Source organism: Apium graveolens, chromosome 6, assembly GCF_009905375.1.
Source record: "Apium graveolens cultivar Ventura chromosome 6, ASM990537v1, whole genome shotgun sequence".
NCBI classification, from domain to species: Eukaryota; Viridiplantae; Streptophyta; class Magnoliopsida; order Apiales; family Apiaceae; genus Apium; species Apium graveolens.
The window spans coordinates 275,552,528-275,624,616 of record NC_133652.1 but is presented as its reverse complement, the minus strand read 5'-3'; the positions used below and the strand labels follow the sequence as shown (position 1 = coordinate 275,624,616).

At 34.8% G+C, this 72,089-nt stretch overlaps 2 protein-coding genes across 8 annotated transcripts; both read left to right on the top strand.

Moving 5' to 3' along the window:
* The first annotated feature begins 54,609 nt into the window (after positions 1-54,609).
* LOC141667696 (auxin response factor 1-like) lies at positions 54,610-62,829 on the top strand. 7 transcript variants are annotated; one of them, XM_074474293.1, is made up of 16 exons: positions 54,621-54,925; positions 55,793-55,900; positions 56,491-56,606; positions 57,230-57,325; positions 57,449-57,505; positions 57,638-57,790; positions 57,907-57,991; positions 58,334-58,424; positions 58,504-58,668; positions 59,189-59,308; positions 59,390-59,465; positions 60,041-60,200; positions 60,272-60,367; positions 60,449-60,750; positions 60,976-61,166; positions 62,250-62,829. In XM_074474293.1, the coding sequence occupies exons 2-16, from the start codon at positions 55,855-55,857 to the stop codon at positions 62,419-62,421; spliced, it is 1,926 nt and encodes a 641-aa protein (XP_074330394.1). In that variant the 5' UTR covers positions 54,621-54,925; positions 55,793-55,854; the 3' UTR covers positions 62,422-62,829. The 7 variants fall into 7 exon arrangements, with proteins under 7 accessions (XP_074330391.1, XP_074330392.1, XP_074330393.1 ...); XM_074474289.1 differs by having other exon boundaries at positions 54,627-54,757; positions 54,895-54,925; positions 60,272-60,750; XM_074474290.1 differs by having other exon boundaries at positions 54,610-54,757; positions 60,272-60,750.
* Positions 62,830-63,108: 279 nt separating this feature from the next.
* LOC141666083 (uncharacterized) lies at positions 63,109-65,370 on the top strand. The gene is made up of 3 exons (XM_074472068.1): positions 63,109-63,264; positions 63,879-63,929; positions 64,360-65,370. Exons 1-3 carry the CDS (start codon positions 63,109-63,111, stop codon positions 65,368-65,370), a joined length of 1,218 nt encoding a protein of 405 aa, XP_074328169.1.
* Positions 65,371-72,089: the final 6,719 nt, after the last annotated feature.

Below are 72,089 nucleotides of genomic sequence, written 5' to 3'. Positions count from 1 at the left end.
AAATCTAGCATAATACATATTATTTCCTCTTTTAGCTAACTCACCTAGTTTAAAACCTAACTCAATCAAGACAAGGTCACTGAAATTATAAAATTTATCTGTAACTAGCATGTATAGCATGTTAAGCATGGAAATATTCACGGAATCAAAATTACTGACTTTTCCAGAGAAAACTTTAGTAACCACATCACACAAGAAACTCCACTCCTTCCTAAGACCCAATCTCCTAATATCACTCAGTTTAGTAGTAGGAAGTGCATAATGCATGGAATTAAGCATATTGATAATATCAGTGTCATTGTGTGGTGAAGTCACATTATTATCAGGAATTTTGAAACATGCTTTTATCACATCACTATTGATACAGAACTCATTACCTTTGATGGTTAGAGTGATGGTCTTGTCAGCAGAGTTGTAGATAGCAGTGGTCCACATCTCTTCAACAACTTCACAGAAGATTGTGGGTGATTCCAGCATAGCATAATTTAGCTTGTAATTCTTCACAAAGTCCATCATCTTGTGATAGTCCTCTGATTGCTGAATACCCTTATTGACCAAAATAGTGAAGTTGTTCTTCTCATAAATGAACCCAGTTTGAGACATAATCTTTACTACAGGTGCCATTGTTAAAGAATGAAAACTTGAAGAGAAAGAGAATATTTGCTTGAGAGAGAATGAAATAAAAGCAGTTGAATTTGAGAATGATAAAAGAAAACAATTGGAATAAAATAAGCTTTTATACTATCTCAAAAATAACTGACAAAAATAATAAAGAAAAGTAAATTAACCAATAGAAATTGCCTAAAATAGTCGTTTAAAAGTAAACTGTAAAAATTCCACCCATTATCCGTCGTGTAATGCTTACAAACTGTAAGTATACTCGATGGATAATGTTCAGGGAATTAACGGCTGAGATTTAGACAATTCGAAGGATGAGGATAAACTTATATCCGTCGAGACATAAAGTATTCCAGAAAAATAATTGACTTTTATTAGCAAGTAGTATATCGACCGATGACTAAACTCGATGGATAAGGGTCATCCGTCGAGATGCAAATTTTGACTTAGCCAAAATTTCATCCAAGACTTAAAAAATCCACTAAATTTATGGCTACATTATAACTTGCAAAATAATTCAGATAAATTTAAGAGTAATTAAGCATACCTAACTCACTTACCAACCTTGAAAAGGTGGATTCATCTAGTGGCTTGGTAAAGATATCTGCAAGTTGCTTCTCACTTGGAACAAAATGTAACTCCACAGTACCATTCATTACATGTTCTCTTATGAAATGGTACTTGATGTCTATGTGCTTTGTCCTTGAATGTTGCACTGGATTTTCAGTGATGGCAATTGCACTTGTGTTATCACAGAAAATAGAAATCCTTTCAACTTGCAAACCATAGTCCATCAATTGATTTTTCATCCATAAAATATGTGCACAGCAACTGCCAGCAGCAATATATTCAGCTTCAGCTGTAGAAGTAGAAACTGAATTTTGCTTTTTACTGAACCAGGACACAAGCTTGTTTCCTAGAAATTGACAGGTTCCTGTTGTGCTCTTTCTATCAATTCTACAACCTGCATAATCTGCATCTGAATAACCAGTTAGATCAAAGCCAGAATCTCTAGGGTACCAAATGCCAAGTTTTGGTGTTCCCTTGAGATATCTGAAAATTCTTTTAATAGCTATCAAGTGAGATTCTCTAGGATCAGCCTGAAATCTAGCACATAAACATGTAGCAAACATTATATCTAGCCTACTAGCTGTTAAGTACAGAAGTGAGCCAACCATGCCTCTATAACTTGAAATATCCACAGACTTTTCATTAGTGTTTAGTTCAAGCTTAGTTGCAGTGGCCATGGGAGTTTTTGTAGATGTGCAGTCCATTAGATCAAACTTCTTTAAAAGATTAAAAATATATTTAGTTTGACTAATGAATATTCCATCACTAACTTGCTTAACTTGAAAACCAAGAAAGTAAGTTAGTTCTCCCATCATACTCAGTTCATACTTACTTTGCATCAATTTGGAAAACTTTTTGCAAAGTTTCTCATCTGTAGAGCCAAAAATAATATCATCTACATAAATTTGAACAAGTATACTAGAGCCATTAACATTTCTGAAAAATAAAGTTTTATCTACAGTACCTCTTGTGAAATGATTTTCCAAAAGAAACTTTGATAAAGTGTCATACCAGGCTCTAGGTGCTTGCTTCAGTCCATAAAGTGCTTTCAGTAGATAATAGACATATTCTGGAAAATTTGGATATTCAAAACCAGGAGGCTGACTAACATACACTTCTTCCTCCAAATCTCCATTTAGAAAGGCACTTTTGACATCCATTTGATAGACCTTGAAATTGGCATGGGCTGCATAGGCTAAGAAGATTTTGATGGCTTCAAGTCTTGCAACAGGAGCAAAAGTTTCATCAAAATCTATTCCTTCTTGCTGACAATAACCCTTAGCAACCAATCTAGCTTTATTCCTGATTACTATGCCATTTTGATCCATCTTGTTTCTGAATACCCACTTGGTGTCTATTGGATTCTTTCCTTTAGGCTTGGGTACCAGCTTCCATACTTTATTCCTTTCAAATTGGTTTAGCTCCTCCTGCATAGCTAAGATCCAATCAGGATCCAACAAAGCTTCTTCTACCTTCTTTGGTTCTTCCTTTGATAGAAAGCTGCTGTATAGACATTCTTCTGGAGTTGCTCTTCTTGTTTGAAATCTGGAGGAAACATCACCAATGATAAGCTCAAAGAGGTGATCTTTTGTCCATTTCCTTTGCTGAGGTAGATTAGCTCTAGATGAAGAGACCTCATGATTGTCTTGATGTGTGATTGAGTTTTGATTGCTAGAAACTCCCCCTGAGTTTGTGGATCTTTGATTTGAGAAAGGAGAATTTTCTGTAGGTGATCTGTCTTGACCTCCTGCTCCTTTTGATAACCCGGCGGATGGTGAATTTTGAGTACCGACGGATGAGGCAGGTTGTCTTCCGACGGATAACGCAGATTGCCTTCCGACGGATGAAGCATTATGCAACTCGACGGATGTTGAGTTTTGTGCTTCATTGGTAGTAGATTTGTCTGCATTATCCTTAGACACTGTTTCTTGATCACTCTCATCATCACTGTCATCACTAACCATCTCAACATTGTCGAATTTGAGGCTCTCATGGTAATCTCCATCTTCCAGTCCTTCAATCTTTTTATCATCAAACACAACATGTATAGATTCCACAACAATGTTGGTTCTTAGATTGTAGACTCTATATGCTTTACCAACAGCATATCCAACAAAAATTCCTTCATTTGCTTTAGCATCAAACTTCCCATTTTGATCAGTTTGATTTTTCAGGATATAGCATTTGCAGCCAAAGACATGAAGAAAGTTTAGAGTTGGCTTCTTGTTCTTGAACAATTGATAGGGAGTCATGCATCTTGCTTGATTAATCAGAGAAATGTTCTGAGTGTAGCATGCAGTATTTATAGCTTCAGCCCATAAATATGTTGGTAGTTTAGATTCTTCAAGCATTGTCCTTACAGCTTCAATAAGTGATATGTTCTTCCTTTCCACTACTCCATTCTGTTGTGGAGTCCTTGCTGCTGAAAACTCATGCAGTATCCCATTTTCTTCATAAAATGCTCTCATGACAGAATTCTTAAACTCAGTTCCATTGTCACTCCTAATTCTTCTAACTTTGAAATCAGGATGATTGTTGACTTGCCTTATGTGATTGATAATGATTTCACTAGCCTCATCTTTAGACTTTAGAAAATATGTCCAAGAGAACTTTGAGAAATCATCTACAATTACTAGGCAAAATCTTTTCCTAGAGATGGACAATACATTGACTGGTCCAAACAAATCCATGTGAAGCAGTTGTAAAGGCTCTTCAATTGTTGAATCAAGTTTCTTCCTGGTTGATGCTTTGATCTGCTTCCCTTTTTGGCAGGCATCACACAGTCCATCCTTTGAAAACTCCACTAGAGGAATACCTCTTACCAATTCTTTCTTTACCAGTTCATTCATGGTCTTGAAGTTTAAATGAGATAGCTTCGTGTGCCAAACTTTCATCCTAACTTGCTTTACTGAGAAGACAAGTTACAGATTCTGCTTTAGTTGAGTTGAAATCAGCTAGGTACACGTTTCCTCTTCTCACACCAGTGAGAATCACTTTGTTGCTTTGATTATTAGTCACAACACAGGCTTCTTTGTTGAAGGATACTGAATTGCCTTTATCACAAAGCTGGTCGATACTCAACAGATTGTGTTTGAGACCATCCACTAAGGCAACCTCCTCAATGATGACATTGTCTTTTAAAATCAAGCCATATCCCACAGTATAACCCTTGCTGTCATCTCCAAAAGTAATACTTGGGCCAGCTCTCTCCTTAAACTCTGTGAGAAGGGTAGAATCACCAGTCATGTGTCTTGAACAACCATTGTCCAGGTACCAAAGATTCCTTCTGTTTCCCTGCACACATCAAAATCAAATCAAGTTATTTTTGGTACCCAAGTTTCCTTGGGTCCTACCTTGTTAGCTTTCTTCTTCTGTTTCTTAGGTCTTAACTCATTTGACTTAGGAATTTCACATTCTTCCTTAGTCATTTGGGTTGGGCCTTTGAAACCATTTAATGCAACAGAATTATCATGCATATTATGGCTACCAGTAAATGGCATGCTTGGTGTAAACATGTTATTCCAGTAGGGCATGCTAATTGGCATTTGAGACATACTGTATGCAGCATAATATGGATTAGGTGCAAATGGCATATTAGCAAACTGTGCATTCATGTTCTGTGTAGGCATAGCATTAACAGGCATGGGAGGCATTGCATTCATGTTAGGAAATTGACACTGAACAGACATGGGAGTAGGCATGGTAGATTTGCAATTAACAGACAAATGATTTACACTACCACACTTGACACAGATTTTTCTAGGAGCATATTTATCAGGTGTGTAGTTATTGTGTTTGTTAATCCCTACTTTACCATTCCTGTTATTTTTTCTTTTAGTCTCTGTTTTTACCTCAATTTTCTCAAGTCTGTCAATTAGCTGTTTGACAGTCATGTGACCAACATTACCCCTTTTTCCTTTCTTAACTTGACTTGACTCTCTGAAACAAAGTTCTTGGAAACAGACCCATACTTCTCATTTAGCTTGATTAGTTTGGCTTTGCTAATGGGCTTGCTCACAGCCGACGGATGAGGATTTTCATCATTCGACGGATAACACTTTTTGTTATCCGACGGATAGTCCTCATCATCCGTCGAGTCTACATCTGTCAGCAAACCATCTACCAAATTAGGTTCTAGTTTCTCTTTATTCTTTTTCCAGGCTTCATCACAAAAAGACTCAATTCCTTGAACTTTGGTGATTTGAGCATGGACATCCCTGGATGTTTTCCATGCTTTAATCACCTCTTGTTCACGCTCGAGCTGCATCTTTAAAATCTCTTCCTTTTTCAAGGACTCAGTTAATTCCTCCTTGGCAATCTTACACTCAATCCTTAGTTTCTCAAAATCAACAAACTGAGACTCAAGCACATTATTCCTATCACTTAAAAACAAGTTATTTTCTTTGATTTTAGCATTTTCTTTAGTAAGAGACTTAAGTGTAATACGCAAATGATATAATTCTATAGACATGTCATTTATGGCATCATTACACTCAGCTTTAGATAAATGTGCAAGGTTTGTAGTAATTACCTGATTGCTTGAGGAACTTGTCTCTGTTTCATCAGACTTGGTCATTAGGGCTAGATTGACATAGCTGACATCTTCATCTTCGTCCAAACCATCTGCTGCCCAGTCATTCTCTTGTGTAATAAAAGCCCTTTCCTTTTGTTTGAGTAGATCAAAGTATTTTTGCTTATAATCCACAGACTCAAACCTTTTCTTACTGGAATCTGACTTTCTACACTCATTTACAAAATGCCCTGCCAAACCACATTTGAAATATTTGAATTTTGACTTATCCACCATATTTCTATTTGGCTTGGCTGCTCCAAAGTTCTTCTTAAACTTGAGCTTGGCAAATCTCCTGGAAAGAAATGCTAGGTACTCATCAATGTCCTCCATGTCATCTTGACTCAATGAATCTTCACTTTCTACTGCAATCCCCTTGCCCTTGCTTTCACAGACCTTAGAAGTTGACTCAACAGCTTCCATCTTCACTTCCTTCTCCTTTTCCAAATCAGCAACTAGTGCAATGGATCCTCCTTTCTTCTTCCCTCTCTCCATCCTTTCATCCTGCTCTATCTCAAGCTTATAGGTCTTCAGGATGCCATACAGTCTCTCCAAAGTAAACTCTTTATAATCTTGTGAGTTTCTTAATGAGATTGTCATTGGTTTCCATTCCTTAGGAAGAGATCTAGGGAATTTCATATTAGAGTCTTTAGTCTCATAGACTCTTCCATGTAAATTAAGAGCATTTAGTAGTTTTTGGAATCTACTAAAAATGTCAGTGAGTGACTCATTTTCCTCATTGTAAAAATGCTCATATTGCTGAATCAAGAGCTGCATTTTATTTTCTCTAACTTGCTCGGTGCCATCACAGATTATCTGTATAGTATCCCAGACTTCCTTGGTAGTTTTGCAGTTAATAATGTTGTCAAACATGTCTGCATCAACTCCATTGAACAGAATGTTCATGGCTTTTTTATCCTTCCTGACTTGTTCAATGTCAGGATCAGACCATTTGTGCCTTGGCTTGGGAACTGATGGCTCGTTTCCTGTTGCAGCTCTCATTGGAACATGAGGACCTCTTTCTATGCAGTCCACATAGGCCTCATCTTGAGAAAGCATATGAAGATGCATCTTTACCTTCCAATGATGGTAATTATCTTTATCTAGAAAAGGAATTTTGACTCCAACGTCTTTCTTGTTCATCTTGCTGAATTGTTTTGATCTTTAAACTCTTTGTAGATTAAGAGCTTGCTCTGATACCAATTGTTAGTCCCTTAACAATATAGCAAGAATTACAGAAGGGGGGTTGAATGGAATTCTTAAACCTTTTTCTCAAAATAAAAATGTTCAACTCGAATATAAATATAAGTGTTTTGATTAGCACAATGTGGAATAGAAACTTAATTGAATCAAAACATAAGTAATTAAAAACAAGAGTCTTTAAAAACTTTCTGGTGGATTTAAACAATTCCACCAGAGATATATATTATATATCGAGAAGACTCTATGTACAAGAATGCTCACAGCTGCTTACAAATCGAACTACTGAGAATACAAGGAAATGCTAAGGATTTTGCTTACAAAGATTTCTCTCTTTTTGTATCTCAATTATGTTTTATTTGCTACGTTCTTGGTTTATATATTACCAAGATTACAAAGTCAAAAAGACTAAATAAATATAAAAACTATCAGTCTTAAGCTTTCCTACTTTTCATCCTCTATTACCCAGTTAATGGGCTTCCACAGTAGATTTGTATACATCTCGACGGCTGTGCTCAGTATTCACTGTTCAACTGCTATTTGAATTCTTTATATGACCATCTGTTGGACTTTATGAATATCTGTTAGATATATGATCATCCGTCGACTTTCTGAACATCCGTTGATGGCTTCATTGATCATCTGTCGACTGCTATATCAGGCATCCGTTGATAGTCATTTGATCATCCGTCGATGGCTTTGTTAATCATCCGTCGGTAGCTATTTTGGCACTTAACTTCATTTCACTTATGCAGAATTACAAGACATCATTTATATACAATTAATCAACCTATTCTGCATATCTAGTTAAAGTCAACATGACTTATAGGCTACTACAGAATCTATACAAAGATGTATACAGAATTGTGCTACAGACTTATTATTACATAAGCTACTCACTCGATGGATAATTAGTTAACATCCGTCGGGACTATAATTAGTTATCCGTCGGGACTATAATTCTTATCCGTCGAGTGCTACATTATTTCACTAAGTAAAATCTGCTTAGATGTTTTGTTTATGAAATCATCAAGTACACAACATATGCACAACAATACTAGATTTGTCGAATAACAGCATGAGTGGACTAATTCCGCGGTGTCTTGCCAATATTTTGGAATCCCTTGTTCAAAACAATAACTTCTCTGGTGCAGTTGGAAGTGCTATAATTCCTGGACAGTTCCCTGTGTTGCGCATTATTGATCTCTCTCGCAACTCGTTATCTGGTAACTTGCCTGTTAAATATATCCAGATGCAAAATATATCCAATGTTGTAATATACCACACTGAATTTAGAACACAAGTACTAATTTGGAGGCAATTGACCTTTTTCATAACTAACTAACAGGAATTGATTTGCCTGTACTTGAAAGTAGAAACTATATTACTGTTTGTGAGCTCACAAGTTGATCTTCTTTTTATATTACTATGATTTAATATTAATTTGATATGTATATTTAAGGCATTTTTATAATTTGATCTTTTGAAGAATTTCTTTATGGTCCATTTGGAAAACTGGAATTAATTTGAAATTCTGGATTTGATCAAATAAGCTGTTTGGGAATTTGGATTTGGATTTCATTTGAAATTCAGGACATTCAAATATTAGTATAAACATGAGAATTTGAAATGACAACTCAAATCCTGTCATATAAAATCCCTCATTTGAAATGAAATCCAAGTTTGTTTCTAAACGCCCTCTTACAGAATTTTAAGGAAGTCAACAATTCTGGGAAGAAAGTGTTAATAGCATTTATTACTTTTGTTACTGATATAGTGATGCTTGTTCTTCTCAGAATGTTGTTATATGTTCGAGGTTTGGTTTTCTTGTGGTTGATCTTGTTTAAATAATTTGGCACTTTCCTCTAGTAATGGCATGTTATAAGGGATTGGTCTGCAGATCATCTCCCATTTCCAAAGTTTATTTGCATTCTTTATTCTTTTTTCCCATTCTTATATATGATAACCACTCCGAATTACAAGTGGATCATGTAAAAGTTTCGCAATTTAGATGCTGAATGGAAATATGCTTCAACCATTGTTTCGTATATCATAGGGACTGTGCAGAGCTTTTGGTAAGCTCATTCTGCTATTTCACATAGGTTATTTAAGTTTTAAAATATTGTTGTTGGGATTCGAACTTTATACCCATAGTATAATAATTTTACAATGCATCACGGTTATTTTTATTATTATATATTGTAAATAATAATTTTAATATATTGTTGGTAGAGTTCGAACCTTATACTTTTTATATAATAACTTTTAAGATTATATCTAACGGTTGTCATGAGTTTGATGGCTCTGCATTGAGTGATCAATGGCCAACAACCAAACTTTTAATGTTTCATTTTTAATATATTAGTATAAATAGATAGATAGATGAATTTGTAACCATAAATTATTTAGACCCTTCTTATTTTATTTTTATAAACATAACTTTTTACGAATTATTTTTGTGATATGATTAAACAATCAATAAATATACCCTATTTAACTTAAATAGATGATAATATGATAAGAATTATTATATTATTGAAAATAAAAGTAAGTAAAGAAAGGGAAATTAGTAAGCAGAATTGGGAAAAAGTAAATAGCCGGACACGCAGAGAAGGCAAGTTGCAGGATCCAGTCCGGACAAAAGGTGTAATGATTCCATTCTCTCCTTGACTATAAATAAAAAGCCAATTGTGCCTGCCTCCTTTTTTATAGCCCAATCACAACTAATATTATGCCCCTTAAAAGGTGTAACATAACCTTTAAAGAGTAGAACTTGGCTGACTTCAGTAAGTTCTGATTTCCCGTAAGTCCTGATATGTCCTATTGTTAAGTTCTGAAAACTAAACACAAATCATATTAGACATGACATCTCAAATATATCTAACAGAAAAAGTGTAGACATTTCAGGTTATAGAGGAATGATTGGATCTTTGCTGTACTTAACTGCTAGTAGACCAGACATCATGTTTTCAACTTGTATGTGTTCTAGATTTCAAGTAAATCCTAAGAAATCATATTTGATGGTTGTGAAGAGGATTTTCATATACTTAAAGGGAACACCAAACTTGGGATTTTGGTATCCTAACGGAACTGGATTTGAAGCTATTGGATACACAGATGCAGATTTTGCTGGATGCAGGGTTGACAAAAAGAGTACTAGTGAAAGCTGTCAATTTCTTATAAAAAGACTTGTATCATGGTATAGTAAGAAACCACAATTTGTGTCAACTTCCACAGCTGAGGCTGAATACATAGTTGCTGGAAGTTGTTGTGCTTAAGTGCTCTGGATTAGAAATTAACTAATGGACTATGGCCTAGTGTTACACAAAATTCCAATTATATGTGACAATATTAGTGCCTTATCTATTGTTGTTAATCCAGTTAATCATTCTAGAACTAAGCACATTGATGTAAGGTACCATTTTATTAGAGAACATGCTGCAAATGGTACTATTGAGCTCATTTTTGTTCCAACAGAAAAATAATTAGCTGGCATTTTCACTAAACCTTTGGATTAGTGATGGCCATCGGGTCACTTCGGGGTTGGGGAGTGCTATCCCCGCCCCCGATCCCCGAACCCAAAATCGATCCCCAAACCCGCCCCGATCCCCGAACGGGGATTATTTTACTCCCCAACGGGGAACGGGGATCCCCGCGGGGATTCGGGGAATTTTTTTATTTTTTTCGTTTAATAAAACATAAATTTTAAATAATATTTTCAATAAAAATTCACATAGTAAATCATAATATATAGATTTTCTTTTAAATTTAATATAAATATTTAACCTTAATTTGAATTAATATTTATTTCTAGTATAATAATAAACAAAAATAATATTATTATAATAAAATAATATCATGATAAGTAAATTTAAATCATATAGGGGATAAGAAATTGAAAATAATAATATATTTTATATATTTCAATATTTATTTGAGATATTTATATATATATAATATTATTTTTATTTAAAATAAGATTCGGGGTCGGGGATCGGGGCGGGAAGACACTAATACCCGCCCCCGCCCCGATCCCTGAATTTTTTACACATATCTCCCCGAAAATCCCCGATTCCCCGCCCCGTTCGGGGCGGGGATCGGATCGGGGTCGGGCGGGGCGGGGGAAATGTCCATCCCTACTTTGGATGAAGCAAATTTCACTAAACTGGTAACGCCCTCCAAACCCGGGTCAAAAGTTTGGGGTCCACAACACACACACACACCATATTTAAATATGTATATAAAATATTATATGCATTGACCTTTCTTTTCACAACCACGGATCGCAACAAGTTAAAGTATGAAAAAAAGCCACAACCTTAACTTTTATTACACCGTACCAAATCCCAACTAGTTCAACTTACAATTGATAATGATATCGTTCTTACAATCTTGCATAAATCATCTATAATATAAAGCTCCTGCTAGCTCGCTCCAACTTAACCTGGAATCCTAGCTCGCACACTGGACTGGGAATCCTCATTACCAACAATTTCCTTTTCAACTGTTGAAAACATAAAAAGTTTGCAAGAGTGAGCTAACTAGCTCAGCAAGTCATAATAGCAATAACGGAGGTTAAATAATAACCAACTGAAATGATTCTGAAGAATCAAGTTTCTGAATAAGCAATGATTAGAATTGGATATTCACTTTTCATTTTAAAAACCAAGGTTAGGCTGCTGATCAGTCACACACTAAACCCGAGCAAGGCTCCCAACTTTGCTCTATATACTGGATCCAAGGCACGCATTGGCCTATTATGACCACGAATCTGGTCCGACCAGAAATTTGGTCCCCATTTATAAAACCATCCAATTCTAAAACAATTCAATATGATAACCAATGTAATTCAATAAGCTGAATCATAAACAATATTTATTTTGAAGCATAGGGTGTTTCACAATACCATGAAGATATAACAAGGAATTCAAAAATATTGGCTTTCAATCAAGGAAAGACTCAGAAAGTAGAAGACCAATGGTTCAAGGGTTACAAGGATTGGTCTTCTGTTAAACAAGGAATAAGGATTGTTATATCAAGCAATTCAATATCAGACATCAGTATGTGGTAGATATGTATTTGTGGAGTAGTATCGTATGTGTTTGGCTCGTATCTGAGAGTTCAACATCCAATGGTTTATGAAGAATAAGGCTTATGGCTCAAGATCAATAAGAATCAGGGTTCAAGGTTGAATAGTTTAAAGCGCTTGCAATATAAAATAAGAGTTATTTTGAATAATAGCAACATGTTATGAGAAAGTTCGAAAATGTTTGCAATATATCTTGAAGAAAGGTTCAGAAGTACTTGCCTTATCACAGATGATCCCAACTTTACTTGTACTTATCTCACAGTTTTACTCAGCAGTCACTTTCCTTCTCCTTCTACGCCTTGCTTCTATTCGTCAATCACTTGCCTTTTTTTCTATGGTTCAGTTCTATTTACGGATCACTGACTTCCTTTTTAAATCTTTCTTCCTCTGCTAGGCATCACAAGTATCAATCAATACTCAGTCTCATATCATTCTAATTGTCACATAGACGTCATAAGCTTTTATCTACCCTTCGTTTTTCCCAAATCCGATTTACGGATTGAAAGTTATAGCAAAAACAGTTAAACAATGCACGTACAGTCACATTATGCATCAATCAGATCACATACAACATGTAGCATGTAAGATATTCAATTAAAATAATTATTCAAAGAAGATTTGGGGTTAAAATGATTCTCCAGGTATTTAATATGAATTTTTGAACATTTTTCGGAATTAAAACGGGTGTCCGAATCATTTTATAATTAAATAACAGAGTTGGAACACTCGAATTTGTCTTTAAAATAATTTTATAATAATTATCGAGTCTTGAAAATAATTTTAAATAATATTTTAGAGCTCGAAACTATTTTTTCAAAATTTTTAAATTAAAAATAAATAATTAAATCTAATTATTAAATCAATTAAAATCAATTAATAATTAATTAAAATAATTAATCAATTAATCTTAGATTAATCGATTACTTAAAATAATGAAAATTAATTAATAAAATAAATCATATTTGTTTTTAAATAAATAAATAATTTAAAACAATTTTCTGATTTTAAACTAAATAACTATACATTTTCTGGATTTAAAAATAAATGAAAATATACTTTTTGAAAATAATTAAAATAGAATCCTCTTTTTGTAAATTTTAAAAACTAAACTACAGGATTTTAAGTTTTTGAAAACTGCAGGGGGTGGAAAATGTAATTTTCCCCTCCCCCACCTTCCCCGATGAGCACCGGCGGCGACTCGCCGGCCGTCGTCTTCCCCTGAAGGTGCAGATCGATGCTCCAGAGCGCCAGTAACTCATCCCTGTAGTTTATTTTTACCAACGATCAACATAGCGGTCGTAAAATCGCTTGGAAAAAAAACCGCCGCCGTCGAGTTCAAGAACTCCGGCGACGCGGTTTCGGCCCCTTCCCGTAATCGTTTGTTATCAATGAATATACAAATTGATTGTAAATCAAATAAGGAACATAATCCAATCCTCAGAATCGACTAACAACCCTTAATGAATAAACGCCTAATTTCAAATAAGAACATTCATATTATATAAACCTTAATTTATGAATTCGAGAATCAAACAGCAATTTGAACATATTATTGAACTCCAAATTAGTCATATAATATACCAAAATGACCAGGAGAACATTATCTACACGATTCTAGCATCAAATCATATCAACAACATCAAGAACAAAAATTCATATATTAATTCTTAAATAATTTGAATTTAAATAATTAAATAAGAAAATCACCTTGATTTCTACACTGAATGGATGATTGATTATGAAAGAACTTTTCGAGAGCTTCGTTTTGATATATGGTACGCCCGAATCGGAGTTCGATAACGCCCTCGTTCGTGTGTTTGATTCTCAAGAACGCAACGTTTTTAGGGTTTTTCTCTGTAAATTCTATATTTTTACTGATCGATTATGATTATACGAATAAAATGAAATAATAAAAGGGCTATATATATTTAGGGAATATTGGTTCGTTTTAGATCATTTTGGATCGATAAATTAGTTACTTAGCCGCTAAGTAACTGCAAAAATGATCCGATTTGATGCCCGTATTAGATAATTATCCAAACCGGACTTCTTATAAAACACTTTATATGAAAATAATGTAATAATATCCCGTCTTTCGAGAATACGGGTTTTGTTGATTCACCGAAATGATTATCGTATCGAAAATCTTGCGCCAGGCCGCGCACAGGTCAAACCCGTAACCCGGATCGAAAAGATCAAAACAAGGAAAATGTCCGGAATTACCAGATTAGGTTAGGAAGGAGTTTTCGGAAGAGTTTCGGGTTGTAAAAACGTAAAAACGGTTGAGGTTGGACGATTCCCGGCTTTATAAAATAATTTTGTAATTATTCAGAAAATAATTAATAAATTCATAAATCAATATAAAATCATATAATAGTTCAAAAATTACTTGAAAAATACCATAATTATCTATATTTTATTCTGGTCATAATAAAATTAACATACTTATACTTTACCACATATAAGCATCCACATAACAACACCAATCGTCAAATAATTCACCAAAAATCACATAATAATCATATAATAATCATTTATCGATAAAAATAATTACACGTAATATCCCGGATATTACATCCTTCCCCCCTTAAAAGGATTATGTCCTCAGAATCAAATTAAGGATCAGATAATGATACGTTCAAGTATCTCACTTTCATTTCCTCAGGTTGATCCCTCAACCTTACAACTTTTCATAAACTTTTACTCGCATTATCACACATTACTTAACAGTCTCTTACTGACATCAAATTCTATTAGTTGATCATATAACTCAATTTAAGTCTCCATTTTATATATATTGGAGCTTAATTGCTTTTCCTGAATATACACATATAAACATCTTATGAACCAGCTATACGTGGGGCGGTGAAGCCAACTCACTTACACTTATCTTGCCTATTTTACTGCTTCAAAAAGGACCAGCATAACGCATATTAATTCTCTTTTCTTTCTAATTCTTGCAATTCGTGCTCATGAACGTTTCCAAAAGTCACTAGTTACTGAACCTCATTCCCATATGTTTCTATGTTCAATTCACCCAGTTTGTAATCGCTTCCAATCGCATTCGAGGCTCTTTCATCGTTCTCTTAATCTTCTCGTCCATCTGCGAATGATATACTGAAACCATGGCATATTCGATTTTTAACGTTCTTGAATTACTCCAAAATTAAGAATTAACGAGAAAATCTCGACTGAATATGATTGACGCACAAACTTATCACCATGTCTTATTTTCCTTGAATCACAATCGAGTATATTTGCTGAGTGAAACTTTCTTATTATTTTGAAGAAAATGCACTAACCTGGAGGCATTACCAGCATATTCTAACCCATATTATCATTTGTTTTGGCTTTAAGAACTTCTCATACGAAACTGACTGCAATGCTATCCTTGACGTCTAGTCACATATAACGTTTATTCTTTCTTTGTGCCATACTATCAGAAAGTCTTCTTTGCCATTTAGGTCTTGTATCGTATTCTCGGAGTAGCTTGAATCTCTTGAGCTATCGAGGTTTAACCAAATTTCTATCTTTTAGTTTTTTCTTACTTAATGCCCCATCCATCTTGGAGTGGTATATACTATTCTGGTTCGACATAATTCATCGTATTCTGAATACTCCTGTCAAAGCTCAAATCAAACAATATTGATCATTTACAATCAATTTCTTGATCTGATGACGTACCACCCTTTCTTCAGGCATCAACTAACCCATTTATTAGACAAACTGCTTACTAATAAAAGAGAAAGACTGGGTTTGGATAACCTATCAATAATAATTTAATTCACTCTTTCCTCACCTTTGGTTCTCATGTGATTTCACTATGACATTTCTTGGCGAAATATATCTATCTTTATTTTTGAAAGTCAACGGTTATAGTAATCCATCCAGCCTTTGATGCTCCGTCCTAATTCTTGGGTAGGTATAACATTTACTTACATGTTTCTCCCATTTTCTCTTCATGTCTGATCACTAGATATTTTCTTTTAGCCCTCGGTACTTAATTATACTTCTGAGATGCATTCCATATCTCAATTTATAAATTTTTCCTCAAACTCTTCACTTTACTCCCGTCTCACATAATACCCATATCTTACCTATATCCTGGCATCTTATAAAGTTTCTTTATCATCCTTTTGATACCACCTTCTTTCTAAATTCTGTTCTTCATTCTCATAGCTCATTCATAATCGAACTCTCGATATTAATACTCATTTTGATGTCATATCAAATTAGATATCAATACGAACTTTGATGCTCACTACATCCCATACTAAAGTAAACATCAATCATCTATATTAATACCACTTTTGATATTTAACAACAACCTAAGTATCAATATCAATCAGAAACTGAATTAAAACTGTATTTCACATTCTATCCGAAACAGAATTATTTGATAAATCATTTATTGTATGATTATCAGACCAATTTAGAAATAAGACATCCTTTAATAAAACTTTGTTACAGATGATAAAATCTCTTTGATTGTCTAATAAAATCCATATTGGTGTAGTTATTAGTCTCGGCTTTATTCCATCTCCCTTCTTCCTTTCCTTTATTCCTTCTTGTTGCTTTATCTTAACTCTTTAGCTCTTGATGACATTCTTCTCACTTGTCCATACAAATAACTTTTTATTTCTCTTGTCCATTATAAAGGGCATATTCATCCAAGTAAAACCTCACACATTTGCAGCAATTTTTGAAATTCTACTGGTATCCTTACTTTTTCCAAATTCCTTATCGCTTTGATTTCGGATTTGAAAGTCACGTCAAAATTTGACTTAATCTAATTGGAATCTATTTTCATCTAACTGACCATTAGTTGATAACATTAACCAATTAATTCACTTAATTGATCAATTGCACCAAGTGATGACTAGCTAAATAAAATCAAAGACCAATTATGTATAGTCGGATTGGCTGTAACAACCTCTTTCAAGAACCGAGATCACAATTATTTGGAGTATCAACATGAATATCAATAACACACGGAAGTATGCTTTCTATTTTTAAAAGCAGGGTAATTTCTGAAAATTTGGACATCATCTCCTTTATATTATTGACTACCAGTCGGACTCAAGCCGACACCAACAATCAATCAAACAACCAAAAATCAACCTGCTAGTAGACCAATCAGCTTCCATCTTCTAAACTCACCATCACATATAATACTTAACTCATACAATCCATATTTTAGTTCAACCTAAGATTATAGCTAGCAATTCTTATTATACCATACCTTTTCTCATATCTTCTGACTATAATAGAATATCACTAATGAGTGTAGTTATAAATTATTCTAGAATTCTTCTAGTTCCTGTTTCAATTCAAACTCTCTCATTAACAATTCGTCTATCCTTGACAATATCCACTTGTTCTTATTTGTTAACTCGTTCAACTTCTGATAACCAACACATGGTCTCAACCAACACTATTATAATCTTGTGAAAGAATTCCTTTAGTTTTAAAGCATCATTTCTTAAAAATTGTTGCAGTCAAACCACCATACCTTCATCTCCCCTTATGTCTTTTCATACTGAACCTTCTTTGCTAACCCAGTTATAAGCATCAAATTTACCATAACTCACTTACTTGAGTGGGGAAAGCTCAACCATTCATTGATGAACACATTCAGAGTTTGTTCGTAACTAGCATTTCTTCGATCTTGAATCTTCATGAAAAATATCTCCCACATGATTGAGATATACTTCATCTTCACAACATATTAATCGATTATCTGGCTATTATTAAGAATTTCTTCATTCGCTTATGTTGTCCAATCAATCATTTGCCTTATCCGATATACGCAATTTTGCTTTCCTATTTTTTTTAGTTAATTCACCTCATACGGTTTGCTAACTATTTTAATTTACGCCAAAATCTCATACTTAGAATGTATCATGTATACGGATTTCCGCTTCCGATTTGATGTCGTCGCGATAACCACGTTATTGGCATAATAATTTTTCTTTACACGTAAATGTCCACCATTTATTGGCTTGCAATTATCCATGCTCATCATATAACTCCATCTGCTACACGGGTTCATTTCACGTCCTTTTTAAAATATTTAAAGGATAGACCTTACACAAGAAGGAATTTGTGTATATGATTCTGATTGGAAACCTTTTGTAAAGAACAAGAGTACAGGGAACAATCGGAAGGATCCATGAATCAACAAATTATGATTGAAGAAGAAAGAATGAATAATGATTTAGATATGAATGAGACAACCATATTTGTACTCAAGATGGCCAGTCTTTTATACTATATGGCATACAGCACATGATTAGGTGGCGTCCACCCAGACTCTTTGTCATTTTGACAAAGCGTCACACCATAACACTGTTTGTCTCAATCAGAAAATAAGGCTCGAGGGAAAAATGATTTTGAAAGGAATACAACAATTTTCTTATCACCTCATAGAGCTGATTATGAACGAAGTTTATACTTTATTCAAGATTCATAAGAACGAATGGTATTATAGAAAAGGATGATAACATTGGTCGCCATCCACATTTCATCTATTTACAGCTTCAATGCTGATTCGATCAATATATTCCAATCTGAGTCATATATTAACTTTAGAAAGTTCTCTGACATGCCTTCCTAATCGATCATTAAAATAAATTCCCATATACTAAGTCTTGTATCTTTCGCGATGCGCTTCCATGTTTATAATTCGACTTTATTTGCAGTCTTACGAGATTTACACTCATAACTTCAAATTTCGCTTATGCTGCTGATCGTTCAACTTATCGCTTCTTTTGCTAAACGTTCTTCCTTTAGAAAGTCTAGATATTTCCTTAATCTTCTTTGCTCGTACTCAGCTTCTCGTGAATCGACATATTCCTCGTACTCTAATCGTCTCAGAAATTGGATGAACAGTTTCTCCGTAATAGCGGGTCCACTTGGCCTTCTTAAACGAACCAGCCTAATTTCTAGAACAAGTATTCGTCTGGATAATCTAAATCTTATAACAAACAAGAAACTCAAGTAGTAGTTTGACAACCAAGTTTTCAAAACTTATTTTGTTCCAAGGAATTTTAGATAAATTTTGTGAAGAAAATCTCTTTTGAAAACTATTTAAAATTTTGAAAATCATACACCTGGTCGTCATTACTTTATGAGTTGGTTGTCTTCCTTCTCAACCACTACAAAGTATCAAACTAGGAACACAATCAGATAAAAGCTCATTCATTTCCGTATATCCTCTACCCCTTATTGGGTCCATTTTTACTTTCATTGGTCGACAAAAATTCCAATTACCGTTGCATATTATCTTATTCGTAACTTCACTTCTAGTCCTTCATACCGGTAACACTCCCATCGTCATCTCTTAATATTACTAAGTATATCAAATCTATCCAGTTATCATCAGATTTATTTTATAACACAAGGTCGATTTATATCACATTACTTCTATACGTATCATGTTTGATCATAACATCATCATATAATTCCAAGAAAACTCTCGATATCCAACCTTCTCAAATTCCTTTAAAATCCATCTGACTCACTTCACAAGATAATCATAGGTGGCATACTTACTAATAGCTCCATATAATCTGGTATTAGCTATTCTTCGAAATACCTAAATCCTCTCTCTAGGTTCCCTCCCACCTTTCTTAATATCTCGTGTACTCACCATATGTTGTAGCTCTCAAATTTATTCTCATAGGTGCTATTAATTCATCAGACGGGTTTTAAACGGATGTTATAGAACAAGGTGTAGAGTAGACAGAAAAGATGTACTCACAGTTGAACATCCGGTAGAACCAGAATCAACATGTGGGGGATTCTCGAATAGGTAGCTTCGCATCAGGGGATGAGATAATAGCTTAAAAAGGTGCAACCGTCATGACAGGAGGTGATATAGCTAACATTAGTGGAAGAACAGGGCGTGAATCAAATGATGGTCATCTGACTAAAGGCTCCGAATGATCAGACGATCCCGGGATAAAAGAATCTACCATCGCAGCTATCTGAAAATCGCGTCGCTGGATAAGAATCTTGAATCTCATCACGAATCATACCAAAACCTATTGTACAGTCGCATTCAACCTCTCGACATTCTATCTTTCTATTTCCTAATCCTAATCCTAACCCTCTATCCATTCCCGACAATCTAGGCTTGTTTCAGTGACTTATAACTTATGGCTCTGATACCAAACTCTAACGCCCTCCAAACCCGGGTCAGAATGGGTCCACAACACACACACACACCATATTTAAACCTGTACATAAAATATTATATGCATTGGCCTTTCTTTTCACAACCACGGATCGCAACAGGTTAAAGTATGAAAAAAAGCCACAACCTTAACTTTTATTACACCGTACCAAATCCAAACTAGTTCAACTTACAATTGATAATGATATCGTTCTTACAATCTTGCATAACTCATCTACAATATAAAGCTCCTGCTAGCTCGCTCTAACTTAACCTGGAATCCTAGCTCGCACACTGGACTGGGAATCCTCATTACCAACAATTTCCTTTTCAACTGTTGAAAACATAAAAAGTTTGCAAGAGTGAGCTAACTAGCTCAGCAAGTCATAATAGCAATAACGGAGGTTAAATAATAACCAACTGAAATGATTCAGAAGAATCAAGTTTCTGAATAAGCAATGATTAGAATTGGATATTCACTTTTCATTTTAAAAACCAAGGTTAAGCTGTTGATCAGTCACACACTAACCCCGAGCAAGGCTCCCAACTTTGCTCTATATACTGGATCTAAGGCACGCATTGGCCTATTATGACCACAAATCTGGTCCCCATTTATAAAACCATCCAATTTTAAAACAATTAAATATGATAACCAATGTAATTCAATAAGTTGAATCATAAACAATATTTATTTTGAAGCATAGGGTGTTTCACAATACCATGAAGGTATAACAAGGAATTCAAAAAGATTGGCTTTCAATCAAGGAAAAACTCAGAAAGTAGAAGACCAATGGTTCAAGGGTTACAAGGATTGGTCTTCTGTTAAACAAGGAATAAGGGTTGATATGTCAATCAATTCAATATCATACATCAGTATGTGGTAGATATGTATTTGTGGAGTAGTATCGTATGTGTTTGGCTCGTATCTGAGAGTTCAACAATCAATGGTTTATGAAGAATAAGGCTTATGTCTCAAGATCAATAAGAATCATGGTTCAAGGTTGAATAGTTTAAAGCGCTTGCAATATAAAATAAGAGTTATTTTGAATAATAGCAACATGTTATGAGAAAATTCGAAAATGTTTGCAATATATCTTGAAGAAAGGTTCAGAAGTACTTGCCTTATCACAGATGATTTCCAACTTTACTTGTACTTTTCTCACGGTTTTACTCATCAATCACTTTCCTTCTCCTTCTACGCCTTGCTTCTATTCGTCAATCACTTGCCTTTTTTTTCTATGGTTCAGTTCTATTTACGGATCACTGACTTCCTTTTTCTATGCCTTGCTTCCCCTGCTAGGCATCACAAGTATCCATCAATACTCAATCTTATATCATTCTAATCGTCACATAGACGTCATAAGCTTTTATCTATTTAATATGAATTTTTGAACATTTTTCGGAATTAAAACGGGTCTCCGAATCATTTTATAACTAAATAACAGAGTTCGAACACTCGAATTTGTCTTTAAAATAATTTTATAATAATTATCGAGCTTTGAAAATAATTTTAAATAATATTCTAGAGCTCAAAACTATTTTTCAAAATTTTTAAATTAAAAATAAATAATTAAATCAATTAATAATTAATTTAATTAATTAATCAATTAATCTTATATTAATCGATTAATTAAAATAATTAAAAATTAATGAAAATTAATTAATAAAATAAATCAGATTTGTTTTTAAATAAATAAATAATTTAAAACAATTTTTTGAATTTAAACTAAATAAATATACATTTTCTGAATTTAAAAATAAATGAAAATATACTTTTTGAAAACAATTAAAATAGAATCCGGTTTTTGTAAATTTTAAAAACTAAAATACAGGATTTAAAGTTTTTGAAAACTGCAGGGGTAGAAAATGTAATTGTCCCCTCCCCCACCTTCTTCCCCGACGAGCACCGGCGGCGACTTGCCGGCCGTCGCCTGCCCCTGCCCAGGAACATCCAAGAAGGTGCAGATCGATGCTCCGGAGCGCCAGTAACTCATCCCTGTAGTTTATTTTTACCAACAATCAACATAGCGGCCGTAAAATTGCTTGAAAAAAACACCGCCGTCGTCGAGTTCAAGAACTCCCGCGACGCGGTTTCGGCCCCTTCCCGTAATCGTTTGTTATCAACGAATATATAAATTGATTGTAAATCAAATAAGGAACATAATCCAATCCTCAGAATCGACTAACAACCCTTAATGAAGAAACGCCTAATTTCAATTAAGAACATTCATACCATATAAACCCTAATTTATGAATTCGAGAATCAAACATCAATTTGAACATGTTATTGAACTCCAAATTAGTCATATAATATACCAAAATGACCAGGAAAACATTATCTACACGATTCTAGCATCAAATCATATCAACAACATCAAGAACAAAAATTCATATATTAATTCTTAAATAATTTGAATTTAAATTATTAAATAAGAAAATAACCTTGATTTCTGCACTGAAATGGATGATTGATTATGAAAGAACTTTTCGAGAGTTTCGTTTTGATATATGGTACGCCTGAATCGGAGTTCGATAACGCCCTCGTTCGTGCGTTTGATTCTCAAGAACACAGCGTTTTTAGGGTTTTTCTCTGTAAATTCTATATTTTTTACTGATTGATTATGATTATACGAATAAAATGAAATAATAAAAGGGCTATATATATTAATGGAATATTGGTTCATTTTGGATCGTTTTGGATCGATAAATTAGTTACTTAGCCGTTAAGTAACTGCAAAAATGATCCGATTTAATGCCCGTATTAGATAATTATCCAAACCGGGCTTCTTATAAAACACTTTATATGAAAATAATGTAATAATATCCCGTCTTTCGAGAATACGGGTTTTGTTGATTCACCGAAATGATTATCGTATCGAAAATCTTGCGTCGGACCGCGCACGGGTCAAACCGTAACCCGGATCGAAAAAGTCAAAACACGGAAAATGTCCGGAATTACCAGATTTGGTTAGAAAAGAGTTTTCGGAAGAGTTTCGGGTTGTAAAAATGTAAAAACGGTTTAGGTTGGACGATTCTCAACTTTATAAAATAATTTTGTAATTATTCAGAAAATAATTAATAAATTCATAAATCAATATAAAAGCATATAATAGTCCAAAAATTACCAGAAAAATACCGTAATTATCTATATTTTATTCTGGTCATAATAAAATTAACATACTTATACTTTACCACATATAAGCATCTACATAACAACACCAATCGTCAAATAATTCACCAAAAATCACATAATAATCATATAATAATCATTTATCGATAAAAATAATTACACGCAATATCTCGGATATTACAAAATTTGGTAGTAAAATTGAAATGTTAAATTATTCATCCTATTACAAAATTTGGTAGTAAAATTGAAATGTTAAATTATTCATCCTAAAGGCAAGAACTCAGCTAATATGTTGCAGCATATTAATTTCTAATAAATCAAAATTAATTTGATTTGATTGGAAATTAACTGGAATATGATTTATAAATATTTCAGAATTCCCTGTTTATTTATTTTTCAAAATTCAAAATTCAACTTGGAATTTTTCAAATTTTAAGAAAAAACGTCTAACTGTTAATTTACATCATCAATATGTAAAATTAATATAAGACATAACTCAAAAGAACAAAAGTATATGGAGAACTGAGTTCTCAATAAGTCTAAATGTCTTCTCGATAAGTTATTTTGAGACTTCTCGATAGAGTTCTCAATAAGTCTTGTTCCTAACTTCTCGAAGGACTTCTCGACAAGTCTCATTATGACTTCTCGACAAGTCTTGTAGAGATTTTGACATATGTTTATTCAGAGAGTTCTCTACAAGTATACATTTTCAACTTCTCGATAACTTAAAACTTAAATAATTTAATTCAAAAATTATTTTAGTAAAATACTTTTGACACAAATTCTTTTTAATTTTATTTTGAGTTATTCAAATAAAAATTGGAAAAATTCAGTCCATTCAGGACAAACTAGGTATTTATTTGACATCTCGATAAGTCACTATCTAGTTTTTGACAAGAGTCAAGACAGTGACATCTCGATATGTATCTATTCATTCACGTGACTTCTAGATAAGCAAATCCCAAATGTTTATTTCTACTTCTCGACAAGTCACTTGCCTTTTTCCATAAATACCCAGACATCTCGACATAATTCCTCTTTATGCTTTCGAGATCTCAATTGACCTAATTTTTGCAAACCTCAACCGTTTTTTCTCATTTCGAACTCTTTCTTTTTCAAATTTCTTACCCACTCAAATTCATACAATCACAATGGCTGCAAACAATGTTACAGCTGTTATCCCCAAGGACGGTACCAACTACTTAGCTTTCACTGATGCTAACCAAGTTCCTGACAGTTTCAAGAGCTTTGTTAAGTTTTTGTCTAAGACTTACTTTGCAGGTGCTTTGCCTGTTAATCTTATCTTGTACATGGATGTTCACAATGACTTCTGGAATTCAGCTTTGGTTAAGAATATTGTGCATGAGACTCAAGCTGTGTCTTTGGTGGTAAAATGCTCAATCCAAGGCCAACAAGTGGAAGTTGATGAGAATGATGTCAACTAGGCACTGGGAATCCCTACTGAGAGCATGGTGGAGGTACCAACTCAACAGGAGTTAGCTGAATTTATGGACTTTATAAATTACAGTGAGAATATTAACCTTTACAGCTTGAACAAGAAGCATCTAAGGAGGGAATGACCATTCTTGTTTGACTCAATAGTAAGAGTCTGCACCTGTAGGAAGACTGGATATGTTAAAATATCCAGTATGGTCCAAAAGCTGGTGTTCTTCATGGATCACAACAGGCATATTAATACGGGGCTATTGATCCTGGAAGAACTCAACACAAGGCTCACAATGCCTTTGACCACTAGAGGTAAGGAAATTTTCTTTCCTAGGTTTATTATGTCTACTTTACATCATAAAGTTCCAAACATACATTTACTAAATGGTATTGATAGGACTAAAATAGGCAATTGTAAACAAGTGTCCAAAATATAATTTGGTTCACTAATTACAAAGAATAAGGTACCAGTAGGTCTGAGAATCACTGACTTTATATTAGAAAGATTCAGGTTCTACCCATACCTTATGCCCGGCATGAGGTCTAGTTCCATATCTAATACATTTATGGCTCATGTACCTGTGGAAGTACAAATACCGGAAAACCTCCACAATTGAGACCCTTTCTTCATTACCATTAGAAGCTAGGAAACCAACCACTTCATCCTCTCAACGGGAAAAAAAAAGAAAGCAGACACCCTTAACTGTCATAAATGAGAGTGGTGAGGAATAAATCCAACTAAAGTCTACCCTGGTCAAAAAGCCAAAGAAGACAAAAAAATTGAGTTGACCACTCATGGAGCTACCTATGTATCCTTCCAAAAGGATGCAGTTGTAAAAGAGGGAATTAAACAGACTCTAGAGGCATCCTCTCAATAGGGTGTCTCTATTGAACAAAGCACTCTCCCTAGTGCAATCCATAAAGAGTCTGCACCCCAACTTGAGAACTCTCAATTTGATGAAAGAAGAAATAAGGGTGGCACTGACACTGAGAGCACATCAATTAAAGCTCCCTCGTTTACTCAAGGGGAGCTGCCAATACTCAATGCTAACATCACAACTCTCATATCTCAATTTTTTTCTTCATACAATGAAACACTTGAATCCACTTCTCAAGTGTTTCCAAAATCAAGTAACACAATTCAAGAAACTGTGATCACCACTCAGGAACCACATTTAGATGGTGATAGGCTACTAGCTGGGGTAGGCCTTGAGACACCATCAAAACCATATGGGTTTCATCAGTTTTAACCAAAGCCCTGTGGATGCCACACAAGCACCTTCATGTGCTAATTAATCGTCACAGATTGACATGTTTGAGGGTAATACTCTTGAGGGGGAGCTATCTAAATCCTCTACAATTCAATTGGAGGTTACTCCTATAGGGATAACTCCCCTCAAAACCTAGCTGAAATTACACTGACAATTGAAGCTGGAAGTAAAATTGTGAATTATCCAGTTATTGGGGAGGCAAGTGTAGCACATTCAAGTGCCAGTTCTTTGCAAAAAGAATAAGGGTTTGAGGCCATGGTACATGATAGTAACCTTGTCAAATCCCCTTCAATTCAAATGGAGGTTCCCATTATTAGTGAACAATACACTGTCATAACCACAGTTCCAACTGTGAGTTCAACTGTGACTCATGTCACAGGGTTACCCACCACTTCTATCCCCTCCACCTCAAACCAAACAGACATACCATCCACCTTAAACACTACACCACAACCTTCTCACCTTAAATCTCAGTGGCTGCAAGATGCTCAAGCCCAACCAATAACTGTAAATGATCTTTTGGTTGAGCAGCTTGCAGGCCTAGCCAATATATTACCTAATTACTCCTTACAACAGATATGTCAAACCAAGACTATCAAGCCATACTACTTTCATACAAGGAGGATGTTGAAGAGCAGCATGAGAAAATTGTAGATGAAGCATATGGTAATGTGGATGCATGGCTCTCAAAGGATTTCACAACAACTATGGAGGAGGCCTTAGCAAAATTCAAAGAATAATATGTCACCATTTTGGGTAGTAAAGCTAAGGTTCTTACACCTCACGAAGTGTATGATGTTGTGACAGAGGTGTACAAAGCACAACTAAAGGCCTTTCATCACATTGGAAGTGCTATGGAAAGCACTGTGGTCAAGCATCACACTGAAGTGAAGAAGTTGGTCAATGATAGGATTGATTCCAATATTTCAAGAAATCAAGACCAAGTTCAACAAATTTTTAGACAGACATTAAGCCATATCTCTAACTCTAGTGGAAGAAAATATGTCTAAGCTAAGTAAATCTTTCATAGCTCTATAGGAAGTAATCCAGAAGCAAATAACTCAACATAATGACTCAAAGGTCAAGATGGATCAACTTTACAAAGCTAGGTTTGAATCTTCAGCCTTGGTCATAGAGGAGGTCAAGAATGTTGTGCAGAATTCTGTTGGTCCTTTGGCAGCATCAAGCTCACAACAACCCTTGTCTACATCAACACCCCTACAAATCCAAAATCTGCAAGCTCAAATCTAATCATTATAGTTTTCCAATGCTTTTTTGATAACTCAAGTTTCTCAATTGACAGCTTTGGTGTAGAGTTAACAGCAAGATATCAAGTCCCTAGTAGACTCCCACAAACACCTACAAATACAAAATTCTGTCTCTCTGGGAGCTATTGTAGGAACTTTGAACATTCCTCTTCCTACATTGCCAAAAGTAGTTAGGCATGAAATTCCTACTTCTTTAATCTTGCCTGCTACCAAGCCTAAGGGGGAGATAGAAGTCATACTACTAAAAACATTCAGCCAAGCCATAGTTCAAACAAATCAAGATGATGTTGGGAAAGAAAGACTACCTAAAGCAGCTGAGGGACCCTGTTTAGACAAAGAGTTTGATGAATTACTCAGACTCTAAGAGTTTCTCTAACCAACAACTTCTTCACCTACAAAAAGGCTTTGGACAGAAATATCAACTTTCTAAGGGTGATAATGGTGATTGTAGATAACTTTCAGGAGAGGAGGATTGTTGCAAACATTAATGACTCTGGTGTGGATAGATGTATGCAGGTGTCTCTCAACTATCTCACATCTAAAAGAGCATCTGAGCTAGACATCCTAATCAACAAAGTCAACAGGGTGATTCCAAATGACACTCTTTTGCTAAATGAACTCAAAAAAGCTCAAATAACTGCTTTTCCAGAAGCATATCTCCAATCTAACAAGGGAGTGACCTACATATGTTCTTCAACCAAAAGGTGCAAACATTTCATGATTCCAAAGCACATTGTCATGGGGAACTTGAGGTTAATCATGACATTAGAAACTGACTTGAAGCACAAAAGGATCAAGACTGTAGAAGATGAAGAGATGATAAAGATATTAAGAAGATATTTGAAAAATGCTGATAACCTGTTGCCAAGAACACACTTCAACACTAAAGATGATTTGGATGATGATGAGAAGAAGAAGGATGAACACAAATCTTCTGGCTCAAATCCAAGTCAATCTTCTAAAGCAACATGCAGCAAGGTGTATGGGAAGAGAAAGAGTAAATAAGATAAGAAGGATAACGGGAAGAAAAAAAGAATAGATGGAGAAGGGGATACAAAAAATAAAATGTCCAGGAAGCAAAATTTTCACAAATCCAACCTACTCAAACCTCCAAGCCAAGTCAAACAAACTCTCAATTAATCCAACCTCAAAAACCTAAATTCTTGTACAAACAAACTGCAAACTCCTTACTCAAAATACCAATCAGATCCAGCCAAGTCATGCTAAAGAAAATTTTAAACCTACCTTCATTCAAGCCTCCAACCAAAACTCACTTCAAGACTATTGGGAGAAAACCAAAGATAATGCAAGATGATGCTGGTGTTATCTGGAATTGCTTCAATCAAGATAATTTTTTGCCTCCAAACATGAGCATAACAGATGATGACTATTTTCAACAATTATCTGAAGAAATAGTCCAAGTTTGGGATGTCTCTTTGGCAGAAGTCAGAATCTACTATTTGGATGGCTCCTTCATTTTTCTTAGCAAAGAGGTAATGAAAACTTTTTCTACCACATAATTGAAGAGGGTGATTAGCTTGATGAAGGACAAGGATACAAGTACAAGGATGTGAAAGGCTGTGATGTCTGAAATATTGAGAGAGAGGAATGAAAAACATGCAAGAATAAAGGCTGAGAAGGTGGAAAGGGAAACACAGTATGTCAGGGAGATTGAGAGGTTTGAAAAAAGAACAAATACGTTGAAGGCAAGGGGACTGAGTAGAATCTCAAAAGATGGACATTTCCTAAACATTCAAATTGATATATTTTCAAGGTTCAGAGTAAATTACCTCAACAGTTATAAGTTGGATGAATGGCTCAAACTGGTGGAAGCCTTAATAGGGGTATAAATTAATGAAGAACTTCAAGTGCTAGTAAATCTCAAGGACCTCATTGGGAAAGAGCAAGGATATGAAAAATTCTCCTAATGTTTGTAATTTTTGAATTGATGTAATTACTCAAGTATAAAAGTTTGTATTTGTCAATTTGTTAATTTTCATGTATTTAATTTTAGCTTGGGGTTAGTCTTTTTATCAAGCAAGAATTTATGATAAACAATCTTCTCACAAATTGGGGGAGATTGTTATGCAAGACATGTCTGTATAATAACAAGACTAAGTTACATTGACAATCTTGAGATTTAGTTGTTTGATAATCAATTTTGTATTATGTATTGTATTACTTGAGTCTATAAAAAGGTTAGAAGATTAGACTGGAGTATTTTTTTGTGAACAGATTCAAGCTAAGAAATAAACTCTGGAAGAAGATCAAACCATGATCATGCCTCAGAGTCAAGTGTAGAAGCTTGGAGTTGAATAAAATTATTTTATGAAAAATGTTCTAAGTCAAGATATTGATAAGTCATAGATCAAGTTTTATTGACAAGTCATTCGAGAAGTCCAGAATGACTTATCGAGAAGTCCAAAATGGCTTATAGAGAAGTTTCAGAGATATCGACAAGTCAAATGAAGATGTAGAGAACTGGAGATATATACAAGTAATTTCCGCATGTAGAGAACTCAGAGATATCGACAAGACAAATAAAGATGTGAAGAATTGGAGATATCTACAAGTCAATTTCTCATGAGAGATCTCAGAGATATCGACAAGTCAAAATGTGTATGTAGATATCTCAGAGATATTGACAAGTCAATTCTACATATAGAGATTTCAGACATATCGACAAGCCATTTCACATGCAAAGATCAAGAGACCTCGACAAGTCAAATATAATTATAGAGAACCCAGAGATATCTATAAGTCATTATACTTATCGAGATGTCACTTCTCTATAGAACAAATTGGAGATCTCGATATGCCTCTCAAATACAGAATGCAGACAAGTTCAAGATTCAAGATTATCCATCAATAAATGATTTATCAACTAGATTGAAAAGTCTACAAAGTAGCTGGGAGAATACAAGATCAAGGGCCAAGATTAACTAGACAAAGGATAGTCACAGACCTACAAGATTCTGCACAGATTTGCTAAGCTAGAAATGGAAATAGAAAAAGGTTGCTTTAGAAAGTAGTTTATTATATTTTAGTGCAAGTCTTGTAAACCCATGCTTCTAGTGTATAAAGCATGCACTGGTCCTTAGTTTAGGAGTAACAAACGGATTCATATTTTTTTGTATTCTCTCAAGGAAGAAGCTGAGTTCTTATATTTCTTAGAACACAGAATTTGTAGCAAGAAAAACTTAATTAATACAAATTAAGTGAGTTTTGAAATATTGTGCTTGTTATTTTATTTCTGTAAATCACAATATCTCTGCAAATTATAAACTGTTTTTTTGACCTAATATCCGGTATGTTTTAAAAAGGCTAAAAATCCAAAGAAACACATTCACCCCCTCTCTGTGTTATACTTCTAACAAGTGGTATCGGAGCAATATCTGAAAGTTAACAGATAAAGATCTTGGAAGTATAAGTGCATAAAAGATAAGCAGTATCAAGATACCAACCTTTGATAAAATCAAATATTCACTTTGGAAGAAAAAGATGATTTTGTTCATAAGAATGGTTAACCCAATGTACATCCAGATTCTCAAGAATGGCCCTTTTACTCCCATGGAAAGGGTTGATGAATCTACTAATGGAGATATGGCCATTCCAGCTCATTATGCCCCTAAAGACCCCTCAAAATACATTGAAACTGAAAAGGAAAACGTCTCTCTGGATAGTGGCCTGCAACTAATTCTGATAGAGTCACTTGATAATGTCATGTACTTGTCAACTGTAATATAGCCAAATAAATCTGGGAAAAGATTAAGCTTTTGTGTGAGGGTACAGAGAAAGTAAGATCAAATCAAAGGAGAATATTGGTGTCTCGGTATGAAGGTTTCATGGAAAAGCCTAAAGAAGAAATTAATGAAGTTTTTGAAAGGTTTAACAAATTGATAAATGACTTGTAACTTCATGATAAATATTATGAAGCCGATGAGGTTATCTTACAGTTCTTGCTACCTCTTCCTGACCACCTTGAACAGAAAATATCAGCTATTAGAGAAGGAAGAGACTTGAGCAGCATAACATTGGAAGTTTTGTAAGGGATCTTGAAATCATATGAGCTTGAAATGTTGCAAAGAAAGTCATTTAAGGCAAACCAAGGACATGTCGTTGATGGTTATAATGCCTTAGTTGTTAATGACAGTGAAGCAAGTAAAGATGAACAAGATGCTCAAGCTCCAATTATTCATGATGTGGGGCAAAAGAACGAAGTACCTCAGAAACAAGTCATTTTGGAGCTAGAGAAAGATGAATTCTACACCCTTGATGAGCCATATGAGATGGACTAATCTATGGCTTACTTGACTCGAAAATTTTATACCATAAGGGTCAAAAAGCCAAGGCTTTTCAAGAACAAGAGACAGTCTTCAAACAACAATAATTAGAAACTAAAAGCTCAGTATAACTCAGCTAGCAAAGGTGGCTACAAGACTGGATCCGTTGATAGATCAAATATAAGGGGCTTCATCTGTGATGAGTTGGGTCACTTTGCTACTGAGTACAAGAAGCCCAAGAAAGTTGTAATATCCCGATGAAATCATAATTAAGTAAAATAAATTTATGTGCTTATATTATTTTTACAAGTATTATGCATATTATAAAAATATGTGATTAAATTTTAAATTTTGTCTTGTGTATTGTTGGTTTGCTCGAATATGTCGAGCTCCCATAAAAAAATAAAAATTAAAAGAGATACAGACTGAAGTGATAGGACAAGGAAGAGGAATGACGGAAAGAGGAAAGGATGATAAGAGATAAGCGCTGAATAGGAATAGAAAGATGAAAATTTTAACTAAAGCACGCAAGCTAAAATAAATTGGCCCGCATCTTTTACTAGACAAAGCCTAGTAGGAAGGAACATTGCACTTGAAAGTGAAAATGTTGCCTTGGAAATAAAATTAGTAGTAGAGCCCTTTTTATAGAGAAAGTATATTGGTTAGTTCCACACCTTCTCGATGTGGGACTAAGTGGATGTAGACTAAAAGCTATAATAGCTTTCAAGTCTAGTATAATTTTTTTAAGTTTGTTGCAAGTCCCATTATATAGAGTTGAGAGAAGATCTCTTGCAAAACCTTCCCGATGTGGGACAAAGAGAACTATTCAAAAGCAAAGCTACAAGTCATAGTTGGTTTATTTTGAAGTGTTGGCTTCATAGCCTTGGGCTTGATAAAGGAAGAGATGTTACATCTTTTATATCTCATCAATGTTGGACTTGGTAAAGCCTAGTTAAACCTTAAAACTCTAATTTTTACTTGATTATGAGAAATTTATCTATTTCTCTTTATATTAAAACTTTAAAACCAAATTTAATTGGCTATATTGAATCCAAGAGAAAGTTTTAAGTTTTTTAAGTAGAAACTAAAGCTAAGTTGGGTTTATATAGGCATTGGAGGAAGGTTGGTCTCATTCTCTAATCAATGTGGGATATATGCATCTTAGGTAATAAAAAGGAGATCTCACAACCCACATCGGCAAGAGAAGAGAAGAAGACTGAGGATATATAGAAGAACTTGACCTTAAAATTTTAATAAGTAGAAGTAAGATTGATGAAGCTAATGGTGTGAGTTTTAAAAGGGTTCTTATATGTTCTAGATATTATGTTCCTTGCTTAACTTTTATTTTTTTCCCTACCTATCTTTGTACCACATTGAAAACGAGAAGTGAAGTATATTAGAATAAATAGAAAGGTACCATTATATGTAATTGTGAAAAAGGAATAAATAGAGGAAGTCATGTGATAGTTTTTCTATATTTTTCCAACTTCCCTACTATTGTACCACATCGAAGATGTAGGAAAAATGAATCCTTACTTTCCTTATTTAAGTTTGTATAGTTTCCTTAAATAGAACTATCCGCTTCGGTTGTTTCAACCAAGAAATTCGGTTAGTTTTTCTTAATCGCGAACTTAATTTCTTTATCTTATTTAGTAATTTGGTAATTATTAGTTCAGTTAGAAAATAAATAGGTTATATTAATAATAAAATTTATGTGCATTTCTGAATTATGTATTTAGGAAGAAAGATCGACAGTAAAATCAATTCGAAGTTCGGGATTCATAGAGAATAAATTAAGCGGTGCACCGTAAGTATATACTGTACTGATTCACTATTGATGTTTTAAATGATGATTTGAGTTTGAGTAAGGCTTCACTGATGAAAAATGAGTATTCTTGCATTGATATTGATGAACTGATGATGATACTTCCTAATCGGAAGTAAAGCTAAACCGATTATTTAGCTGGCCGGGATCCCAACTTGATGAATTGATGAACCTGTCATGCTTGAATACTCAGTTTTAATCTTGTGAGAACTATATGATAAATTTTTGTTGATTGTAGTATCTTCCATGTCTCTTTATTCGAATATTTATTTGATGAACTTTGATTTCTTGGATAAACCTCAGTTGAATTCTACTATATATGCTTACTGAGCTTTCTGAGCTCACTCGTTTATGTCACTAACTTCCACAGGAAAGAACTTTGGAGAAGGATATTCAGGAAATGATAAGTATATGATGAACTAAGGCTTAGTAGACGATGAATGCGTGTAGTATCTTAATGAAAAATGCTTGTGTAATAGACTTTTGGTTGTATCGTAAACTTTGGTTGTAATACTTGGAATACTGTAAGAATTATATATTATTGTTTAAGTTTAAGGTTGTGTAAGCATATATTGAGTTGATTGGTTTGGTTTGGCGTTCCCGGGTTCGGGTTTCTGAGGTTATCCCGGGGTCCGGGGCGTCACAAAAGTGAAGAAGGATAAAGCCTATTTGGAATTGGAGGTAAAGTATGAAGCTCTCTTGAAGAAACGATAAGGAAAGGCTTACATAGCTGAAGGCAAGAGTTGGGATAATACTGATGATGAAGATGAGAATGAAGAGTTTGGAAACAATACACTTATGGCTCTTGAGCAAGGAGAATCATCCTCATCAAAATCAGAGGTACCAAATTTAACTACCATTGATTTAAATACAAGCCAATATAAAGAAACTGTTGAAAAGATGAATGTAGAGATGTTTCATATCCACACAAGCATGGTGGCAGCTACTGAGGAAGTGAGTAGACTGTCAAAGTTAAATGAGAAGTTTGAGATTGAGAAGTAAGAATTGGAACTGCAGCTTGTTGAGCTTGAAACTGTCAAGAAAGAAAATGAATACATGAAGAACAAGCTCAAGTGTGCAAGTGAAATAAAAGTTGTGTTGAGGGACAAGTTGGAGAAGAATGAGGTTAAACTGAAGGCTTTCAAAAATGCATCTCAGTTGGTTGGACAGTACCATGAGAAGAACAAGCCATGTGCTAATATAGCTTTTGGTTTGGACTATGATATCTTGAACAACAACAAGAAGAATGAAGGTGGCAAAGGAAAAGCAATTGCAAATCAAGATGTCCCAGTTATGCTGAGAAAAGTTGATGCACCTTTGTCCAAGGCACGTGAAGTCAATTTCAGTGAAGTTGAGTTGGTCATCAAGCAAGAGCTTGCAGATGAAGATAATGAGAAGAAATACACAGAAACAACTCCGACTCCTAAAATTAAGAAGAAGCCCATGGTCAACCAAGTTTCTAAGACACCAAACATAGAAATCAAAACTGAGAATGCAGAGAAGAACATAAATAGGAAAATTGGAGTAAACAAGAGCAATAACTTTACATTTGTTGCAGATGCTCCCAGGAAACAATTTCAAAAGTGTGGCTCTACAAGTCATCTAACTCGCCTTTGTAAAAAGGATGCCAAAAGTGGGAGCATGCAAATACAATAAAGCAAAGGCTGAAGATCCCTATTCCTTATGTGACAAATTTGATTGAATTCCTTGCAATATGAAAGTAATAACAAGCTATCATAAACTGAGAGTAGATATCAAAGAAGTTAAAATTAGATCTACAGCTAAAAAGGAAAATGCAAATCAGTCATTGAACATTGTTCTTTCTGAATTATCAAGTTCTACTTCTGCAAATTCGGTTAACAAGAAGAAAGTACCCAACACTGCTTGGGTAGCTGAACACACTTAATCCTCATTGTGTGTAGGGGCAAAGTGAAGAAAGTTATATGGATCATAGACAGTGGATGCTCTAGGCTATGACAGGTGATAAAGCTCTGCTATCACAATTTGAGGAGATGGTTGGCCCATTGGTGACTTTTGGAGACAACAACAAAGGAATCACAATGGGATATGGCAAGTTAGTTTCTTGAAATGTTGTCATTAAAGATGTAGCACTGGTAGGTTGTCTTGAGATAAATCTCCTGAGTGTCATTCAATTCACAGATAGAGGATTCAGGGTTTCATTTGACAAAGGAGACTGCTGAATTATCAATAAAAAGACTGGTAAAGTTGCTTTGAAAGGAGCAAGAAAGGGAAACTTGTTTGTTACAGATTTATACTCAGCAAATAAGGATGGAATCTATTGCTTCTACACCAAGGCATCTGTTGAGCAAAGAATGTTATAGTATAAGAAGCTCTCTCACCTAAATTACAAAGCAATCAATACCTTGGTGAAAAAGTAGTTAGTGAGAGACATGCCAAATTTGGAATTTTCTCAAGATGAAGTTTGTGAGGCTTGTCAAAAAGGAAAAATGAAAAGGTCAAGTGAACCTTCGCAACTTATTCACATGGACCTGTTTCGACCAGTTAATGTCTTATCAATTTCTAGAAAGAAATATGCACTTGTGATGGTGGATGACTACTCAAGGTACATATGGGTAGAGTTAAAGCATTTAAAGGATGAAACTCCGCACATCATTATTGAACACATCAAGAAAATTGAGAAGCAGGCTGAAGATCAGAATTGTGTGAAAAGATTGAGGAGTGACAATGACATTGAATTCAGAAATGCAATCTTAACCGAATTTTGTAAATACATGGGTATTGTTCAAGAGTTCTCAGCAGCAATTACACCTCAGCAAAATGGGGTAGTTGAAAGGAAGATTAGAACTCTAGTTGAGGCTGCTAAAATAATGCTGCAAGTTGCCAATTTGCCATCAAGTTTTTGGGAAGAAGCTGTCAACATTGCATGCTACACTCAAAATAGATATTTATCAACAAAAATCTTGGCAAATCACCCTACTCAATTTTATCAAAATGGAACCCTACGGTGAAGCATCTGTATGTGTTTAGAACCAAGTGTTATGTTCTGAAAGGCAACTCTGAATATGTGGGCCAACTTGAATCTAAAGTTTTTGAAGCAATTTTTATGGGATATTCATTGGAAATAACTACATACGGAGTTTATGTGCTTGAACAAAAAGAAAATTATGGAAAGCACGGTCACAGATGTGACTTTTGATGATAAAAAGTTTCTGGGCTTGGAATGCCTTGATGAAATTAAAGTTGAAGCCCTTAAGTTTGAAAATCTCAACATTGATAGTGATTCTGAAGATGAAGCTGAAATCAACACAAGTGACAGAATGAATGAAGAGTCAACTGAGCAAGTGAATCATGAGAATGGAAACTCATCTCATACACATGAATTTGATAGAACAAACTCGAGGGGAGAAAGAGAAGAAAGTTCTGCAAGTCATGCCAATGGTGAAGAAAATACAGAAAATTCAAGTCAACAAAATCAGACCAGAAAATGGGATAGGAGTCACCCAAGAGATACAATTATTGGTGACCCAAATGCCGGTGTAAGGACTAGAAGTACAACTGCTGATGAATGTCTACATGCATGCTTTCTTTCACAAATTGAGCCTAAGAAAACTGAGGAAGCCCTACTTGATCCTGACTAGATATCTGCTATGCAAGAAAAGCTAAATCAATTTGAAAGAAAAAATGTTTGGAAGTTGGTTCATGCACCAAAGAACAGAAGTATAACTGGAACAAAGTGGGTGTACATGAACAAAATGGATGAAAATGGAATTATAACGAGAAACAAAGCAAGGCTGGTTGCAAAATGTTACTCACGGGAAGAAGGAATTGATTATGATGAAACTTTTGCTCCAGTTGCAAGACTTGAAATAATAAGAATATTTCTTGTATTTGCTGCACACTCAAATTTTAAAGTGTATCAAATGGATGTAAAGAGTGCATTCCTAAATGGTGAGTTGGAAGAAGAGGTTTATGTGCAACATCCACCTAGCTTTGAAGATCCAGAATTTTTAGATTTTGTCTTCCAACTTCTCAAGGCTCACTATGGATTAAAGCAATCACCTAGAGCTTGGTATAACATATTGTTAGAATTTTTGCTTAAACATGGATTACCTAGAGGAACAATTGACAAGACTCTATTCTACAAGCAGCATGGTGGTGATATGATCTTAGTTCAAATCTATGTGGATGATATCATTTTTTGGTTCTACTAATGAAAAATTATATCAAAGATTCTCAAGCCTCATGCAGAGTGAAAATGAAATGAGCATGATGAGAGAATTATGTTACTTTCTTGGACTTCAAGTCAGTCAAAGAAGTGATATAATCTTCATTAGCCAAACCAAGTATGTTAAGGATTTATTGAAGAAATTTGGTATGGTTGACTGTTCACCTGCATCAAAACCTATATCTACAACTACAAAGTTGGATAAAGATAAGAAAGGAAAAAGTGTAGACATTTTAGGTTACAGGGGAATGATTGGATCTTTGTTGTATTTGACTGCTAGTATACCAGACATTATATTTGCAACATGTCTGTGTGCAAGATTTCACATATCTGAAGAGAATTTTCAGATACTTGAAGGGGACACCAAACTTGGGATTATGGTATCCTAAGGGAACTGGATCTGAAGTTGTTGGATACACAGATGCAGATTTTACTGGATGCAGGGTTGACAGAAAGAGCACTAGTGGAAGTTGTCAATTTCTTGGACAAAGACTTGTATCTTGGTACAGTAAAAAACATCAATCTGTGTCAACTTCCACAGCTGAGGCTGAATACATAGCTGCTGAAAGTTGTTATGCTCAAGTGGTTTAGATTAGAAATCAACTAATGGACTATGGCCTAGTGTTATACAAAATTCCAATTATGTGTGACAATCCTAGTGTTATATCTATTGTTGCTAATCTAGTTAATCATTCTAGAACTAAGCACATTGATGTAAGGTGCCATTTTATTAGAGAACATGTTGCAAATGGTATCATTGAGCTTACCTTTGTTCCAACAGAAAAACAATTAGCTGACATTTTCACTAAACCCTTGGATGAAGCAACTTTCACTAGACTTGTTGGTGAAATTGGAATGTTAAGTTCTCCATCCTCAAGGAAAGAACTCGGCTAATATGTTGTAACGGATTAATTTTTAATAAATGAAAATTAATATGATTTAATTAGAAATTAACTGGAATATAATTTATAAATATTTCAGAATTCACTTAATATTTATTTTTCAAATTCAAAATTCAACTTGGAATTTTTCAAATTCTAAGAAAACTATCTAAGTTTTAATTTACACATTCGATATGCAAAATTAATATAAGATGGAATCAAAAAGAACAAAAGTATATAGACAACTGAGTTCTCGATAAGTCTAACTGACTTCTCGACAAGTCATTTTGAGACTTCTCGACAGAGTTCTCGATAAGTCTTTTTCTAGACTTCTCGAAGGACTTCTCGACAATTCTCATTATGACTTCTCAATAAGTCTTGTAGAGATCTCGACATATGTTAATTCATAGTGTTCTCTACAAGTATACATTTTAGACTTCTCGATAACTTAGAACTAGAATAATTTAATTTAATAAATTATTTTAGTAAAATACTTTTGATATAAAATCTTTCTAATTTTATTTTGATTTATTCAAATATAAATTGGAAAATTCAGTCCATTCAGGACAAACTAGATATTTATTTGACATCTCTATAAGTCACTATCTAGTTCTCGATAAGAGCCAGGAAAGTGACATATCGATATGTATCTATTTTCTCACTTGACTTCTCGACAAGAAAATCCCAAACATTTATTCTTACTTCTCGACAAGTCATTTATCTTTTTCAATAAATACCCAGATATCTTGACATAACCCCTCTTTACGCTTTCGAGATCTCAAGTGACCTAACTTTGGCAAATCTTAATCATTTTCTCTCATTTCAAACTCTTTCTCTTTCAAATCTCTTACCCATTCAAATTCAAACACTACAAATGGCATCAAACATTGTTAGAACTTTCATCCCCAAGGAGGGCACCAACTACCTAGCTTTTACAGATGCAAATCAAGCTCCTGACAGCTTCAAGAGCTTTGTCAAGTTTTTGTCTGAGACATACTTTGCAGGTGCCTTAACTGCTAAACTCATTCTATACATGGATGTTCTCAACGAATTCTGGACTTCGGTTGTGGTTAGGACAGTCGTACATGAGTCTCAAGCTGTATCTTTAGTGGCGAACTGCTCAATTCAAGGCCAACAAGTGGAATTCAATGAGGATGATGTCAACAAGGCTTTGAGCATTCCTACTGACAACATGGTGGAGGTCCCAACTCAATAAGAGCTAGCTGAGTTCATGGACTTTATCAACTACATTGAGAAGATCAACCTCGCTAGCTTGAACAAGAAGCATCTGAGGAGGGAATGGTCATTCATGTTTGACTCAATTTGTGAGGGCCTTCACTTGCAGGAAGACTGGATATGACAATATATCCAGTGTGGTCCAGAAGCTGGTGTTCTCCATGGCTCATAACAGGCACATTAATGTGGGGCTATTGATCCTGGAAGAACTCAGCACAAGGCTCACAATGCCTTTGGCCACAAGAGGTAAGGAATTTTTCTTTCATATGTTTATTATGTCTACTTTAAATAATAAAGTTGCAGACATACATTTACTTAGTGGTATTGATAGAAGTAAAAGAGGCAATTGTAAGTAAGTGTCCAAAATCTTATTTGGTTCACTAATTACAAAGAACAAGATACATGTAGGTCTTAGAATCACTCCATTTATGTTGGAGAAATTCGGGACCTATCCATACCCTTGCCTGTATGAGGTCAAGTGTTAAACCTAGTTCAGTAATGACTCATGTACCTGTGGAAGTACAAACACATGGACACCAACAGGGCCTTCCCAAACCGAGACCCCTTCTTTATTACCCCTAGAAGCTAGGAAACCAACCATTCCATCCTCCCAACAGGCTGGAGTGAGTAAAAAGAAGATAAAGCATGCACCATTACCAATCATCAATGAGAGTGGTGAGGATCAAATCCAAATAGAGTCTAACCTGGTCAAGAAGCCAAAAAAGACTAAGAAAACTGAGTTGACCACTCAATTGGCCACCTCTGCATCTTTCCAACAGGATGCAGTTGTAATAGAGGGATCAAAACAGACTCTAAAGGCATCCTCTCAACAAGGTATCTCTATTGAACAAAGCACTCTCCCTAGTGCACTTTATAAAGAGTATGCACCACAACTTGAGCACACTCAAGTTTATAAAAGAAGAAATAAGGATGGCACACACATTGAGAGTGCATCACTTGAAGCTCCCTCATCTATTCGGGGGAGATTCCAACACTCAATTCTTAAATCACTAATCTAATTTCTCAAATTTCTTCTACCTATAATGAAAAACTTGAATCCACTCCTCAAGTGTTGTCAAAATCAAGTGACACAGTTCAAGAGACTGTGTTCACCACCCAGGAACCACATTCAGTTGGGGAGAGGTTACATTTTGGGGTAGACCTTGATGACACCAACAAAAATATAGGGATTTCATCATTTTTTACAGAAGACCCGGTGGTAGTAACAAATGCACCTTATGTGCAAATCAGTCTTCACATATTGAAAGGTTTGAGGGTAGTACTCCTGAGGCGGGGCTATATAAATCCTCTCCAATTCAATTGGAGGTTCCTCATGTACGGACAACTCCCCTCAAAATACTGGCTGAAATTACCCTGTCAATAAAAGCTGGGAGTAAAATTGTCAATAATCCAACTATTGGGGAGTCAAGTCAAGCACTTTCAAGTGCCAGATCTTTTCAAGAAGAACAAGGGTTTGAGGTCATGGTACATGACAGTAACCTGGTCAAATCCTATCCAATTCAAATGGAGGTTCCTACTCTTGGTGAACAACACACTGTCATAACAACAGTTTCTACTGTGAGTTCAAATGTGATTCCAATCACAGGGTTACCTACCACCTCATAACCCTCCATCTCAAATAAAACAGACATCCCATCTACATCCAACCCTACTCAACAACTTTCTCACCTCATCTCACAATGGCTACATGATGTTCATCTCAGCCAATTAAAATGAATGATCTCTTTATGGACCAACTAGCAGATCTTGCAAACATTACCCAACAGCTACTCAAAACTGACATGTCCAATCATGATTATCAGGCTATCATGTTGTCGTATAAAGCGGATGTTGAAGAACAATAACACAAGATTGTTGATGAAGCTGAGCATGATGGGAATATGGATGCTTGGCTAGATAAGGATTTTAATTTGAGTATGGATGAGGTCTTGGCTAGATTTAGAGAAGAATATGTCACCATCCTAGGAAGCAATGTCAAGACTCTCAGTCCACATGAAGTATATGATGCTATTATAGAGGTCTATAAGGCACAACTCAAAGCTTTCCACCTCATTGGTAAAGCATTGGAACATACACTAAATATTCATCATGGCAGAATCAAGAGGTTGGTGAAAGATAAACTGGATCAACTTGTGCCATCTCAGGTAGAAATCAAAAATAAATTCAACAAATTTTTGATCAAATGGCCAGGTTTTATGTGACTGGTATGGAGCAAAGCATCAAAAATTTTAAAGCAATCATTCCTGGCTCTTCATGAAGTTGTCCAAAATCAAATTACTAGCAACAATGACACAAATGTCAAATTGGAGCAACTTCACCAAGCCAGGTATTAACCCTCAGCCTTATTGATGGAGGGAATCAAAGAATCTGTTCAAACCAATTTTGGGTGCTTCTCTCTCAACAAGCTCACAACAACCAATCTCCACTTCAACCAATCTACAAATCCAATCTCTAACAGCAACAAGTCTCCACTCTTCAAGCCTCTAATGATTCACTTACAACACAGGTCACTGCTCTTACTACTTTAGTACAGAGTCGACAAAATAACATAAGGTATAACAACTCGTATATTTTTGTATTATTTACAATTGTAATTGTGGAATATTTAAATAAAATATGTGTATTGGTTCTGTCAGCTGTTTGTTATCTTGTTAATATCTATGTTTGATTATTGGTGTACAAGGATTATTTGTGTAATTAATTATTAAGCCGTATTGTTTTGCTTTCGCTTTTAAAAGTGGTCGTATTGCAGATTTATTTTTATAAATATTTGGATTGTCTTTAAAATTGTTTTTATGGTTTTATAATTTTAATAATTATTTGGTTTATAAGTCGTATTGAGATATGAATATTTCGTGACGTCAACCCCTAACCCCGGGGTTGAGGTCATCACATAAGTGAAGGGTTTTTAGCACATAAACGCAGCAAAAATGTAAATTTAAATCTTAAAAAAACCGAAACCCTCCGCAGGATCCATGCGAAAAATAATATTTAATTCGTAGTTCAGTATGTTTACCTTAAGAAACTTTACGTTAATGGAAAGATGGAGGTCTTTAATGGCGATCCAAAAATGATGAACGGAGATCCTTAGCAGCTGCTCCTCAAGTGTGAAGCACTCCACCGGTATCCACCAAGAAAACGATGTAATGAAGGAGGAGGAGATGGAGAGAATTAGGGTTTTGTAAATCTTTTTGGTTGAGGCAAAAATAGGGTTTATAATAGTATATTTATAGGCAAAATTTTCAGCTGGAAATTTTCCCATAAAATATTATTATTATTAACCCTTTATTATTCTCACTAATAATTAAAACACCTTTTAATTATTAATCCTTTTTCTAAACTCTTTAGAAATAATTCTCTCACTTGATTTAATTTCCAAAAATTAAATTCTTAATTAATAATATTAAAAACCTTTTCTTAATTAATTTATAATCAATTAAATCTCATTTAATCAATTATTAAATTTGCCAATTAATTATTTATTTATGAAATAAATAATTATCAGCCATTATTAATTAATTCCTCCACCATTAAATCATTCTCTTTTATGGTGTGATCCTGTAGGTTCAATATTAAGCCGGTAGTAGAAATAAATAATAATAAACTATTTTATCATTATTTATATAAATTCTCTAATTCATTAAATATGATTAATTAATTAATCATATTTATTCTACATCGTGAGGGATACTTCTCAGCATATCGCGACTATCCGGATAATACGAATTCACTGCTTAGAATACCAAGAACCTATTCAGTGAGTAGTTACCGTACAATTAATTCCTTCTACCCTACAATGTCACGATTAAATACAAGGCATGGAACTTATGTCAAGTCTATCTTATTTAATCACTTGCTTTCCCATTCACTATGCTTAGTTTTATTTAATGTAAATTAGAAACTCCTTTCTAATTTCATTCACTCTGGCCAGAGATTCCTGAACTAGCATAAGTGGATCAGCATTGAACATTCTCTTCCTTCACTAGAAGGGGTAGATCCTTTATTGATCATACACTATCTTCGTGTACAAATTCCTATACCCAGTAGAGCCCTTATAATTGTCCCTTGAGACTAAGAACTAAACCAAAGCATAGTTCAGTGTACACAAGATGACTATGATGACCTCAATTCTAAGGATACTTGTACAACTATCACTATGTGAACAACTGCTGACACGTGAGTGAACTCCATCAGTTGTTCAGCTGTGTGAGTCATGTTCAGTGAACTTATTCTATAATAAGCACCTACATAATAGCTATAGTGTCACCACACAAATGTCTATGAGAACAGACATCCTTCATAATGAAGCAAGCATAGTATGTACCGATCTTTGCGGATTATTAATTACCGGTTAGTAATCCTACGACCAGGAACTATTTAAGTTTAGAGTTATCATCTTTTAGGTCTCATTATTATGATCTCATCATAATCCATAAAAAGCTTTACTCTAAACTGTGGTATATCTTATTTAAACATTTAAATAGATAGAGCCCGCAATAAAAACAAAACAAACCTTTTATTAATATCAATGAAATCAAAACAGATTACATAAAAGTTATTCCTAAATCCTCATACATGATTGGACTTAGGACATATCTCTTTCAATAAGGTCCCTAGTAGACTCCCACAAATATCCCCAAATGCAGAATTTTGTCTCTTTGGGAGCTATTATGGGTGCCTTGAATATTCCTCTACCTGCATTGCCTAAAGCTGTTAGGCCATAAGTTCCAACTTCTACGCTCATGCATGCTACCAAGACTAAGGGGGAGATAGAAGCTAGAATTCAACAATCTAAAGAAGCTGGAATGCAATCAAAAGAATCTAGAAAATCTACATCACACTCTGGCCAAAGCTCTACTCTCAAGTCAAAATCTCTCAAGATGTTAGTAAAGACAGACTCCAAAAAGCTACGAAAGGACCCTGTCAAGATAAAGAGTTCAGTGAGCTACTAACTGTGCTAAGAGTCTTTCTTCACAACAACTACATCACTTACAAGAGAGTTTTGGTCAACAACATTAGCTTTCTGAGAGTGGTGATTGTAAAGGTTAGAAACTTCTTGGAGAAAAGAATAGTGGCCAATGTTAATTATTGTAGTTTGGATAGGTGTCTACATGTGTCTCTTTCAAATCTCCAATCCATGAGGGCATCTGATTTGGATGTCATAATTGACAGAGTTAATCCAGTTATTCCAGAGGACAACCAATTGCTCAATGAACTTAAAAAGCCCAGAATGTTGCTTTTCCTAAAGCCTATCTTCATCCAAGCAAGGGGTGGCCTACATCTGTCCACAAACCAGAAAGTGCAAATACTTCACAATCCCCAAAAACTGTATTAGGGGTAATCTAAGACTAATCATGACATTGGAAACTGATATCAAGACAAAGAAGAAGAAGACATATGAAGATGAGGAAGTGATCGGGATTTTGGGAAGATTTTTGCAGAATGCTGAAACCATGTTGCCATATACTCAATTCAACACCAAAGATGACTTAGATGATGATGAGTAGAAGAATGATGCGCAAAAACCTTTTGGCTCAAATCCAAGTCAATCTACCAGAGCAACTGGCAGTAAGAAGAAGGATGAGAAGAAAAGGGATGATGGAAAAGGGGATGAAAGCAGGAGAAAGAAAAGGGGAGGAGAAGAAGGTTCCAAGAAAAATGTCCAACAAATTCAAATCTCACAAACTCAAACCACCAAACCTAGACAAACACCATCTCAACCAATTCTACCTCAAAAGCCAAGATTCTTGTATACCAATCAGATCAAGCCATGTCACACTAAAGAAAATCACAAACCTACCTTCATTCAAGCCTCCAACCATAACTCACTTCAAGTCTGTTGGAAGAAAAACTAAGAAAATACAAGTTGATGCTGGTGTCTTCCGGAACTGTTTCAATCTAAATGACTTTCTGCCTCTAAACATGTGCATCACCGATGATGACTTTTTCCAACAACTATTTGAAGAAATTGTCAAAGTTTGGGTTGTATCTTTAGCAGAACCCAAAATCTACTATATGGATGGCTCCTTCATTTTGCTTAGCAGGGGAGTAATGGAAACATTTTCAACCACAAAATTGAAGACGGTGATCAGCTTGATGAATGATAAGGACACAAGTACAAGAATGTAGAAGGGTGTGATGTCTGAAATGTTGAGGGAAATGAATGAAAGACATGCAAGATTGAAGGATGAAAAGGAGGAAATGGATATAAAGTATACCAAGGAGATATAGATGTTTGAAAAGAGGTCAAATGAGCTCAAGGCAAGGGGATTGAGTAGAATATCAAAAGATGGACATTTTCTGAACATACAAATTGACAGATTCCCAAGATTCATAATTGGTTACCTAAATGGTTACTCATTGGATGAATGGATCAAGCTGGTAGAAGCTCTAAGAGGGATATAAATAATTGAAGAACTTCAAGTACTAGTAAATTTCAAGGACCTCATTAGAAAAGAACCAGGCTATTAAAAATTCACTTGATGGATGTAACTGTTGAACTTATGTAATCTTCAAATGTATAAACTTGTATTTGTTAATAAGTCAGTTTTTATATAATTAATTTTAGCTTAGGGTTAGTCTTGTTATCAGGCATAAATTTGTGATAAGCAGTCTTCTCATAAATTGGGGGAGATTGTTGTGCAAGACATGCATGTATAATAACAAGACTAAGTCAAATTGACAAACCTGAGATTTAATTGTTTGATAATCAATTTTGTATGTATTGTATTACTTGAGTCTGTAAAAAGGTTAGAATATTAGACTGAAGTATTTTTCTATGAACATATTCAAGATAAGGAATAAACTCTGGAAGAAGATCAAGCCATGATCATGCCTCAGAGAAAAGTGTAGAAGCTTGGAGTTGAATAAAACTGTTTTATGAAAAATATTCTAAGTCAAGATATCGACATGTCACATATCAAGTTATATTGAGAAGTCCAGAATGACTTATCGAGAAGTCCAAAACGGCTTATAGAGAAGTCTCAAAGATATCGACAAGTCAAATGAAGATGTAGAGAACTGGAGATTTCGACAAGTCATTTCTATATGTAGAGAACTTAGAGATATGGACAAGCCAAATGAAGATGTAAAGAATTGGAGATATCGACAAGTCAATTTCTCACTAGAGATCTCATAGATATCGACAAGTCAAAATGTGTATATAGAGATCTCAGAGATATCGACAAGTCAATTCTACATATAGAGATTTCAGACATATCGACAAGCCATTTCACATGCAAAGATCAAGAGACCTCGACAAGTCAAATATACCTATAAAGAACTCAGAGATCTCGATAAGTCATTATACTTATCGAGATGTCACTTCTCTATAGAACAAACTGGAGATCTCGATATGCCTCTCAAATACAGAATGCAGTCAAGTTCAAGATTCAAGATTATCAGTCAACAAATGATCTATCAACTAGATTGAAAATTCTACAAAGTAGTTGGGAGAATACAAGATCAAGGGCCAAGATTAACCAGACAAAGGATGGTCACATACATGCAAGATTCTGCACAGGTTTGCTAAGCTAAAAATGGAAATAGAAAAAGGTCAGTTTTTATGTAATTGATTTTAGCTTAGGGTTAGTCTTGTTATCAGGTATGAATTTGTGATAAACAATCTTCTCACAAATTGAGGGAGATTGTTGTGCAAGACATGCCTGTATAATAACAAGACTAAGTTACATTGATAACCCTGAGATTTAGTTGTTTGATAATCAATTTTGTATTTTGTATTGTATTACTTGAGTCTGTAAAAAGGTTAGAAGATTAGACTGAAGTATTTTTATGTGAACATATTCAAGATAAGGAATAAACTCTGGAAGAAGATCAAGCCATGATCATGCCTCAGAGAAAAGTGTAGAAGCTTGGAGTTGAATAAAACTCTTTTATGAAAAATGTTCTAAGTCAAGACATCGACAAGTCACAGATCAAGTTATATTGAGAAGTCATTCCAGAAGTCCAGAATGACTTATCGAGAAGTCGAAAATGGCTTATAAAGAAGTCTCAAAGATATCTACAAGTCAAATGAAGATGTAGAGAACTGGAGATTTCGACAAGTCATTTCTGTATGTAGAGAACTTAGAGATATGGTCAAGCCAAATGAAGATGTGAAGAATTAGAGATATTGACAAGTCCATTTCTCACTAGAGATCTCATAGATATCGACAAGTCAAAATGTGTATGTAGAGATCTCAGAGTTATCGACAAGCTACATGTAGAGATTTCAGACATATCGACAAGCCATTTCACATGCAAAGATCAAGAGACCTCGAAAAAACAAATATACTTATAAAAAGAACTCAGAGATCTCGATAAGTCATTATACTTATCGGGATGTCACTTCTCTATAGAACAAACCAGAGATCTCAATATGCCTCTCAAATACAGAATGCAGTCAAGTTCAAGATTCAAGATTATCAGTCAACATATGATTTATCAACTAGATTGAAAATTCTACAAAGTAGTTGGGAGAATACAAGATCAAGGGCCAATATTAACTAGACAAAGGATGGTCACATACATGCAAGATTCTGCACAGGTTTGCTAAGCTACAAATGGAAATAGAAAAAGGTCAGTTTTTATGTAATTGATTTTAGCTTAGGGTTAATCTTATTATCAGGTATGAATTTGTGATAAACAATATTCTCACAAATTGGGGGAGATTGTTGTGCAAGACATGCCTATATAATAACAAGACTAAGTCACATTGACAACCCTGAGATTTAGTTGTTTGATAATCAATTTTGTATTCTGTATTGTATTACTTGAGTCTGTAAAAAGGTTAGAAGATTAGACTGAAGTATTTTTCTGTGAATAGATTCAAGCTAGGGAATAAACTCTGGAAGAAGATCAAGCCATGATCATGCCTCAGAGAAAAGTGTAGAAGCTTGGAGTTGAATATAACTGTTTTATGAAAAAATGTTTTAAGTCAAGATATCGACAAGTCATAGATCAAGTTATATCTAGAAGTCATTCGAGAGGTCCAGAATGGCTTATCGAGAAGTCCAAAATGGTTTATAGAGAAGTCTCAGAGATATCGACTAGTCAAATGAAGATGTAGAGAACTGGAGATATCGACAAGTCATTTCTGTATGTAGAGAACTCAGAGATATCGACAAACCAAATGAAGATGTGAAGAATTGGAGATATCGACAATTTCTCACTAGAGATCTCAGAGATATCGACAAGTCAAAATGTGTATGTAGAGATCTCAGAGATATCGACAAGTCAATTCTACATGTAGAGATTTCAGACATATCGACAAGACATTTCACATGCAAAGATCAAGAGACATCGATAAGTCAAATATACATATAGAGAACTTAGAGATCTCGATAAGTCATTATACTTATCGAGATGTCACTTCTCTATGGAGCATACTGGAGATCTCGATATGCCTCTCAAATACAAAATGCAGTCAAGTTCAAGATTCAAGATTATCAGTCAACAAATGATCTATCAACTAGATTGGAAATTGTACAAAGTAGCTGGGAGAATACAAGATCAAGGGCCAAGATTAACTAGACGAAGGATGATCACATACCTGCAAGATTCTGCACAGATTTGCTAAGCTATAAATGGAAATAGAAAAAGGTTAGTTTTTATGTAATTAATTTTAGCTTAGGGTTAGTCTTATTATCAGGTATGAATTTGTGATAAACAATCTTCTCACAAATTGGAGGGATTTTTGTGCAAGATATTTCTGTATAATAACAAGACTAAGTCACATTGACAACCCTGAGATTTAGTTGTTTGATAATCAATTTTGTATTCTGTATTGTATTACTTGAGTCTGTAAAAAGGTTCGAAGATTAGACTGAAGTATTTTTCCGTGAACAGATTCAAGCTAGGGAATAAACTCTGGAAGAAGATCAAGCCAGGATCATGCCTTAGAGAAAAGTGTAGAAGCTTGGAGTTGAATAAAACTATTTTATGAAATAATGTTCTAAGTCAAGATATCGACAAGTCACAGATCAAGTTATATCGAGAAGTCATTCGAGAAGTACAAAATGACTTATCGAGAAGTCCAAAATGGCTTATAGAGAAGTCTCAGAGATATCGACAAGTCAAATGAAGATGTAGAGAACTGGAGATATCGACAAGTCATTTCTGCATGTAGAGAACTCAGAGATATCGAAAAGCCAAATGAAGATGTGAAGAATTGGAGATATCGACAAGTCAATTTCTCATTAGAGATCTTTGAGATATCGACAAGTCAAAATGTGTATGTAAAGATCTCAGAGATATCGGCAAGTCAATTCTACATGTAGAGATTTCAGACATATTGACAAGTCATTTCACATGCAAAGATCAAGAGACCTCGACAAGTCAAATATACCTATAGAGAACTCAGAGATCTCGATAAGTCATTATACTTATCGAGATGTCACTTCTCTATAGAACAAACTGGAGATCTCGATATGCCTCTCAAATACAGAATGCAGTCAAGTTCAAGATTCAAGATTATCAGTCAACAAATGATCTATCAACTAGATTGAAAATTCTACAAAGTAGTTGGGAGAATACAAGATCAATGGCCAAGATTAACTAGATAAAGGATGGGCACATACCTGCAAGATTCTGCACAGATTTGCTAAGTTATAAATGGAAATTGAAAAAGGTCAGTTTTTATGTAATTGATTTTAGCTTAGGGTTAGTCTTGTTATCGGGTATGAATTTGTGATAAACAATCTTCTCACAAATTGTGGGAGATTGTTGTGCAAGACATGTCTGTATAATAACAAGACTAAGTCACATTGACAACTCTGAGATTTAGTTTGATAATCAATTTTGTATTCCGTATTGTATTACTTGAGTCTGTAAAAAGGTTAGAAGATTAGATTGAAGTATTTTTCCGTGAACAAGTTCAAGCTAGGGAGTAAACTCTGAAAGAATATCAAGCCATGATCATGCCTCATAGAAAAGTATAGAAGCTTGGAGTTGAATAAAACAGTTTTATGAAAAATGTTCTAAGTCAAGATATCGACAAGTCACATATCAAGTTATATTGAGAAGTCATTCGAGAAGTCCAGAATGACTTATCGAGAAGTCCAAAATGGCTTATAGAGAAGTTTCAGAGATATCGACAAGTCAAATGAAGATATAGAGAACTGGAGATATCGACAAGTCATTTCTGCATGTAGAGAACTCATAGATATCGACAAGCCAAATGAAGATGTGAAGAATTGGAGATATCGACAAGTCAATTTCTCATTAGAGATCTTAGAGATATCGACAAGTCAAAATGTGTATGTAGAGAGCTCAGAGATATCGACAAGATATGTAGAGATTTCAAAAATTTCGACAAGCCATTTCCCATGCAAAGATCAAAAGACCTCGATAAGTCAAATATATCTGTAGAGAACTCAGAGATCTCGATAAGTCATTATACTTATCGAGATTCCACTTCTCTATAGAACTGGAAATCTCGATATGCCTCTCAAATACAGAATGCAGACAAGTTCAAGAATTAAGATTATCAGTCAACAAACGATCTATCAATTAGATTGAAAAGTCTTCAAAGTAACTGGACAAAGGATGGTCACAGACCTGCAAGATTCTGCACAGATTTGCTAAGCTAAAAATGGAAATAGAAAAAGATTGCTTTTGAAAGTAAATTAAGTACGTTTTAATGCAAGTCTTGTAAACCCGTGCTGCTAGTGTATAAAGCATGCACTGGTCCTTAGTTTAGGAGTAACAAACAAATTCACATTTTCTTGTATTCTCTCAAGGAAAAAGCGAAGTTCTTATATTGTTAAGAACACAAAATTTGTAGCGAGATAAACTTAATTAATACAAATTAAGTGAGTTTTGAAATATTGTGCTTGTTGTTTTATTTCTGTAAAACACAATATCTCCACTAATGCCAAATTATAAACTGCTTTGTTCACCTAATATCCAAACTGTTTTAAAAAGGCTAAGAATCCAAAAAAAACACATTCACTAGGGAAGAGCACGGTTCGATTCGGGTCGGTTTTTTAATAAAACCGGAACCGAAATCGAAGATCCTCGGTTTTAAAAATCAAAAACCGCAACCGCAACCGTATCATCGGTTTCGGTTTCGGTTTCGGTTTCAAAAGACCCGGTTCGGTTTTAATTTTCCGGTTTCGGTTTTAAAACCGGAAACAAAAAATTATTATAACTTGAATTAAGGAATTTGCTTAATTTAAGAAACCAACCACATCACAGAAGAGTAGTTATAACATTTCAACTATAAGGTTCTTTACTGAAATAATTACAGAAGGTTATGGCTATGTGATGTACCAGATCATGATCATGCCAAGTATTCAGTATTCAGATGAGAGATAGAATCTATCAAGTTAAAATACCAACAGTTAAAAGCTAGGCCTCATTTTCTTTTAATCTATGGTAAGATTATATATCCTAATAAACCATGAATTGCTAGAAATTAAAATTTGAACTACACTGGTACTTCTCATTGTCTTTAAATCTCTGTTAGGGTGATATTGTGCAGTCTAATCCATTGTATTTGTATTTGTTAGGGCACTTGGAATTTGTGCAGACCCAAATAATTAAAATGCTGGCCCGAAGTTTGAATTCTTAAATTATTTATTATATTTTTATGATAATATATTTATATATATATATTCTAATATATGTATTTTTATTTTAAATATATTAAATAATCAGTTCAGTTTCAGTTTTTTCGGTTCGGTTTAACTCTAAAACCGGAACCGGACTATTAGTAACGGTTCAGTTTTTCGGTTTCTCGGTTTTAATTCGGTTCGGTTTTAATCGGTTTGATTTTAGTCGGTTTTAACCGGTTTCGATTCGGTTTCGGTTTCACTTCGGTTTTTATGCTCAGCCCTAACATTCACCCCTTGTGTTGTACTCAATATCTAACATATAATGAATTGCCTCGTAATGATTTAATATACAAAATTTACCTATCATCTTTAACAAAATCTTCTTAAGTTAAAATTTATTGCTAAATATATTTATAATATTGTAAGCAAGAAATATGAAACTGGTACATAGTTGAAAGTAAGTAATTTATGTTAATAAAAAAATTAAGTAGGGAGAACTTCTTAAATATGAAGAGGATGACTTAAATTTTTGAAGAAATTTTGTTTGGGTTTGTTTTCATTTAAACCTCTCCAAATTTTAGCTTTAAAGATGCTCAAATGCCATGTAACATGTTCTAATGGGTGCATGCTGTTAGTTGATTATGCTTTCGGTGCTAGTCGGGCTCATTGTATTATTGGTGTCTCTAAATACTTCTAAATACTTTTTAGGCTAAAAAATTTAGTTTTTTTTATAAATAATAAGAAAATGTTACATTTGAAATACCGAAATAAAAAAAACATATATCTGCTCATTATTTTAAGAGTGAGAAATTTTGTTAAATAAACTAAAATAGTGAATTTTATGTCATTCTATAAGATATTTAATCTTTTAGAAATTGAATAAAAACAATTTAAAATATTTTGACCTCTTTAAGATTTATGACACCTAATTTTTTTACAAATAATTAATTATTTTGACAGTATAGTTAAAATTTTATTTTTAAAATTTTTATAAAATTTAAGAAAAGGATGATAAACAAATTTTTTAGTTACATAAACATGTCTTTAATTGTGAAATATACTAATTTTAAATTACAACAAGTAATTCCAAGCGGCAAATATTATGGTGAATGAGTCAAAAAAACCACAATCTCATTCAAACCAAAATAGTAAAAAAAAATTAAAATAAACTCCAAAAATGCTGATGCCACACCATGGGTCTTTACCGGCTCCCAAGAGACAATTTTAAAATATAAAGGATAAAAAAGTAATTTCACAACAACAAGAGGACAAATTAATGACTGACGCAAAGCAGTTCTAGGAATTATCCACACTCATCACTACAATCAAAAGTAATTAGGAATATTAAATTAGATCAAAAGTAATTAGGAATATTAAATTAGTGGATTAAAAAATAATTAAGATAAACAAAGTATTATTTAAAGTTAAATGTTGTTTCTGATTTTACGCGCGTGAACATGGTATGGGGAACTTGTACCCATATCAGGGGCACTCTTTTCATCGCTGTATATATTTTGTGTCTACATCCCCCCTTCCCCTCTTTACTCTTCTGAAGGCCGTGTTTGGCTGCCTGCCTCTTCTTCTTCCTTTATAAAGCTTCTTTTTTCCTTTTTTCATTAATATTATGTGTTTTTGTAAAAACTTTTTTCCTTTCTAAAAAATGATTATTATGTTTTTATAAATTAAATTGAAAATAATCAAGAGATCATTTCAGTGCTAGTTTTGATACATTTTAATAATTTTAGTTCGATTAAAACTAAACTAAATTATTAAATTGTATATAGACCAGAACAATTGAATGTTGTTTATTGTTACTATATCAGGTTTTTACGTATATAATTTATCGATTAATAGATTCGATTTTAAACTGATTACTTGTAGGTTTGAATCCTTCGTGGAAAATTAAAAAATTCAAAATAAAAAAGACTCGCTTTTACTGTTAAGACTCAAGAGCAGTGATTTCTTTTGAATATTTGTTATAGTGTATTCTATCTTGTCGTATAACTGTGTCTAATAAGAAAATTTTAAATTTGACCATCAATATTAAATCTCGACATAAATTTCAAACGGTCTCACTAACCAATAATTATTTTATTTTTTAAAATCATGTAAATAATTACAAACAAAACAAAAACTACCTAGATGAGTACAAGTTTACAACTAGTTTTTAAAGTGAGATTAAAATTAGAGACAATTTTCATTAAAAACTAAAAGATGAATATAAACAAACAAATAATTGAAGTGTACAATGTAGGGTAAACAAACGAGGCCTTACAAGTTTATCTTCTTGCACTGCACTACAGCTATAATACAGTAGTACTACACACAATACATACACATATACATATAGAGAGAGAAACTTGTACTGTAAAAAAATGTAAAAGTTGCAGGGGTCATGTCGGCTTCAACCAGGCAAAGACTATAATCTCTCTCTCTCTCTGAAACCCTAATTATTACTCACAAACCCCTTTTCTTGCTTTCACATTTAACTCTCTCTTTATAGAATTCTACCTAAAAAAGTTAACTTTCTTGATTTTGATTGATTTTAGATTCTGGGTTTTGATTCTTGTTTGATTTTAGGTAACCCCTTTGAATTTCTGCTTCTGTTATTGTGTCTATATATTTTTACTCAATTTTTATGTTTTGTATAGGCATATAGATGAAATTTTGTAGATCATTAATTTGTTTAATTGTGTAGTATATAATAGATGTTGTAGTTTGCTCTCTTTATATATCAAGTAAATCTGATGTTAAATTTTCAAAATGTTTTGTTTTTTTTTGAGTGTTTAATTTTGCTCAATTAATGGCATTCTTGATTCTTGACTTTTTCTTGTTGCTAAATATGCGTATTGTTAGTTTTTTCCATGTTATTGTTTATTTTTTAGGTGAATCTGATGTTAAATTTTTGAAATGTTGGAATTTTCAAGTGTTAATTTTGCTCATTTAATAGCATTATTGATTTGTTGTTATTGTTGTTGCTAAATATGCATAGTATGGACTTTTTTCATGTTGTGATTGTTTTAGCAATGTACGTAATTATTTGAATTTAGTTGTGTTGTGTGATAGTGGTAAATAGGTGCTGCTGTTGCTAGTGTAGCATGTGATTGTTTTAACTTTGTAGAGATTTTTGTTCTGAACTTAATTTTGGAGAAATGAAGATTCACAGGATATACTGTAGTTCCTCGGTGAAAAGGGAATAGGCCTCACTTTCATTTTGTTCCTTTTTATAAATATACGAAATTTATCTAAAAATAAAAAATTACACGGTATTATGATTCTTTTTAAGAAAAATAAGGAATCAGAAAGAAGAACAAAAATCCATTTATTATTTTCCATTTCTTACTTCGGCGGGTTGTTATATGTACGCGTTACTTTGGACACAACAAAGGTGTCTAATGTTCTCCTTTTATTCACAGTACTGATTAGAGCTTTCGTTTGTTACGTTAGAATTCCGAGGCTGATAAAAGCATATAAAGTCGCCACTTAGGTATTTCCAGGGTGGTGTTACCATGGCACAAGATGCTGCAAATCATTTATCCGAAAATGCTCGTTCAGGTCTGTGCCCATTATTCCCTTATGCCTTACATTCTTTTGTAATTCATTTGCTTTGTTCAGGCTTCACGATGAACATAATTTCAATGCCGCTAATTTCATTTCACGAAAGGACAAAGACTTCCGCTTGTGATTTAGATATGATTTGGTTTACCTTGGTTGTTTACTAATTAAGTAGTCATTTGTTTAGTGTATATCGATTTAATTGATATTTGCTAATCTTTTGTACTTTTTTGTGCTCCATTAGTTTTATGTAGATGGTGGTCCTCAGTTTATATTAGTATCCCTATTAGGATAGATATAGTTCGTAGCTTTCTAGCATTGTGGCTCATTCATGTTTGTCAAAATTAGTTTTACCTATTGGTACAGTAGCTCTATATGTGCAAGCTCTTTTATAAATACTAACTAGGATCTATTTATAAGTGACGGCTTAAGTTATCTGATATTAGTAAGTTCTCGAATCTCCCTATGGTTTTGCTTATTGAAAATTCTACCTATGTTCCCCCTCCCCTTTGGTAGATAGGATAAAGTATTATACCTTAACTTCCTTTAGTACCAGAGAGCTCTTTTACTAAATAATGATTTTAACACAGGGGAGGCTAGTAATGCTCTGTTCAAGGAGCTTTGGCATGCCTGTGCTGGACCCCTTGTCACAGTTCCCCAGGAAGGAGAACGAGTTTACTACTTCCCACAAGGTCATATGGAACAGGTTCAATTCTTTTCTCTGTTATCCTCTATCTCTGTTCTGGTATAAATTTTGTTTGTTTTTTCCCTTACCGTAATTAGATATTGAGCTCTAGACCTCTAGTAAAAGCCCTGTTCTTGTTTAAAGTAGCGGATGCCATTAAAGTATGGCAAAAGTAAGGGAGCATCTGGTATATCGTTGTTTTAATATTTTAGTGGTATTAAAGTCATTATTTAAGTTAAAAAAAAAACTACGGAGCTGATGGAGGGTCTTAAGAATGTTTTCTAGTTGCCTTTGTTATTTTTATTTTTTGTTCAGTTTACAGAAATATTATTTGGATTTCTGGGAATGTGGGTTTCATACTTTTATCCGTTCCTTGAGCCTCCAGTGCAATGCAGAAGCTGTAAAATTTATGTTTTTAACAAAAACATTAATTTGACCCTTATGTATCCATTCTAGAATTCAGGAACTCGGACATGTATCAATTTGAAATCTTGGACGCTACGAAAGAACGAAAAAGTAAAAGTAACCAAGATGCGAGGGGAAAACTTTTGTTTAACATTTCCGTCAATTGCAAATTCTCTTCGAGTTTCTACTGTTGAAACAAGTTTTTTTTATTCTTTTTATACTGAGTGTTGTTTTTACAGCTTGAGGCATCAACTCATCAGGGTTCTGACCAGCAGCTTCCTTCGTTTAATCTACCGGCCAAGATACTCTGCAAAGTGATGAATGTTCAACTTCGAGTAAGTTTCTCTTTGTAGCTCTTGCATTAAGAAGTTTCTACTACTTCACTTATTCACCTAAACTCAGCAATCCTTGTCCCTTTTTTTAAGTACTATAATTAGTAGTCTTAATTTTTATTGTAGGCTGAACCAGAAACAGATGAAGTTTATGCACAAATTACTCTGCTACCTGAACAAGATGTGAGTTTTCGACCCTGCACAATATAGTAGATTGGGAGTCCATATATTGCTAACTTAACTTATTTCTAAATCTTGCTGCTTGTTTAACTTTTTCTTGTGACACTTCTTGCTGTTTTATTTCCACTTGATCAGCAGAATGAGGTCAAAAGTCCAGATCCTCCACTACCAGAACCTCCAGAGTATACTGTCCATTCATTTTGCAAAACTCTTACTGCTTCTGACACAAGTACCCATGGCGGTTTCTCTGTTCTCCGGAGGCATGCTGATGATTGTTTGCCCCCACTGGTGAGCTAGAAATTCTGTTGCTTAAACTTTATGATTATAAAATTTCACTAGAAAGCAATATTGATTCTTTGTTCTTAATGGCTTTTAACGGACTATAATATTAAAATTTGCTGCAGGACATGTCCCAACAACCACCCTGGCAAGAATTGGTTGCTACTGATCTTCATGGCAATGAGTGGCATTTTCGTCACATATTTCGAGGTTAGGATTAATTTGAGCTACAGGGTACTAAATTTATTACTTGAAATTGAGCTTCATGTACAGTGAGCAGCGGAGTCCATCTCTCCATGTGTTCTTTTTACAATCCCTTGTTTCATATTAATGGCATGACATATAAGTAATTGGCACTTCACAAGTTTACAAGTCTATCTGTCCATGTGTTTTTTTTACAATCCCCTGTTTCATACTAATGGCATGTCATAAAATTAATTGGTACTTTACAAGTTTAAAATAATTGACAGACGACAAGTAATTGAAATGACTGGCGATTTTTAAAACAATTACCCCTTGTATTACTTTAATGTGTATAAAACATCAAAACAGGGCAGCCACGACGCCACTTGCTAACCACTGGGTGGAGTGTCTTTGTCAGTGCCAAAAAGTTGGTTGCTGGTGATGCTTTTATCTTCTTGAGGCAAGTTCTGTTAAACTTGTTAGATATGTTTTGTTAATATGGTGTTAATCCTCTAACAAACATTGTTGTACTCTTCCAGGGGAGAAAATGGGGAGCTACGTGTTGGAGTGAGGAGGCTGATGAGACAACTTAATAATATGCCATCTTCTGTCATATCTAGTCACAGCATGCATCTTGGTGTTCTTGCTACTGCATCTCATGCAATTGCAACTGGAACCCACTTCTCAGTTTATTACAAGCCAAGGTTTTTCTACAGTGCTATATATTATGGACAACTAATAAAATATCTTTATCCTATGCTGTTATCTTGATGCTTTGTTTGATCCATCATCTAAAACAATCCAAAACGCCAAATTTTCCTTGGTTGATACCTTTAGAGTTATAGTTTGATTTGGGCTTGTTGGTTTATTTTTTTTAATACCCGTCTGGAAATATTTTTAGATCTTTGCTGGCATTTCTATTTGTAAAGTTTGACTTTGACATGGTTGGAGAGAAGGAATTTTTTGCATCTAGATCTCTGAATCTTTCTGTAGAATATTCATCTTCATCATCATTGTTAAATATTCCAATAAGACAGATTTTGAGCATGATGTTCAAATTGTTTTCCCCCATTTACATTCAAAGAATCTGGGAGGCGATTGTAAATGAACTCATAACATGAAGCTTGTTATGTATATTTCTGCAGCTTTAGAATATTGATCTGATGTTTCTCGGGCTTGCTGAATGTGCTTTTTACTAAGATCCCCCCCTTTTTCTTTGTCTAGAACAAGCCGGTCTGAGTTCATTGTAAGTCTTAACAAATACCTTGAAGCTCAAAGCCAGAAACTCTCTGTTGGAATGAGGTTTAAAATGAGATTTGAGGGCGAGGAATCTCCTGAGAGAAGGTAATTGAGCTGTTGGCCTGTTAATATTTTTCTCTACAAACACGGTGAAAGTGAAAATGTCAATTTAATCTGATCATACAGGTTTAGTGGAACAATAGTTGGTGTTGGGGATAGTGCGACATCGAGATGGCTTGATTCTGAATGGAGATCACTAAAGGTGAAATATTTTGACCAGAGCTCTACTGTTGAACGGAAAATCTTTTACTTGCATTTTGTTTGATATTATAATTGAACCACGTCCCTGTATTTGGGCTTGAACTTGTTTTTATCCCTGTATTACAAATGTTAAAAGAGAGTTGAAGCAAGAAATCTCAATATTCCTCGTGTAAGCCTGGTTTTCTTTTACTGATTGTCTCATACTACGAACTTAATAACTATCCAGACCAAGCTTAGATATTTGTGTTGGTTGCTTATAAATTATATTTCCCTGGACGTAAGGCCTAACTTCTAAGAATTCATGTAGTCCAGGTCTAGGAAATAAGAATTGTGATTGTTCCGATCTTTGCAACAAACAAGAGCTTTCTGATGAGATTAGGATGATCGGGTTTCATATGTAAATAAGTAAAAGATGACTCCTAATTAAACTCACTTGGAGGCACTTAAAAGATTTGTCAATATCAAACAAACATGTGCTCTCTATGTCACTGTTAACCTGCTGTATTTGATTATTTTTCATCTTTCTACATTTTCAGTTGTTAGAATGATAATATGTGCAAATTCTTTTGATGTCAGGTTCAATGGGATGAGCCTTCATCAGTTCTCCGACCAGATACAGTTTCACCATGGGAATTAGAGCCGCTCGTGGCAGCTACCCCTTTGAACTCTCAACCTCCACAAAGAAATAAGCGGGCTCGAGTATTACCTACTCAAACAACAGATACCCCTACGCTTGGTACGTACCCTGTGGCTTACAGTTTACAGATTATGTTTTATTTGTATCTTCATGCGACTTTGTGCACACAGGATTGTGGAAGGCCCCTGTTGATCGTCCCTCCACCTTTGGATATTGTGATCCATTACGTGGCCAAGATCTCTTTTCATCACCCAAATTCTCTTCGGGTACTAATTCTAGCTCTGTCAGCCACTGTGATAATGATTCATTCCATCTGCCAACTTCCAAGTCTTTGTTTTGGTCTGAAGGTGCCACAGAGTCTATTTCCCCTGTTGTAAGCAAGGGTATTGTTGAAAAGAGACCGGGAAATGGCTACAGGTTATTTGGAATCGAGTTAGTTGATCACTCCAGTATAGAAGAGACACCAATGGTTGTGTCTAGTACTGTAGTAGATGACCTGTCACTTACATTGCATGTGGATTCTGACCAGCACTCAGAACCATTTAATGCCAATCAATCTGATCTTCCCTCAGTAAGTTTTAAGCCAGAAAAGTCGTGCCTCCAACCGCAACTTGAGTTGCACAGCAGGCAAATACGCAGTTGCACTAAGGTAATATTGATTTGGTTTCTTAATATTGTTATTGGGAATCAACTAGAGTGCCAGTATATATTATTGTCCAAGTTTACTTCCGCAGTTTTAAGAAATATCTAGAAATAAAATGTTTTGGTGAATGCAGCTTTAATTTTCTCTTTTGGTTAACATAGATGTATTATCACAAATTTGTAGCTATTATATATTAAAATTTATAACATATATGAATTTACTTGTTATCAGGTTCACATGCAAGGAATAGCTGTTGGAAGGGCAGTAGATTTAGCGCTGTTTAATAAATATGAGGATCTTCTCAGAAAACTGGAAGATATGTTTGACATTGAGGGAGAACTCTGTGGATCCGAGAAGAAGTGGCAGGTTGTTTACACTGATGACGAGGATGATATTATGATGGTGGGAGATGACCCTTGGCAGTTAAGTCTAGAAAACCTATTTTTTTTAGTCTTTATATGTCTATACCGTTTCAACCTGCCCATTATATTCCTCAGTTAAAATTGGAGTATTCATATTCCTGCTAGCAGTCAGGTTATAATTTGAAACGCTATTATGCAACTATACATACTGTAAGCTTACTTTTTAAGTGTATGATCATTGTCTAGTGCTCCCAATGGCATACAATAGTATCGTTCAGAAAAAAAGGTTAAATAAGATTTGCTACCTTGCTGGATTGCACATGTATTTAAAGGGGAAATCTAGTGTTGCAGAATTCTGGATTATATATACAATACTTTGTAAACACAATTGCAATATTTACTTGAAAGTCCAACTTTGTTGCTTGTGTTGTTTTCATCTCAATGTGACTATATGGATTAGTTGTAATTTCCCCTGGCTCTCTCTAAGACAGCGTCGTCTGTACGCCTTTTCTCTTCCACTGAGCGGAGGCCTTAACACAGACACACACAAAAACATGTAAATATATGTAAAATCTTTAACTATATCATATTTCTGGAGTTCCTTTGATTTTGAGTTAATCGATTCACGCGGTTCCAGTTTTTTGTTTGATATTCACGGCACAACATGAAGCGTGGTCGCTTTTTGATTCGAGGAAGGACGAGGTTTCTCTTGTTTTTGGTTTAGTTACTCAGATTTAGGGTTTTAGTTTGATGTTTTTGGTCTAGTGTTGCAGAATTCTGGATTATATATTTTATGTTTTATGTATTCTAGTTTTTTGGTGCTCGTATGTTCCCTGGATCTCCGAATAGCTTACATTATATTCATTTGGAATCGATTCAATGCTAGTGAGTCCTTCCACTAGCTTAAATTACAATATATCATGCCTCTTGAATGTTTGTTAAATTTTCTGATGTTTCACTGTATTTCATCAAGGGCTTCCATTGGGATACTTTTCCTTAATGTGATGTCCAGAATATTATGTTTTTTTTCCTCCTGCATGTAGAAGGAAAATTCTGAGTTGATGTTGTACCTCCATGTGAGGAGCGTTTTTTATTAATAAATTGGAATCATATTTTATGCTGAGCTCTTTTTTATTCTTACAGTGAGTTCTGCAACATGGTGAGGAAGATTTGTATCTACACAACTGAGGAGGCAAAGAGGCTCACACCCAAAATAAAGCCTACCATTGGTGAAGAAACTAGACCAGTCAAGACAGTTGCAGATTCTGACATTGGCACTGAGGAGCTGTCATCAAATATTGGTTCTGGTTGCTAAAGATTGCAGGTTTGATATTATTATCAAAGCATGACTGAGACTACATGGAGGTTGCTTAGTTTATATAGTATGTGGAGGAGTGGTGACACAAGGGATTGAACTATGTTGCCTTCCTTTTCTGGGTCCTCAATTGGTTGAAAGATATTATGTTGCTCTGCTTCTGTGTTTGATAAGCCAAGGGCCATCTTTGACAAACACCAAAAAGCGTTTCATGAGTTCCCTTGCTATCTATCTACAATGACAAGATTGTTCTGGTTAATGTGTTGCTTTTCGTTTTGTTTTCAGTCCCTTCAGCGATCAGCGATAGGCCCACCTTTTGTTTTTTGTAATGTGTGTTGAACAACTGTAACATTTTTTCAACTAGCAAATCTTGTGTGTTCTCAAGTAAAATTTGCAAAGTAGATGTAATATGGGACTAATAGGGTTTTAATCCTGCTGTTTTTGTTACTGAAAATCATTCAACAGCATGCATACTAGTAAAGTAGTAATGCTTCGGAGAACACGCTAAAAATATGGATCAGGCCTCTGGTAGTATCTGATTAAGTAAAGTTAGATTACTACGCAAATTAGTTACTAAACATGTCATTTCTTTTAAGGCTTTATACAACTCCAGCTATTCAAGTTTTTATGAAATTACTAATTAACCACCATACGAGTTTCTCGGCCCCAAGCCACCAGCATTCAAGCATGGCTTCTAGCCACCGCCATCCCCATCACCATCACTTGATAGCGGCATTGCAACAACACAAACATCATCAGTCCGTCCAGAATAACGCCGCCGCCGCCACATCTATAGTCATGCCGTCTATGATGACAACAGTTGATGCATCTGCACTACCTGCTGTAAACACACTGTGATTTAATCGTTCAAATAGTTATTGCTGCTTAGCGCTGGCTATAGTCATTTTTTATTATTTTATTAGTTGCTAAACAAATTATTGAATTTTATGAAAGTATTTGCATTATGTCCGAGTTAGAGAGGGAAATGAATAATACGTTCAGATCTTAGTTAATGATATTACATATCTTATTTAACGATGATACACATCTTCTAGACGTGTGTCTTCGCACGCCCCCAATTAATTTTTTGCTTTGACGTAACAGCCATTCGTCTAATATATATTATTGACAACCGACAACAAATGTGAATGAAATTGATATTTTTGGCTAAGCTTCTCAAAATTGGTACTTCTATTCCATCATTTGTCCAAAAAATATTAGGTATGTTACAGTATAGTGATTGCCATGCATGTGGTCAATGAATTAAATAGTAGGGTTATGATTTATAGGAGTAGAATTTGTGTATGCATTTAATGTTCTTGGCTTCTTGCAAATTCACATTGGCTATAAATAGCCACACTCGGTAATGAAGAAAGATGCACCCGAGCTTTCTTTCTATGCTCAGCTTCTTACCTCCTTCTGTTAAATTTAGTAGCTCTCCGGTTGTTCTTTTATAGCTAGGATATTACAACACGTTATCAGCACGAAGCCCTGCCGGAACTGACAAGGTATAATTTTATTTAAATGTACATATATATGAGTAGACGTGGTTACACCCTCTACTAATATTTTAACTACATATGGCCGGAGCACCGCCTATTTACGGTACCATATAATTTTGGGTAATACCGAAATATAGTGGGAACCTTGATTTATAAATTGTCTGCCTATCGGATAATAATTCTTTTGTGCCTAACTAACTTATCCAGGATTTTCCACTTAAATATATTATTGGTTGGAGATAACCTGTATACGCAGACGTCCGTATGGCGGGTGAAAATCCATTTGTCATTTTATATATAGATCTATTTATAATATCGATGATAATAATGATGTACACATTTATTATTGCTTACTTGTTAACGCACCAGATTCAGTAGGATTGTATGTAATATTTATATTGAAAATTTAAGTTAATAATTTTGGTGTTAAATTCAGATTAAAATGACAAATCTTACAAACTTGTCGTTCGTTGCATTGGACATTTCTGGGGAGAATTATCTATCGTGGGTACAAGATGTAAAGTTGCATTTGGGTTCAAAGAAATTAGGCAACACAATAAAGGCAGAAAACACATCCACAATTGAAGAAAATTTTACCTCTATTATTTTCCTTCGACACCACATGCATGAAGATCTAAAATCTGAGTACCTAGAAGTCGAGGATCCCTTTATTTTATGGGAAAATCTAAAGGATAGGTTCGATCATCAGAAACTAGTTTATCTACCTGCAGCTGAAAATGATTGGGCTAATCTAAGGGTTCAAGATTTTAAGAGTGTTCGGGCATATAGCTCAGCACTATTCAAAATAAGTTCTAGGCTCATTATGTGTGGTGAGATTGTTACTGAGAAAAGAAAGATCGACAAAATATTATCCACTTTTCATCCCAATAATATCAACTTAGCCGAGATGTACAGGGAGCGCAACTTTACCAAGTTTGGGGATCTCCTTTCAACCCTCCTTGTTGCCGAGCAGAATCATGAATTGGTGATTAAGAATCATCAATCCCGTCCAACGGGATCTGCCCCTTTACCAGAAGTAAATAACACGACATTCCAGCAGAATGTACGTGGAAAAGGGCATAGAGGTGGACGAGGCCATGGTCGCTACCGTGGACGAGGCCGTGGTCGTGGGCATTTTCGTCCTTATTATAGCTTTGGTCACCAGAAGTGGCAACCTGAAACACAGAGCAAAAGAAAGGCACCACAAGGAGGGAAAACTAACAATTTATGTCACAAGTGTGGAATGGAAGGGCATTGGTCACGTAATTGTTATATCCCACAACATCTTGTTGATTTATATCAGTCATCTAAAAGATCAAAAGGGAAAATGGTGGAAACCAATTTCGCCAACAACTTAGATGATTCTCTTATAATATCAACCGGGGGAATAAGCGTTAATGGTCCTAATGAGACTAACGAAACTCCCATGTGGGAGGCTGAGGATTAGTTTTCATAAAATTATTAGTAACCGGAGGAATGAGCATTAATGGTCCGAATTACTATAGTTACTAGTGCGTACTGTGTGCTTTATTTTATCTATGTAATGTGTTATGTTCTTATCAAATAAATCATGTTTCTTAATTATATACAGAATGGATTCTGAAGATATATGCATTGCTGATTGTGGTACAACTCATACGATTCTACAAAATAAAAAATACTTTACCCATATAACCAAAACTGAAGCTCAAGTTGGAACGATTTCTGGCGTATCTAATATAATCGAAGGTTTTGGAAAAGCTAGTTTCGTCTTACCTAATGGTACACACATACATATTCCAAATGCATTATTTTCTAGTAAGTCCACTAGAAATCTTCTTAGTTTTAAGGATATCAGATTTAACAATTTTCACATCGAAACCACTTCTGAGGCTGGTAAAGAATATCTCCTTATTACTTCTGCTAATTCTAGCAACAAGAAAATCTTAGAAAAGTTTTCGTCACTTTCCTCAGGATTATATATGATGAAAATCAGAACCATTGAGTCACACAATGTCATTGCTTCCAAACTCATAGATCCAAAATCATTTACCCTTTGGCATGAAAGATTAGGTCATCCTGGAGTCTCTATGATGCGTCGTATTATAGAGAATTCTACCGGACATCCTCTTAGAGATCTTAAAGTTCTTTCTAAAAATGACCTTCCATGTTCGGCATGTTCTTTAGGAAAATTGATTACTCGGCCATCTCCTACTAAAGTTAAGCTTGAAAGTCCAAGTTTTCTAGAAAGGATACAGGGCGACATATGTGGACCGATCCACCCATCATCTGGTCCATTTAGGTACTTCATGGTACTAATAGATGCCTCAACTAGATGGTCTCATGTTTGTCTTCTCTCAACTCGTAATGATGCTTTTGCAAAATTACTTGCCCAGATAATCAAGTTGCGAGCTCAATTCCCAGACCATTGTATTAAGTCAATTCGTTTAGATAATGCCGGTGAGTTCACATCTGCAACCTTTGTTGACTATTGCATGTCTGTAGGAATTTCAGTTGAGTACCCAGTTCCTCATGTACATACACAAAATGGGTTAGCCGAGTCCTTTATCAAAAGACTTCAACTTATTGCAAGACCGTTGTTATTGAAAGCCAAATTACCTACATCTATTTGGGGTCATGCAATACTTCATGCTGCTAATCTTATAAGGATTAGACCAACTGCCTATAATCAACATTCTCCACTACAGATGGTACTTGGTCAAATCCCTAATATTTCTCATTTCAAAATCTTCGGAAGTGCTGTATATGTACCGATTGCTCCACCACAGAGATCGAAGATGGGAGCTCAAAGAAGAATAGGTATCTATGTTGGTTTTGATTCAACATCTATAATTAGATATCTTGAACCACTAACTGGAGACTTATTTACTGCACGATACGCAGATTGTCATTTTGACGAATCTTTGTTTCCTCCCTTAGGGGGAGATAAACATGTGAATAAGGTTAATCCTGACATAACATGGAATGCATCGGGGTTACATTTTCTAGATCCACGTACCGGTAAATGCGAACTTGAAGTTAAAAGAATCATACATATGCAAAATATCGCAAACCAAATGCCTGACGCATTTAACGATTCTAGAAATATAATTAAATCTCATATACCTGCAGTAAATACTCCAGATAGAGTAGATATACCAATTCAAAAATCAAGTACAAATGAATTGGTTACAGATTCAAAGCCACGCCTGAAGCGTGGTAGACCGGTCGGTGCGAAAGATGTTGCACCAAGAAAAAGAAAGACAAAGAAAATTGCCCCTGAAGTGGCACATACTCCAGAAGAAGCAAATACCCCCGAAGTGGTATTATCTCCTGAAGAGATTCCCGTCCCTGAAGATTCGGGATTAAACAATCATGAAATTTCAATAAATTATGTGCATGATATGAAATTATGGGATCGAAGTAAAGCCATAATCGATGATGTATTTGTGTATTCAGCGGCATTGGATGTCGACATAAATTCTGATCCTGAACCACAAAGTGTGGATGAATGCCGTCAAAGAAAAGACTGGCTAAAATGGAAAGACGCAATTCAAACAGAATTAAATTTATTGCGCAAAAGAGAAGTATTTGGACCTGTTGTCCAAACACCAATCGGTGTGAACCCTGTTGGGAATAAATGGGTATTCATAAGAAAAAGAAATGAAAAGAATGAAATTGTGAGATATAAAGCCCGACTTGTAGCACAAGGGTTTTCTCAAAGGCCTGGCATTGATTATCATGAGACATACTCGCCAGTAATGGATGGAATTACTTTTCGTTTTATATTAGGTATGGCATCTAAAGAAAAATTAGAAACACGTCTTATGGACGTTGTTACTGCATACCTATATGGATCACTTGATAGTGATATTTTTATGAAAATCCCAGAAGGATTAAAAATGGATGAGTTCAAGAAACCTCGTCATATATACTCCATTAAACTTCAACGATCATTGTATGGATTGAAACAATCTGGTCGTATGTGGTATAACAGACTTAGTCGTTATTTACAAAAGAATGGGTATATTAGTAATCAAATTTGTCCATGTGTTTTTATCAAAAAATCACAATTTGGTTTTGTGATTATTGCTGTATATGTGGATGATTTAAACCTTGTAGGAACAGCTACAGAGGTTGATGAAGCTGTCATATATCTAAAGACAGAGTTTGAAATGAAAGATCTTGGGAAGACAAAATATTGTCTTGGTATACAAGTCGAGCACTTGTCATCAGGAATTTTCCTCCACCAATCTACATATACAGAAAAGGTTTTGAGCAGATTTTACATGGATAAATCTCATCCGTTGACTACTCCAATGGTGGTTAGATCTTTAGAACCAGATAAAGATCCATTTCGACCACGAGAAGATGATGAAAAAGTTCTTGGTCCTGAAATCCCATATCTTGGAGCAATTGGTACACTTATGTATCTTGCGAATAATACAAGGCCAGATATTGCCTTTGCTGTCAATTTATTGGCTAGATTTAGCTCTGCTCCGATGGCCAGATATTGGAATGGGATCAAGCATATATTTCGTTATCTTCGTGGAACCGTTGATTTTGGGTTATTCTTTCCAGAGAACTCGACATCTCAGTTGATTGGATATGCAGACGCTGGATATCTGTCAGATCCTTATTTTGGAAAATCACAAACTGGATATGTATTCACATATTACGGTACAGCCATTTCATGGAAATCCACGAAGCAAACTACAGTGGCAACCTCAACAAATCACTCAGAGCTAATTGCAATTCACGAAGCCAGTAGAGAATGTGTTTGGTTGCGATCTATTATCAAGAACATTCAAGAATCATGTGGATTGCCGGACATCACAAGAAGTCCTACTGTTATGTTTGAGGATAACACTGCATGCATTGATCAACTCAAAGAGGGATACATCAAAGGAGACAGGACGAAGCACATTTCACCAAAATTCTTCTATACTCATGAGCTTCAAAAGAATGGAGAAATTGATGTACAACAAATTCAATCATGTGACAACCTTGCAGATTTATTCACAAAATCATTACCAAATTCAACCTTTGCAAAGCTGCGACATAACATTGGAATGCGTCGACTCAAGAATATGCTGCAACAAAACTCCAGTGATTGATGTTTTTCTTCCAAGGGGAGATTGTACTCTTTTTCTTTCGTTAAAGTTTTTATCCCACTGGGTTTTTCTTTGACAAGGTTTTAACGAGGCAATTGATGATCCACACTATCATGACAATCAAAGGGGAGTGTTATAGTATAGTGATTGCCATGCATGTGGTCAATGAATCAAATAGTAGGGCTATGATTTATAGGAGTAGAATTTGTGTATGCATTTAATGTTCTTGGCTTCTTGCAAATTCACATTGGCTATAAATAGCCACACTCGGTAATGAAGAAAGATGCACCCGAGCTTTCTTTCTATGCTCAGCTTCTTACCTCCTTCTGTTAAATTTAGTAGCTCTCCGGTTGTTCTTTTATAGCTAGGATATTACAACAAGGTAAACAAATAAATAACTTTTTTTAAAAGAAACAAAGTTTTATCAAATTGTGGATAACTCAAATATTCTATGTCCTCCCAGTCCATCGGACCTCACTGTGCAGACTCAAGAGATAAGCCCACATATATACTAAATTTAGGTTTATATTACTATTCCCTGTTTTTTCTTGTCAATCACTATTCCCTAAATTACTATCTGGCTATCCCCTTTTACGGAGTAAAACATGACCATGAGAAGGACTAATATAACACTCCTGCATGAAAGTTTAATCATGAAAATTCTGTCCTGTTTTTTGTTCCGCCAAAGTTCATAATGAGATGTCGCTGCGTCTGCAAAACCTGGGACAGTCTAATCACTCTACTTGATTTTTCGAAATTTTATTCCTCCGTGTAGGAACGCCCCTACTCGATGACTTCAATACTGGACTATGACTACTGGAAGATTGTCTCGTTAGAAAATGTGGGTATTACATCTCACATTGTCGGTCATTTTGAGCCGCGCTTGAGTGATTGATTGTTGCGTGTGTGCAGTGACACTAGAAATGTATTCTCATTCACGAGAGTTTTCCGAGGCAATTTGAATCACTCAAAATGATGAGTGAGATATAATTATTCAAAGATGGTCCCTTAAGAGTTAAAAATATTTTACAAAACCTTAAGTTCCACGTTGGAAAGAAAAAGAGATTTTCTTAGATTTATATAGCAACACACATATGTAGTGTTCACTTGTGTTGTCTATTTGTTGCTCCATCACCTACGCGGGCGTGCATGGGTGCAAATTGTGGGCTTTCGAGGGCAAGCTCGAATCCGAGGCTTGCGAAGCCTTCGAACTTGCCCGCGTGTGCGACGTGCGGACACGAATGTAGCAGAAAATTGGCCCGAATAACGCTGGACTAATTTTGCTGATTTTTATTTTCCTCGGGGTCTGAACTCAAATAAATTGACTTACATTTTTTATTTTTTGTCGGTCGAATTAATTAATTAATTATAATTGATTGACCACCGACCTACCAACCTAATTAATTAACGCGTTTTAATTAATTATGATAATTGTGTAGCGCACAAGTTTTTCCTCGCTATATAAACACCTCTAGGGCGTTAGGGTTAAATATACAAAATAGACGGTCGTTTCTAAACACGTACCCTCTAATCTGTGACAGTTTCTTGCTCGTTTTCAAACTCGCTGATAAGGCCGACCTTCGGTGTCACCACTGTAATCCGTTTTATCCTGGGAGGCTTTTCGCTTGCACAATACCTCTAGGGCGTTAAGGTTAAATATATAAAATACACAGCCGTTTCTAAACACCTACCCTCTAATCTGTGATAGTTTCTTGCTCGTTTTCAAACTCGCTGATAGGGCCGACCTTCGGTGTCGCCACTGTAATCCGTTTTATTCTGGGAGGCTTTTCGCTCGCACAATACGGTGAGGGCTAATTAGCTTTAAGGAGACAGTTCCGCACTGGACTCGGATTATTCTATCCTTCGCCATACACTTTATGTCTCCGTTCTTTTTCTGTTATTCGATTATCGCTTTTACACGCTCACATCTATACTTATATTTGTTTTTTACACAGATCTTCGGTAACATGTCTTTGTGTTATTACAAAGCACGCAGAGAACTTGGAGTTGTGGGTTATGAATGAATATGGTAATGTAAATTCATGGAATCAAAAGTTTGCAATAGCAAAGGGATTGGGTAATCACCCTTTTGGGGGATTTGAGACTCTAACATCTGCCAAATGGGGAAGTAGTAATCACCCATAATCGCGGAGCTATAATTTATGATCCAAATACAGGGAAACCACAGATTTATCAATCTTGGTTCAAAGAGCTTGAATCAGTATCATATAGTGTTACAGGAAACTTCTACTAATCAACACAATCAACTAATACTTGTTACTATTGTAACTTTACCACAGATAGAACACACACTAATAATCAAGAACTGATAAAAACAGAGAGATATAGAAATATAGAGGGAAAGATCAAATAGAGAGAAAGATCACAGAGAGACTAGAGAAAGAGATTTGAGAAAAGTTTGTTATTATTCATAATTTTTCTATATCTGAATTGTCTCCTTTATACAATCTGTAACAGACTTAACAAGTTTTGGCGCCTAAAATATAAAGAAGGGCATTTAATAGAATGCCCTTATCATATATTCCCCCTTGTAAGAGACTTGTCCTCAAGTCTGTTATGAAATAGAAAAATCTGGAAATTTTTCAACAAAAATAGTAGCCACCTCCCAACTTGCTTCATGAGTGGCACAACCTTCCCACTGCACCAGAAACTGCACCTGAACTGCATTATTGTCCTTGACAACCCTCCTATCCAATATAACCGCAGGGATCAACTCCTTTCCAGCAGGTGCCACCTTCAACCATTCTGGCATTTGAATCATCACAGGAGGTTCTCCATAGTATGCCTTCATTTGAGAGACATGAAACACATTATGCACCTTAGCATCTGCCGGTAATTGTACTCGATAAGCCACTTTTCCAATTATTTCAATAATTCTGAAAGGACCATAGTACTTGAAAACTAGATTCTGATTTTCTCTATTATGAACAGAAATTTGCCTATATGGTTGTAATTTCAACCATATCCAATCCCCCATCTGAAAGCTTCTATCACTCCTATGTTTATCAGCTTGTTGTTTCATCCTTTGCTGAGCCCTATTTAATTGTTTCCT

Bases quoted from the DNA above. Each gene is read 5' to 3' on its own strand.
- LOC141667696 (XM_074474290.1), top strand. From the start codon at position 55,855: ATGGCACAAGATGCTGCAAATCATTTATCCGAAAATGCTCGTTCAG. The intron at 57,326-57,448 runs GTAAGTTTCTCT...TTTTTATTGTAG, and splicing joins TGATGAATGTTCAACTTCGA to GCTGAACCAGAAACAGATGA. The intron at 57,506-57,637 runs GTGAGTTTTCGA...CCACTTGATCAG, and splicing joins CTCTGCTACCTGAACAAGAT to CAGAATGAGGTCAAAAGTCC.
- LOC141666083 (XM_074472068.1), top strand. From the start codon at position 63,109: ATGGCTTCTAGCCACCGCCATCCCCATCACCATCACTTGATAGCGGCA. The intron at 63,265-63,878 runs GTAAACACACTG...GTTCTTTTATAG, and splicing joins ATGCATCTGCACTACCTGCT to CTAGGATATTACAACACGTT. The intron at 63,930-64,359 runs GTATAATTTTAT...TGTTAAATTCAG, and splicing joins GCCCTGCCGGAACTGACAAG to ATTAAAATGACAAATCTTAC.